This window comes from Agelaius tricolor, unplaced genomic scaffold (genome assembly GCF_023055355.1).
Source record: "Agelaius tricolor isolate 1412-34295 unplaced genomic scaffold, bAgeTri1.0.p SCAF_8, whole genome shotgun sequence".
NCBI lineage: Eukaryota > Metazoa > Chordata > Aves > Passeriformes > Icteridae > Agelaius > Agelaius tricolor.
In genome coordinates, this window is record NW_027269268.1 from 21,166,881 (window position 1) to 21,220,652 (window position 53,772).

At 39.5% G+C, this 53,772-nt stretch overlaps 1 protein-coding gene across 1 annotated transcript; it reads left to right on the forward strand.

Annotated features, from left to right (window-relative positions):
- The first annotated feature begins 226 nt into the window (after positions 1–226).
- On the forward strand, positions 227–41,433 carry MND1 (meiotic nuclear divisions 1). Its single transcript, XM_071432700.1, has 8 exons — positions 227–292; positions 2,396–2,461; positions 3,256–3,313; positions 4,920–5,068; positions 22,212–22,286; positions 24,114–24,228; positions 39,526–39,570; positions 41,189–41,433. The coding sequence occupies exons 1-8, from the start codon at positions 290–292 to the stop codon at positions 41,293–41,295; spliced, it is 618 nt and encodes a 205-aa protein (XP_071288801.1). The 5' UTR covers positions 227–289; the 3' UTR covers positions 41,296–41,433.
- Positions 41,434–53,772: the final 12,339 nt, after the last annotated feature.

Genomic DNA, 53,772 nt, shown 5'->3' on the forward strand with positions numbered 1-53,772 from the left:
AAAACCCAACAAATAAAAACCAAAACCAAACGAACAAATAATAATAAAAAAAAAATTTAAAAAAAAGCCACGCACACAGCGGCCGAAACCACGGTGCCGTGCACTGCCACCCCGTTCCCGCCGTGAGGGCGGTGAGGGCCGCGGGCCGGGCCGGGCCGGGCCGGGCGGGGCGGGCGGCAGGCGGCGCTGCGCACGCGGCCTCCCGGCCTCCCTCTCTCCCCTCCTTTCCTCCCGCCGGCCTCTTCCCGCCCGGTGGCGCCGGAATCAAACCGCGCCGCCCGCCCGCGACATGGTAAGCGGGGCCGCCCGCCCTCCGCCTCGCCCCGCTTTCCTTCCCGGGCGCCCGCAAAGGCTACGGGAGGAGCCGCGACCGCAGTGATGGCGGGTGACGGTGCCCGCGCCTCGCTGTCCCCCCGCCCCGGTGGCTCTGAGGGGAGCGGGGCTCCCGCTCCGGGGAGGCCCCACGGTGCCGGTTCTGGGGGTGCAGGTCAGCACAGCGTGGGCCGTGCCTTTGGGTTATTGGAGAGCGATGTAAACGAGCCGGCACCCGGAGTAGCGGCCATAGTGGCCGTGGCTCGGGGTGGGCACGGTGCCCGCTGCTTCCCCCCGGGACACGGGAGCCCAGGTGTGGCCAGGCTGAGCCTCTGGCTGCGGGGAGGTGGGAGCGGGCAGAGCGGATCGCAGGTGCGCTCACAGCACCGCATTCCTCCGTCTGCCTGCGGGAGCGGCAGCGAAAGGGATGCTTGTGGTATGGTTAATATTTGTGGTGGGGAACGCCTGCCAGTGAAGTAGGAATTAACGTGAAAGTCAATAACCTTCACGGAGAGTGCTCTTGGCTTCGTTGTTTTGCTCTGTTTGCCGGAGTGGCCGTGTGAAGCTTGACGCCCGAGGGGCGTAGCTACAAGCACATGGTTCCAGAGGCGCCGCTTCCATTCCACGTCGTGCACTTAACGCGTTTTGTTCCTGCTGCTGCTCCTGGCGTCTTCAGGACTCTTGGAGAAAGCGGGAGGTGGAAGTTAAATCCGTCTGCTTTCTGTTCATGCTCCTGCTTAAATGTTCACGGCAGCTCCAGGTTCTCATCCTGCAATATACTGACATCGCAGGAGGCAGCAGTGCTGACCTAGGGTATCGATGGCTGAAAGAGGAGAGAGGTGACCTAAAAAAATAATAATGGTGCTCTTTGTGACATATAATATTGAATTGCTTCTGCTCCTGTCTATGTATTACTGCAGCTGCATAAGCTAGCTTTTATGTTTATTTTTAAAAGTAAATCAATCTGGCCATTTTGCTTTTGGTGTATGTTTTTAAGTGTTATGTGCTGCCTGATCGTGTTCTTTTTAAAAAAGAAGCTGCTATTAAAAAGTAAAAATAGTGTTGACTCCTTTCTGTTGGAAACTCGGAAACATAACCATGTCTTTCTCACAGTATCTTGTTATTAGACTACTCACTTCCACTGATTTATAGGTGACAATATGCCTTTTGTTTGTTTGTTTGTTTTTTAAAATGAGACCTTTTGCTTCCAACATCCTATTTGGCCCTTTCCATCCTCCTTTCCCTTTTTTATAGCTGCACACGGTGTGTGAATCAGAGTGGGGCAAGGGGAAAATTCAGATTCCAATTGTGGCTGCTGCTTTTGGGTTGTTGAGGATTATGGTAAATGCTATTAATAAAACTCCCAATTCTCTGAGAAATATTTTATATCCTAATTTTATAAGAGGCATATCAAAATAGCACCTCTGAAAGTGACCAGAGGAGATTGTTTCTCAGTTTTGTGTTGTTGATAGCAGTTTGTGAATAGCCATTTCTGCCTTTTGCTTGTAGCTCAACCCTAGTTACTTAATGCTTGGTCACACAACCAGAGAGAAAAGAAATAAAAGCAGCATGGTTTTTAAAATGTGACCTTGAAGTTATGAAGTTGGTTTGGACTTTGAAGAAGGGCATACCTCAAAATGTTCTTTAGCACCTTAAAAAAAACCCGAATGGCCTACAGCTCACACTACTGTCTGCATATCACAAGATAGAAAGCAATTAAAAAAAACCCTAAACCAAACAGAAGGTACTCTTTATCTTTGTAAGAGTTATTAAAATTTGTGGGAGTTTGGTATAAATACATCTTTTGGGATTGGTATGTGTCAAGGAGCATTGAGGCTGGAGTGGGGTTGGGTTATGTGAATGGCTGGCTCCAAACTTAAAGGTAGGTCCCTCCATTTAATAGATGAGCTTAGTGTAGAGATTATTTGCAAAGGAGTTTATCTGAAAGTCTGGGTTTGGTGGCCAGGTATTTTAAAGGATGTCAAATATAACTTACAGGTAAATAGATTTGAATTCTGAGCACATACTAATTCTGATGACTGAATGTCTTGGTTAGTTTTTTTCTTTTTTTCCCCTGTTCTAGTCCAAGAAAAAAGGTCTGAGTTTTGAGGAGAAGAGGGCCCGTATGATGGAGATTTTTTTTGAAACAGTAAGTAACTTGCAATTGTCCTGCATTTACATTGGTGGGAAAACAGGTCCTAAAAGGAGCTTAACTGTGGATATAGCTGAACTCTTATCCTGGCAGGCATTTTACTGATGCCCTGTGACATCAGGGTGAAAATTACAGGGGCAAAACTTCATTTGTTTAACTTCTGATGAGGGGCCCATCCCCATGGGGAGACAAGGAATATAGATGCACAGGTGATGTTAAATTCTTCATGTGCTGCTTATGGACATCTTCTCATTTTGAGTCTGTTACCATAAGAAGGGACAGCAGGAAATTAGGAAGTATCTCACTGCATTTTACGGGAGGAGAAAGAAATCTGAACTTTAGAAAGACTGAGAGCAGAGTTGGAAAGGGTCCCTGGAGAGAGGAAACCTGGAGATCCAAAAGCTGAGCTACAATTGTATTGGTGGCACATGTAATGCACCATGTTTTACATTTTAGAAAAAATACTGTGACACTTGAGCAATGTGGTGTCTCTGTGCTGACAGTCTAATCTGGGATTTAAGGGCTTTATAGTCTAATTTGAAATGAAATATGATGGCTTCAGATCACCAAAGGAAAGAGAAGGGCTTGTTACAATGATAGGGTTTTTTTTATTACTTAATTCTCAGAATGTTCCAGTTCTATTGAGGGATATGCAGGCTATTTCCCAAGCAAAACCAAAACATACAATGTATTTCATACTTGCTTTTGTTGGCATTGAATTAGTGTAAAAAACACTCAGGCTTAGATGATGCTGTCATTTGGAACTGAAATGTCTTTTATATTTTGCACAGAAAGATGTCTTCCAGTTGAAGGATCTAGAGAAGATTGCTCCAAAAGAAAAAGGGATTAGTAAGTGTTTATAAAAGTTATTTCTCTTGAGCAAGAAATCATTTTTGAGACGGGTCCTGCAGTGTAAATTTTCCTGGCTACAGTCTTAGGTTTATGATTTTAATAATGGAAAATATAGCTAGAATGGGAGACTGGTCAGTGGCAGGGCTGTAGTCTTAAAAATGACATGGGATGGGGGCTTGCTTAGGCTCTGGGCTGTCTGACTTGCAGTGACTTTCAGTGTATGAAATCATTGTTTGCACTCAGGTATTAAATATATCTGCCTGTAATATCACAAATGTTTAAAATTCTAGTCCAAATGTACATGGGCAGTGTGCTCTTGAGCTTTTCTCCTCCAAAAATGGCTGGACAGCTATAGATGGAAGGGGCTTGTCTTTTCTAGAAAAGCCTTCCTGATGAGATCCATTGGTTTAGGATTAGGTCCAAGAGGATTTATCTATGCTCTTGGATTGTTTTGTATGTTCCTTATTAGTTTTCCTTCTATGCTCATTGACAAAAGGGAGGCAAAGCATAATGTTTGTGTAGTTACCACTGTCCTTCTCCAGCTTATCTTGGTGGCACTGCAAGAGTAAATGAACTTGCTGAGAGAACTGCAGATGTGAATATCGCAAAGCAGAGTTTTTCAGCTGTGTCAGCAGCTAACAGAGGCGTTCATGGGCTTCTGAAGAGATGTGGTGCTCTCTTGGTTGGTATGTCAATGCATGTGTTTAGTTGTAATTTACAGTAAAATTGAGTTTAGAGTTTCTAAAGCCATTAACACCTTTGAGTAGTCCAAATTCATCCTGTCTCTGCATATGAAGGCATTTAGCCACACAACCCAAGCCCCAGTTACTCTGAAAAGAAAAATTACTAACCTGCTCCCATCCTGACATCCAGCCTATAGCTTCCAAAAGATATGGGACCCCCTGTAATCTTGAAATTGAACATCAGGTACCAAAACCTGTAATTGAGCTCAAAAGTCTTTATATCTGCAACACCTGAGGAGAACATAACTACTTAGCTTTGTTGAACAGGTACCATTTTTTAAAAATGGTGAATTATACCACAGGTTTGAAAGGAAATGATCAGTTGTGTTCAGAAATGTTGATGCTTGTGAGTATAAATGATGTTTTATATTGGAAGTGACTATAATTAAAATCAGGATCTGTCCTTCGTGAGTCTGTAGACAGATAGCTTTAGTGCCTCTGCTGCTGTGAAGTGTATGCTGCTGAATACATTCCATTACAAAGTGAAACGTAATTACACTCCCAGTCAAGAAACTTAAGTTAATCCAAGTTAGAATTAAGATTGCAGGACAACTTCTCAGGTGCCTCTCATGGGTTTATTATGTTATTGTAGTGTAACATGCATGTATTTTGTGCAATACTTCTGAGCAGTGTTTTGCAAACATCTGGTAGCAGATGTGCAGAATAGCAGCATTTAGGAGCAAACTGCTGGTTTCAGAGAGATTCATTCCTTCAAGTGAAGCTTTGAGCATGTTGTCCTTGAGAAATCTTCCAGCTAGCTGACCCTGGAGGACAATACAGGTGATTGTAGATGTGGTATTCATAATTCTCCATAGTCCAGCTGCTATGCAGTTCTGATTTTACATTTTTGCTTTTATTAGCCTCGATGTCAGTGAAAGAGATTCTGCAGAGCCTTGTTGATGATGGCATGGTGGACACTGATAGAATTGGAACTTCCAATTATTTCTGGGCTTTCCCAAGTAAAGCTCTTCATGCCAGGAAGCGTAAATTGGAGGAGTTAGAGTCTCAGGTAAATATGTTTTATGAAAAATACTTGTTTATCTGAATAGGTTTGCTTTTTCTTATACCTCCTTGTCATTTTTGTTTATATCTCTCATGTGTACAAATGTACATGTCACACACACAGATTTTACTGTAGGAATTATCTGTCACTCATAGTAGGGCATTGTCATTATCTTACAGTTACCTCAGGAAAACTGGAGGTTTTTATTGGAGCTTGAGAAAACTTCTTGTCTACTTGCTGCTGAAAGCATGCTAGTCATGATGCAAAGCATCATTTAAGGACTCAAAGGTAGCATGCTTTTGTGTCTTTTATATAAGGTAGGCTATCATGAGGTAATAAAAGTGATGACAGCTGGAATGCATAACCTGAGTAGATGAGGCAATGGTTTCCACTTAGGCCATTGTGTTTTCATCTGCTTTTATTGGTGGCTTAATTTGTGAGCACTTCTGTAATCCCATACTGCACTTTTAGCAGGAGGAAAGAGCAAATTGGTGATGAATCACAGAATCAAGGAATGGTTGGGGTTAGAAGGGACCTCTGGAGATCTAGTCCAATTCCCTGCTAAAGCAGGTTCACCTGGAGCAGGTTGCACATGGTAATGTGCAGGTGGATCTGGAGTATCTCCAGAGAAGGAAAGTCAATGACCTCCCTGGGCACTGTTCCAGTGCTCTGTCACCCTCAAAGGAAAGAAGTTTTTTCTCTTACTTATATAAAACTTTGTGTTTGTGCCAGTTGCCCCTTGTCTTTTTGCTGGCCCTCACTGTAAAGAGTCTGGCTCCATCCTCTGGACACCTGCCCTTAAGGTATTTGTATTGATAAGGTCCCCTGTCTTCTGTGGAGTCATCTCTTCAGGCTGCACTGGTCCAGCTCCCTCAGCCTTCCTCATAAGAGAGATATTCCAGTCCCCTCCTTATCTCCACAGCCCTCTGCTGGACCCTCTCCAGTAGCTGCTTGTCTTTCTTCAGCTGAGGAGCCCAGAACAGGGCAGAGCACTCCTGAGGAGGCCTCGCCAGGGCAGAGGACAGGGGGAGGAGAGGCTCCTCTTCAGAAGAGCAGGGCATCTTTCATTGCAACACTGCTGTTCTGTGCATCTGGTTCCTTCCTGCTTTTTGGGAACTGTCTTTCTTTCTGCTTCTAATGGGAGTGGGAAAGCATCTATTTATCAGTTTATTTGCAATGGGAGTACATGGTAACAAGATGAACAAATGAGCTTTTTGAGATTATGTGGTGTGATTGTACTGCAGCACTGCCAACTCTTCCCGTGATTATTCAGCATTATGTTCTTTCTTCAAAGAATCATTTGAATTAATGCAGATTTACTGGTAGCATCTGAACATTTTTACAGCCATTATTTTCTTCAGGCATAGCTCTGAATGAATCTCAGGCATTGCTGTCTTATGTACAATGTTGTCAACTTCAGCTATTTCTTTGTATTTATACAGTTACATCAAAATAATCAAAAGAAAAATGCTTTTTTCCCCTGTCTTGAATTGAAAAGGGAGTTTGACTTAGCTGAATATGGTTTTACTGTTTTCAGGCATGAACTTAACCTGGCACAACTGGACTTAAATTAATTTTTATAGACTGGTAGTAACAATGCACTGGCTCTTATTCCAGTGGAGTTTCATTTGTCTGAAACAGATTAGTTTAACTCTGCACTGAGTTGGAACTGAACTTCCTTGTAAAATTACTCAACTTATTAGTACATTCACACAAGTTTTAGACAAGGCTGCTTACTCTGCCAGCACATAAATTGCCAACTGAAAAACTGAACAAATACATTCCAAAACTCCTGCTTTGTTCACCACACTCCCTGGTGCCACTGTTTTGTCGAATGCAAATGATTTGCTCTTGGATCCTTTTTGTTGTTGCTCATGCTCCATATTATAGCCAAGTAGCTGAAAGAAGGAATTGTATTTGTTGTCCTTGCCCTTGGGCCTAGTCCTATTGTGAATTTTGAACGTAATTGGTCAAGCAGGTCTCTGGCATACCCTGATGAATATCTTCTTGGAATGTCTTGCAGAATATGCTCCATGGTAAAATATCCAGGAATTGCCTACAATGGCTTAATGTGCTCCATGGTAAATATCCAGGAATTGCCTACAAAAATATGCTGAACTTCTTTAAATGTACTTTCACTTAAACAAACACATCTACACATCTGTTATTATGAAAGTGTAATAGGCACGTAGTTACTGATTTGTGATGCTATTTCTATGTAGAAATATACTATTCTGATATGAACAATTCTGCAATATAAAACTGTTCCAGAAACAGTTTTGTTACCAGAACCTTACTTGCAAACCAAGCCCTGCCCCTGTCATTTGGGCTTGTTGGTATGAGGGCTCTCTTTAGATGATGGTATGAGTCTACAAAAGTACTTCTCTTCATTACCTTGCTTTTCTGATGAGACTGGAAATGTTTCAGCATTTCAGGGAAAAGCATTTTCACTAGCTGAAAATAACTTCTCTGTTGACACAGTGGAAAGGTGGCATTTTCAATGAAAAGCTCTCTGAACGTATTTACAAGATGATAGCAGGTTCTGTCTGTGAGTTCAAATTAGCTCTATTGGTGTTTGTACTCTTCTTGATGTGCACACATACAGATTTTCTTAAGGACTTCTAAATCTAGTCACTGACTATCACAAAACTTCTTGTCAGAACATAAAAAGCAGAGGAAAAGAGTCAGCTATTGTACCATTTCCATTGCATGTTGCTTGTCTTTGATCATTCCCATGTAGAGCTCGTGGCATGCTGAGAGATGTGTTTTCTCTCTGTGTCTTGTCCACATTGATTGTTAACTACATGAGTGGGTCTCTGTGTAGCAGTTAAAAGCCAGAATCAGGCTGCCTTACTTAAAGCATGTTTAAAAATCCAGCAGTTCAGTTCATACTGCAATTAAGGCTTTTTCCCAGGAGGCATTATCTTTGTTTCCTGAGGGCATGGGTAAATAGTCAAGGGAAAGAGGGATCCCAAGTGCTAAATTGTCATTTGGAAATAATGTGGAGGGACAGAACAGGCTTCTTCATGATGTAAATTCCTCTACTAATTCACAGCACTGAGGCTTATGTTTGACAAGTTGGGCCTGCTACAGGACCTTTTGCCTGCATATGTTGGTACTTCAGAATGTTACAGCCAGGTTGCTCATAGCATTCTGCATTTTACAGAACTTGAGATTGTGGTAGGCTGTTTAAGGAGCTGTTCTTGAAACTTTTTTTTTTGTTTCAGATTTTTTAGTGATTATTAAGCCACATCCCATCTTGGAGATGCAGAAGCAAAGAAGTCTGGCTTGGTATTCATAATGAAGATCAAGCCAGTATTGTCTGGATGTTTTAAGCTGCACTTCACAGGGGTTCTGTATACACCAGACTTTTTCCAGGAAGGATTTATTACATGATCAGTGTGCAGAGATACCACAGTTAAAAACAATGCTAAAGTTTCTTTGGACAGCTTCCCTGCCTGACCCCATCTTTTGGCTTGCTTTTGTGGAGGCAGGTGTTTGGAGAGGGGCACTAATCCCTGAGGCAGATCTTGTGCAGATCTAATTAGTATCTTGGTGGTGCCCTCTAACCCCAAGTTAGAGGCCTGCTTGGGCCTCTTCCTGTTTTTCTGAAAAGCAAGGATAGCAAATGTCTTTAGTTTGTGTAGCATCTGCTAGAACTATTTCCTCTGATAGCTCCCACAGTGAGAATTGCTCAGTAGGTCCCTTTGGATTTTGTATTGATTTGTTTTGCAGTGGCATGGCTGCTCCTAAAGGTTTGTGCCTTCTGTCAGGTGCTTATTCTTCACCTCTTGGTTATGCTTATGCATCTGTGAAGAGAACCACTGGAAATATGTTGGAAGCTGCATTTTGAGGAGATGGGTTTATACACACATTTGTTTTGTTTGCATGTGGAAGTTGCATTTGCTTAAGTTGGGTACAGGTGTGAGATGGTGAAAGAAGAGCAAGGGTGTGGACTGAGAAATAATGTTTTAACAATGTTTGTAAATGGAGAAAATTTTAATGCAGCCTTGCTTGTAAAGAGAACTTTTGAAGCTTTACTGGGGGGTTTGTCTTCCTTCCCTAAGAAAAGGTGAAATGATGTGATCTTCTTCTAATATTTTTCTGTCTGTTGGATTTAGAAGCCTGGAGTTACTTAGGATCAGTTATAGTTTGACAAAACAAGATGTTTATTCTTGGTATAACAGTTGTGAGTGAGGAAAAGAGAAATCTTTCTGATGTAGCCTTAGTATAAACAGATTCAGCTTAGATTTTCTTTCATTTTTTTCATCTGTGTCTTGGGCAAAACACTTGAATCTGTGCTGAGAGGGACCTGAAATATCAAGCACTTCAAAGATGTTGTAGTTGTTAGTGTAACTATTGACAGTACTATTAGCACTGTAGTCCAGTAGCTTGGGAAAACAATTAGTTAGTTTCTTTCCTCAGTGTGGTGGTGTTCATTTCACTGTTCCATTTAAAACTGTTCATTTTACTGTGTTGTTATTTGTCTCATTTCTCATGGTGTTGCTCTCTTGCAGGTTAATCTTTTTGTGTTCTGAGGCTTTTACAAGGGAAAGTTTAACAGCCAAAATTGTTAGAGCTGCTCTTCCAGCTAAGGGCAAAATGGTGTCACCTTGAACTGCAATGGAGATGGAACAGAATCTTTTTACAGCAGGACACAGGATGGACATTTTGTGCTGTTCCCTGTGCTTGCTTCAACATACTCATGACCAAGAGACTTGAGAGTTGCTGGCAATGTTTTTCTCCCACTAAGCCTTGCATTGGGCCACTGTTAGTTAAGGTAGAAAAGATTAGTTGATGTTTCATTCCTTAAATCCCTGCCTTAGGGCTGGTAAAAGGAGGGATTTTCGCTTCCCATGACTCATATATTGAACCAAGCAGAGAATTTGCACTGGGTACATCCTGACTCACATTTGCCAGCTAGTTTGGAAAAAAAGAAAAAAAAAACAACAAACCCCACCCCCCAGGCAGGAATGAACTTGTTGAAATCAAGTGACTTCATATCTATTAAATTGTTTGTACTAATGAGCATTGAAATATGAAAAGTGAAAGAATTTATTTTAGTAAAAAAAAATTAAAGGAATGCTCTATTAGGAAATGCTTATGTTAGGAAAGCACATTGTTTGAAAATAGTTAATGGAAAAAAATATTCATATTGTGAGTAATCTGGCTTGAAGCCTCCTGAAGATATCTGACAACATAAGTAAAAGAACAGAACCTTGTTTATTTAGAATGCACACAAAAAAATTTTGAGTTTTAACCATCAGAAAGTTCTTTCAAGATGCAGCTTGGTCTATTTCTATCCTTTTAGATATATTTTTCCTCCTTAAATACTGTGACTGGAAAGTTGCTGAATAAGTCTGCTTGAGACCACTGACTGAAGCTCAGGAAACTTCTGCTGTCCTCATTGTTCCAGTGTGAGCAGCCTCCTCCTTCATCCCATTGACTCAAGTGTTGGGGTATTTCCACATGATTTGGAGGTTGATCCTGGACTGCAGTTAAGTACAAGGGCTCAGCAGTGGCTGGCTAAAAGCAACCAATCCTGAACTGAGGGTCAAATCCCTGGAGATGACAGATGTGCAGTGAGGAGTAGCAGACCTGATGGTGCTTGAAGTCGGGTGATGCTGCTGTAGATACTGGACAAGTTTTGTGTCCCAGATGGAGCTTTGCATCAGCAGGGAGAGCCTGTGGGACCTAGTTCTGTGGAGCAAGCTTTTGGCATTGCTTTGTAGAAATGTCCTCAGCAGATGGTACATGGCATCATCTCTTAGCAGAGCTCCTCACACACCTTGGGTCACTATTGCAGTTTTCAGCCTTTGATAGTTCTGAATGCAGGGTCTCACTGTTTTCGGTTTTTTTGCCTCTCAGCAGTGATGAGCTATTCCTAGAGGTACATGGGCAACACCTTTGGAATCCATGGCATAATGCTTTCAATAGAACAGTTTATTTTTGCATTGTAATATTTTTACATTATCCATTGAAAAGCTGTATTCAGTGTGTTTTTAAAAATTCTTTGTCTGTTTATTGAAAAACAAGGACTTGTGGGCATAAAATGTCTTAAGGTTTATCATGATCTGAAGCTTTGCTGTAATACATTTAGAAAGCTTAGCACTATCTTTTTCATATATATTTTATTAATTTTAAGTAGTAGATAGTATGGTTAAAGAATTGTCCTCTAAACCAGAGAAGTACATTTGCAGAACCAGAAGTCAGAACTAATGTGTGTGACTTATGCTAGGAATTACTTATTTAGACATTTTTCTCATTCAGTAATTTAGACATATGTGTGCTTACAATTTAATTTTATTAGGTGGCAGAAAATGCAATAAATTGTTCCTTTCCAGGAAAAGTAAAATTCTGATGGCTGAAGAGGTCTTTCTTTTAATGCCATTATAAGGCCTTGAGCAGTGTGGTCTAGCGGAATGTGTCCCTGCCCATGGCAGAGGTAGTTTGGACTGGATGGTCTTTAAGATCCCTTCCAACCCTTACCATTCTATTATTCTGTAATATGTAGTCAGGATCCCAGTGTGCTGACTAAGCTGTTAGAGTAGTCTTCCCATATGCATGCTAGGCCTCCTTTTTTCCCCTCTTATTTGAGGATGTGTCATTTAGCTTTCTACTTACATATTTAGTTAGTTAGTAAGTTATTCTTCCTTGGATTTTCCTGACCATTTTGATAGTCTGCAGTCCCAGTGAGCTGGGTGATTCCATTCTGTGCTGGCTCACTTTTTTTATTTCTCTTGCATAGTAATTACTCTCCCAACAGAGACAATTTGTGACCCTTCCCATGTTCAGCCTTCCGGCTTTCACTGACATGTACATTTTATTGGAACTGAAGGACTAGACTCATAAAGAAATGGCCTATTGCAGAGCTGGTATGGTGTGACTAACTCACTTCAAACCATCCAGGGGGAGCTGTAGCAATAAGGGCAAGAGGCTGAGAATTTGCAGAATTTAAACATTGTCAGTATGTTGATTACATTTATGCCCATTTGTTCATTGATCCTGTAAGGCTTATTCCCTCTATTAGTCCCCTGGAAAATGCTAAGAAAATTTTATTAGAATAGTCCACAATTTTTGTTACTTCTGCATCTTGCACTCGAAAAATGGTGATATCTTAAAATGATTGTGCATTTACTATGTCCTAAAATGTCCATCAGAGAACTCTTCTAATGCTGTAGCTTATTAGAGCCTTCTGGAATTATGTTTTATGGCATTCTACAAAGCCCTGGAGGGTATGCTTAGTTACTGCTGTCATGGCAGATTTCTAAAAATACAGTGCTCTGGAGGCTTCTGTTGGAATTAAGCAACTTCATAATTTGGTGTTCATTAGTTGAATTTCATGCTTTTCCTTTTACTGTTAATATATAACTAACTTGATGGCAACTGTGAAGTGTAGGTTTTTCTTTGCTTCCTTCTTGATGAGCATAAGATAAAATTGGCATGATTTAAGAGCAAATTTTTTTAAAACTGTCTTTGAAATAACTCTAAAAATTTTTACGTAGGTTTGAAGGAAGATTCCTACTACATTAAAAAGGATATATAGATGTTTATTCTGATGCAGGAAAACCACTAGGTTTTTCAAACAGGCTTGTGTGTGACACTGAATTTTTTAAGTAATATCATTACACAGTTTACCTTTTTGAAGAGGTTTGCACTGTGGCTGCTAGCTCCATTCCTGGCACTGCAGTGAAATTGTTAATCTGAAATGAAAAGAAACTGGAAGTAAAAACAGGGCTCTCACTGTAGAAGCCCAGTCAGGTCTGGCAGAGACACAGCCCTGCACATCTCCCTGTGCCCCATGGTCAGCATGGCAGGTGAGAATGACCATTCAGCAGATCGGCAGATAACCAGCATCCCAAGAAACTTTAAAGGCTTAAATGGTTTGTGCTGTCTGGAAATTTGCCTGTACTGTAAGGCCAGAAGCTTCCAGCCTAATGATAGGCAGCCAATACTACTTTCTGAGCTGGATTTGATGGAGACACTGAATTGTAGTCCTATTTAATGTAAACTTTGACTTTCACCTTAAAATCTTTTAATTCAATTAATATAGCATATTTTATTTTAGAAAATTAACATGCATGCAGAAATGAGCTACCAGCAAGCAATTATAGAAGTCTCACTTCATAGAATTTTCCTCTTCTGAAAGGAATAAAATGAAAGAAAAACTAAACAAAAAACCCAGAGTATAAGACCAAAATGTGTTATTTTGATGCAGGGAGGCTTTAGAGGAAAAGGTCTTTCTTGTCACAGCCAAACAGCTCATTATTTTTGAACACATGGAAAGACTCTTCTTTGTATCAAGAATTGGCGATGACTGGGTGATCTGTCTAAGCATTGTTTAAAAATGACAAAATTGGCATTAAGAGTTAGTTTGTAGAACTGCTGTCAAAACTCTGAAGTTTGATAGATGTGTTTTACTGAGGTTTATTATTTTACTGATAATATCTCAGTGTAGAATTTGGGCATTTCTAGAAGTTTGTGGAATAAAGTTTGATTTTGTTTCTAAAGTCTTTAAGCAGAATGAGAGCTCAGGGAATATTGCATGAATATGGTGTTTTAACTTGTGCCTGTCTCTACATAGTCCCTGAAGGCATTGTCAGTGTATGGTCCAGCTGCTTTGGATAGCAGTCTTTAAAAACCCTTCAGGGAAAAATTGAAACTTCTCTTCATCCTCTCCCTTTCTTTCCAAGGGAAAAGATCTTTCTATGTTCTTCCTGCCTTGAACAGGCCTATTAACTACCACCTTGGACTTTGTAGGCTTATTAAATACCCTAATGTTCAGTAACAAGCATATCCTTCATGTCCAGGTATGAAAATTTTCTGTAGTTCTGTCAGTCATGTGAATGTCTTTTGAAGTTCTTTCAGCTTTCCTTATTAGATTGCTTGCATTTGTGAAACAGTGTTGAATGAGGTGTTTCAGCTGTTTTTTGTTGGTTTGGGGTTTTTTTAGGTTGATTGGGGTGTACTTGATATTTGTATCTGAGTAGACAGCCATCTGTCCCTCAGGTCGTGCCAATTACGCCAACTCTGAAAGCAGCCACAGAAATTCAGTTCTTTCATTGAGGCTGCACAACTGTTTCTTTCACCTTCTGTCTTTTAAGGAGGTTGGCCTTGAGCAGTTACTTTTTGTTGCATAACCACTACTTATCAAATGGTGTTGCAAATGAATGAAGCAAAAACAAAAGCTCTTGGCAAGACATTTTCTCTAAATTAACTTAATTATTATGGCAAATCTAAAAAGATGGAAAATAATTGCATTAAAATATGTTTAATGTAGAGGGATTTGCTGTATGGTAATACTTTTAAAATAATTGCAGGTAACAATATCAGGTTTGTACATTTGAACCTTCATGTGGATGGGTGAAGGTTCCTATGGAGGGGGAATTTCTCATTTGTTTCTTCTGAATACCCCACATTTTATTTTATTTGCCAGAAAAAAACCAAATACTCATATTCAACATGGCCTGAGAACAGAGCCATGCCTAATTTACTGTATGATATTTCAGCTTACTCTCATCTGTTAGCATGTTAAGTAAATCAGGATTATAGGCCAAATTTTATCTTGAAATGTAAAATGAATTGTGTTTGTGGGAGGGGCAAGTAAATCAGTTTTTCCCACATGGATACTCTAGCAAAACATAGAAATATTTATGAGTGCAGAGATCTGACTTAAGAATTGCTAGTTTTTGAGAGTCTTTGTAGTGTTTTGTCAAACAGTTGTATGGAGAGTCAGGTATTTTTTCAGTTTAGTCCCCTGAAAAAAACCCTTCACTTACTTAGCATGACTGTCAGATACTTTTTTTTAATCACTGACATATTTATAGTGCTAAACTTAAAAATTCACACTTGTTATCTCTTCAGTCCCTCTTAAAAAAGATAGAATTTACACATTGGCAGGATTAATACTATGATGTTTTGGAGCAAGTGTTATTTACTTAAAATAATCACTGTACTATCCTTTAATTTAATAGCAAATATGATGTATTATGGGGGAAAGGGAATGTATTCAGCTCTGTCTTAATGAGCATGATGAGGGAGTCAAGAGCTTATGGGTCAGGATAAAAGAGCAGAGTGGAAAGAGTGACCCTGTTGTGGGTATGTGCTGCAGGCTGCCTGATCAAGAGGAGGAGGGGGATGAGGCCTTCTACAGGCAATTAGCAGCAAGTTTGAAAGTCACCGGCCTTGGTTCTTGTGGGGAACTTTTAAGCCGTCTGACATCTGCTGGAGAAGCTGTACAGCAATACTCAGTCAGTCCAGGAGGTTCCTGGAAAGCATTGACAATAACTTCCTGCCACAGATGGTGGAGGATCTCACAAGGAATGGTGTGCTGACTGACCTCATAGTAACCAACAAGGAAGTCTTGTTGGGATGTGAAGGTTGGGGGCAGCCTTGGCTGTAGCGACCACAAGATTGTTGTATCCATCAGTGTTGGATGAAGAGGTAGCAGGACAGCAGGCAAGATGATGACCATGGAGTTTAGGTGAACTCACTTGAGCCTCTTTAGGGATATTCTTGGAAGAATCCCATGGGAACCAGGCTCAGCAGGGAAGAGCGGGCCAGGAGAGTTGGTGGATGATCAAGGCTCACTTCCTCCAGGCTTGAAAATGATGCATCCTTATGAGAAAGAAGTCAGGCCAAGGGCACAAGAAACAAACCACCATGGATAAATAAAGAACTGCTGTCATTACTCAAGCAAAAGCAAAAAGTTACCAGGAAACAGAAGCAAGGCCAGGCCACTTGGAGTGAATATTGAGAGGTGGTCAGGAGAAGTAGAAATGAAACTTGAAAGGCCAAGTCCTATCTAAAATTACATCTGGCCACCTTCTGAAATTCAACAGGGACAAATGCAGGGTCCCACACTCAGGGAGGAAAAACAGCATGCATCAGGCTAGGGGCTGACCTGCTGGAAGGCAACTCAGCAGAGAAGGACTCAGAGAACTTGGTGGACAGCAAGCTGTCCCTGAGCCAGCTGTGTGCTGTGAGCCAGCCAGGGTGGCCAAGAAGGCCAGTGGTTTTCTGGGAGTGCATTGGAAAAAGCAAGTTAAGGGAAGTGATACTGTCCCTCTGCTCAGTCCTGGTGAGGCCACATTTGAAGTTCTGTGTCTAGTTCTGAGTTCCACAGTAGAAGAGAGACATGGAGCTCCTGGAGGGGTCCAGTGAAGAACTACTAAGTTGGTCGAGGGTCTGGAGAATTTCTCCTATGAGGAAAGGCTGCAGGAGCCAGGCTTGTTCAGCCTCAAGAAGAGGTGACTGACAGGGGACCTCCTTAATGTGTATAAATATCAAAAGGGTGGCCATCAAGAGGATGGATCGAGGCTCTTTTTGGTGGTGCAAAGCAACAGGATAAGAGGCAGTGGGCAGAAACTAATGCACAGGAAGTTCTACCTGAAATGAGGGATAAGGTCGCTCACTGTACAGGTGACCGAGCACCAGCACAGGTTGCCCAGAGGGGTTGTGGAGTCTCCGCCACTGAAGATATTCAAGAACAATCTGGACACAATCCTGTGCAGTGTGCCCTGCTTGAACAGGAACATTGAACCAGATGATCCACTGTGGTCCCTTCCAACCTGACCAATTATGTGATTATTTTTCTCCAGAAAATCAAGTTTATTCCTATTCTCTCCCAAGTTTTTTTATTGACTCTTTCAAAGATTGCATTAAAATTTTTCTTGTGGTAAAATTTATATCATGCATAAAGAGAAGAGAGTTCTTGAACATTTTTCCAATATACCTATATTTCAGTATTTAAAACCAAATTTTTTATGAATACAGAAATGTGGTGGGCCCTAACTCTTCCATTCTTTTTTTCGACAGTCTGTTTTCCTTCCATTTTATGATGTCCTCTTGCTGAAAAAATCTTTCTTCTTCAGTTTATGAGTTAAAAATTCTTACTTGATCTTGCTTTATCTCTACTCTTGTTCTTACTTCTATTTCCTGAACTGTTGCAGAGTCCTACTTGCTCTTTCTATGTTCCACCAAATACAGATCCCTACTTCATATTGCTGAAATGACTTGGAGTGGCTCAGGGTAAGACCTTGCATGTTGCTTTCTCTTCCTTTCACAAATGTTAAAAGATAAGAAAAAAAAATACATCTTAGTTGTATTTATGTAGCGAGTGTATGTTTGCAGTTTGTGCCTCACTGAGAGTTTAATGGGATATTTATCACATCCCTGACTGAGGCCCCAGTGGACCTGGTGGCTGCTCCTGCTGTAGTTCAGTTCAGTGGGTGGGTTATATGGAGAAATGGCATTTCATGAGTGATACGGGACATCCCGGCATCAGAGCAGAGGCCACAGTACTGCAGGTCACAGGAGGGCTCTCCATGCTGCTGTGACCATGATTAGCTGGCTGCAAAGTTTGCTTACATGTATTTGGAAACTCTGGGAAGCATGGATTTGTGACTGTGTGTGTAAAAGGAGTAGCTGTATGCTTGCTTAGTGTAGTACTTAAGAAAGCAGTTCTGCATTTCAGTGTGCTGCCCTTTGGGATTTTCCTTCCTCTAAGTTTTAGCCAACAGTAATTGTTAAGTGATTTCTTTTAGTAATGTTCTCTGCCTTTCTTTTAACACAAAGGTCTGTTTTCAATATTTTCAGATTGTTCTTTGGCTGTTGATCTTTGCATTTTTCCTCTCTATATATTATTAGTCTGTTTTTAGCTTCAATTTTTTCTTTCTTTAAAATCTAGAGGAATGCTTTGAAGTACTTTCTTTCCATACCTTCTGTCAATTCTACTTAAGTTTTTCAGTAGTGAGTTAGTTTTCCCATAGAAAAGAAATACCCTATCTACTGCTTAATGTTACCCTAAACCTCTTGAACTGCTTTCGTTTAACCAAAAGACAACTAGCCTTGCCTTTAGCCTGAAACAAGGCACAGTGAGCTTCAAACCCAAAGCAAATAACTTTACAAGTTAGAAATGATTAAAAAATTGATGTCTTTAATTCTTCTGTAGTGCCACAGTGAATGGAGCTCACAAGAGCAGTAGTTTTGAATACCATTTTTGGTTGAGTGTTTGGCGGAAAGAAAACCCAAACAGATGATATTTCTTTTTCAGACCATAATGATAGTGAGTTAACAGCTGTGAGCACTCTTGGTGGTTAGCATGTGAGACCTTGGCTTGATTCTTGGCCAGTGAACATACTCAGGGGCTGGGTTTGCATGGCTTATACTGGGTTTGTAGATATTTTAATATGCTGGTGAGACAAGCTACATGTTTGGTGGGATACTGGTGGTTAGAGTGGTTAAAAACAGGGAATCAGATGGCATAGGACCAACAAAAACTTTTGCTGAAGAAAAAAAAAGTAGTTTTTTATTCTAGAATATAAGTTTATCAGTCAGGTTTTGAGAAAGACTGGAACTGAAACCTACTGCCCTTGTTCATTGGGGTTAAACATTAGTCTTCCAAATGTACATCAGTGGCTTGCTGAAGTGGAGCCCTGGTATTAATGTGTTCCTACTAGATTATAAATGATGTGAGTATGTCTAATCTTTGTTCTTTGGTACAAACCAGACCCCAAGTTCCCTGATGGAACTGGTGGTTATCACCAGCACACAGCACTTTGCACACCCAAACTGCTGCACACACATGTCTAGCTAAACATTGTGATCCCTTTGGGGATTTTGGGGGGGACTTTGGATTGTATCAGTGTCTAAGGCTAGTGGCCATTTCATTGATCACACTGGTCAGTAAACCAAAGAAATTGTTCCCCAACTCTCCTGTTTTATAGATGCTAGTTACATTAAACTGTCTTCTTGCAGGCTCCCACTGTGTTTTGAAAACATGAAAATGCTCTTGTGGAGAACATTTTTAACTTCTTAATTTTGAATTATTTAGTCTCCTCTCCATTTTCGTTCCCCTAGATGATGTTTTTGCTGCTTTCTTGCATCTTGCTTAATCATGTGCTGATTCAGAGCAGTCAGATAGAAGAGACATGAAACTTTGTAGTGGAGTAGAGTCTCTCTGTACTTCTCCACAGCTGGTCTGTTACACTTGTGGCAGAAGGTTGTTCCTGTGTCAGCCCAGACATGTCTCTCAAGAAACATAGAGGGCACACAGTATCTTTATCTCTGGACTGGTCTCTCTGCTTTTGACAGGAGATAGATTTCTCAGAGTGGTTAATGTTCCTTGAGAAATTGTTTGCCAGTTCCCCTGAAAAGTTGCTCCAAGGATTGAAATATTCCATTTGCTACTGTGCTGCTTTGCAATCAGGTTTTTCTACAGCTGGTGAGTGGGAAAGTAAGTCACTGTATTTGTCCAGATGTGGTCGTCTGCTATCATACATACACAATGTTTGCATATTCTGCTTTTTTTTTTCTTTTTAATGTCCTATAAACTGTCATTTGCCATTTGCACTTGCCTTTCAATTAAGTATTGTATCATGTGTATCCTTCCTTCCTCTGACTCCTTTATCCTTGCTGTCTTTCCTTCTTTCATTATAGTTATTTTCAGCTGTTTTCCCACCTCTCTATCCAAGCCTTTCTGATTCTCTCATAGTCATAGATTCTTTGTACAAACCCTGGGCATCTGTTCCTCACCCTTTGAATCCTTGTCCTCTGTTAGGGTTTTTTCTATATCTTGTCTCCTTCTGCTCTTCCTTTCTGTATCCTCAGATTTATTTGTTATAGAGGATAACCACCATGACTTCAAAATAATGCATAAAGAGCTGAGGTGTCACTTTATTTCATAAATTTTTTTGTTATGTGTAATAATAATAAAAGAATAATTTAAAAATCAGAAAGTACCCAAGCAATTAAAATCTGTGAGTTAAGAAGGCAATATCTTAAATAAGATTTTGTAAAAATCATCTTTGCTTTTAGGCAAAGGAAGGTCTTCTAACCTCATGGCACAGTAAACTTGCATGTTGTGTACGACAGAATTTAAGAAATTCCTTTATCTCCCATAGTTTGTCATTAGTGTTTCTTGCATTAGTAAATGATGTGGCATACAGAGGATCAAGAAAATGATAAGATGCCTTACTGGGTGCTTCCATGCTGGAAACTGGCTTTTATGATTTGCACTCATTGAGAGCTCCTCCTCTACATCCATTTTAGAGAAAGCAGAAATATTCCTTAAGAACTTAATGAGTATGAAAAAAAAAACAGAGAAAGTGACACCTTTATGACCTCTCTTGCAGAGAGCATTGGCTTCTTTGCACTTGCAGTATAAGGGTCTAGGTAAGCTCCTTGGCTTCTCTATGTCCTCTGTGGGTTTTGCTCCAGAAAAATCCTGCATTCAGAGATGCCAAATGACTTGCTCTGGGGTTTGTGTTCCCTGGACTTAGTGAAGTGCAAACTGCATCTAAGTACTTAGCCCCTTCTGAACTGTATATCTCTGTTTGATAGGGCATGATGTGGGGACTAACACACCTACTCTTTTAAGAATTTTGTGGAAAGCCTGGAAGGAGTACTCTTTGACTATCCACCGAAATTAAGATGTTGGTGTACTTCAAGCCACACAGTGAAACCCATGCTGCCTCTGTGGTTTCTTGCATGAGAGCAGCAGGTAAACAGCTGGACATAGTTTTCCTCAAATTATGTCTTACCATTAGTATAATTCCTATATAAATTGAAGAAAACTAAAGCATTCTTTTAGAAAGGAGACTTTTTGTCTGTATGCATGCTCACACATGCATGAACACAGAGTAATTATTTTTTTAAATCAAGCTGTGAAAGGAACCACTAAACTCAGTGAGCTGCAGTTGGGCTGTATCGTAATCTTTATGGACCACCAGTATGGAGTTTGTTTTTACTGTTATGACTGATCTTCAGGACTTGGCAGTTAGCTCTGCCTGATATTATCATGCATTTACATTTAGTATTCTGAAAATACGGACCAAACATTAGTTTAAATTGAAATTGAGAAGTGATTGTACCTCCAAAGGAGTGCAGTTTGTATTGCATGAATGTATTTATATCAGCTGCACAATTTTAGTGATATGGTTAAATTATCAAGGCTGGAGATTGCAAGAAATATCTTGGAATGCTTTTGCACTCAGTGGGATCCTCAGTGAGAAAGGGAATGTAGAAGTGGAGGACTCCTGTGGGGGATCTTGGGGTAGAGCAGAGTAAAAGCTGAGCTCTGACAGCTGTTCTTTTCACAGTTAGTGTGATATATTGGTATACTGGTTAGTGCTTTAGTTTTAAAACTAAAACAAAGGGTACTCAAAAAGCATGCTGTTGTTTCGTTTTTTCCTCTTTTGTGTTGGTTTCAATGCAGTAACTGTGTTTTATTAGAATTTTTTTTTTTTCATTCTCGTTCATCTCATTTAATATTTCAAGGTGCTTTGTCTGATGCTGAGTATGGTGTCCCTGGGGGTCGAGTCATAGTCCTGCTCAGCTTAAGAGTTTCCAAAGTATCTCTGGAAAACTGCCAACTGAACTGGAAAGGCCTGGTTCAAGATGGGTGGGAGGTTAATGGAGAGAGCTCTCTCTTGGCAAATTATTTCTCCTGATGTTACAGAAAAATGGAAGGATTATTCACACCAGCCCTGTGAGATTCCTCTGCCTTGGGCTTGAAGGAAGGGATCTCTGTGAGGTCTGGCAGTGCAAGGGCCACACAGTAAAAGGGGGCCACAGCTTTGCATGCCTTTGAACAGAGGCTTCTGTTCATCAGCATGTAAAAGGGTTTGGGGCTGTGCCAGTGGCATACCAGACTTTGGGAACACCGGTATCCACAGCTGAGCAGGTGGAGCTGCTGCAGCTTTTGTCACTGCTTCCGATGAATAGGGACAGCTGGAAAAGGACCAAAGGAAATCATCAGATCCAAAGCCTCCATGTTAGGGGGTCCTTTACATAGAGATGCCAGATTATGGTATGAAATAGGATTTTAGTCCCATGCTGAACATGCAGTATATAACAAGATTATGTGCCACGGGAATAAATATTTCTTAGACTTGAGGTTGTTTCCTGTAATTCTTCTCTGTGGGTCAGAGCCTCAGATTTATATTTTGGCACTTTTGTATTTATTTTGTCTTTATTTTTATTACAAAAGTTACACATGTATTTTAAAATTTAATTATTTTTTAAACACATGTATTTTAAAAAGATATAGTCACTTGTTTATTTAAATACATTAATATTTATGCACTTTTTATAGCTGTGTCTAATGTTACTGGAAAAGTTTTATTTTGTACTTTGTTTTCTTTATTAGTTTGCTGAAAGCAGTCAGAAAAAAGAGGCTTTAGAAAAAAGCATCGGGAAGTCAAAAATTGGACGTGAAGATACTGTAAGTTGCTTTGGGGGGGACATAATCCTACAAGGAAATAGTGCTACAAGTATGTAGTGCTACAAGTATGTACTTCTTGTAAATACTAATGTAGTACTTCCAGGTGTTTTCAGATATAAAAGTATCTTAAAACTTGAACTACCCAGAGGCCTGTACCAGAGTTGCCAAAGGGTGCTGAACTGCCAGATCTGGTAACTACAAACTTAGATGTTGGTTTGGGTTTTTTTCAACTTCTTTGTAATATAGTTTCCTAAATTACTGTTCTGAGCAGTAATGTAAGCCCAGTGCTCTTTGCTGCTGAAGCTGTTAACACTGAAAAAAATATATCTAGGCTTCCTGTTTGTCATAACCAACATATTAGTTAGAAATACTTTGTGTGGTATTCTAAGTTGCTGACTTGCTCTGAGATGCTCAGTCTGAAGTGATTTAAACATCCAATAAACACGCACAGCCAGAAGCTTTCAGGAGGAATTGAATTTTGTAGGGAAGTGCCAAATCTTCAAATCCAAACTGTTTTGTAGAAATACTCTAGGTTTTCCCTATGTATGTTTCATTTATCTAGTAAGGAATAGAGCGAACCTTGCCATCAAACTCTGTTAATGTTGCAGTTCCACAAATTCAATTAAAACCTGCTTGTTGGCAGTGTCTTTAATGGGGATTCTTTATTCATTCATTCACAATGGACTGTAATCAGGAATCACAGGCAAGTTTCTCATAATTGTGCTTGTCATGTTTCCAAACAAACTGTTTCAGCCTTGGGATTCTCCAGCATGTGGCGTGCCCTACAGACAGCTATTGGTCTGGAAATCCTGTTCTGGCTGATGTTTCCAACATTTTCATTCCTGATTATACATCAAGAAGAAGTCCTAAAAAATCTAGATTGCAATGTAGGTCTCCAAGCATCTCACCTCCATACCTCAGCATCTGGAAACTTTTGATTTCCGTTCTGCATTTTCAGAACATGCTGAATCCAAACTGTTGGCAAAAGCACTGGGAATATGGAAGTTTGTGGGGGGAAAACCCAACAACTGTAAACAAAATCCCAAATCCACAAACACCTCAGACTGCTGGGTTACCATGGAGATTGCCATTGGTAAAATCTCGATGGCTTACAAACTCATGCAATCTGGCTCTTCTAGGCTACCCTAGCTTGAGTTATTTGAATATCAGCCAGTTCCAGTGTTTGTCTGTAGCTACAGACTGAATTAGAAGTATGTGCTGAGCTGGCTGTCGGAGAGCTCATGTTGAGTCAGTGTCTGCAGATTCTTATTGATCAATAGAATCTTTGAGGTCAATATTGCGTACAATCCTAGCAAAGACTACCATGTCATAAATGCATGAATTTATTTTTGAGACCATTGTTCTTAAATGGTGTGCAAAAGAAAAAAAGACAAATTCAGAGGGTGTTGATACACAGCATCTCAATTTGTGGAAGGGTGGATGGTAGGTTTTTCTGTAATGCCGTCTTTAATTACGAGACTAGCACTCCTAAATACTGCTTAACCTTTAAGCCAAATAATTAAGAGATCTCTTTGGAGTTTGTTAAACCATTGTTAAACCATGGTTTAAAGGTTGTAGAAAATTGTTCTTTTATTGATACATTTTGGCCTTTTTTCCTTCCAGCTGGTATTCAGTATCATTTAATATCTCTGAGAATTCTATGTAATAAAATAAAATGCTCAAGTAGTTCAGAGACAGAAAGCAGTAGTGAAAGCAGCTTTTAAATTTTAAGTGTATATTTTTATTTTTAAAAAAACTTTGGGTGATAATTACTGTTTTTAATATTTGGGGGTTTTTTGTATCTCCCAACATCCTTTGAATCCTCAGGCGGATCGTGCAGCTCTGCTGAAGGAACTTGCTGCCCTTCGGCAGAAAAAAGAGCAGCTAAAGACAGAAATAGACAAATACAGAGAATGTGATCCAGACGTGGTTGAAGAGATGCGTAAGTTGTGCATTGTTTCAAGTGATCCTTTGCCTGAAAAGTTCTGCACTTCTTTAGCCTAAAATCTGGTATTCAGAAGTTAGTCAAAGAATAACTGCTTTTCTTTTTAAAGCTGAGCAATACAAAACAGGTACACTGACCATTTCTTTTTTATGTTCTGTTCTGTTAAACATGAGGAAGTTTATTGATACTTACTCTGCCACCACCTGAGCAGTTGAGAAACAATCCTATAATTAAAATACTCTGATGCTTTAGAATTAACATCAGGATCATCCTTTCCAGAACCATGTTAATTCTATAAGTTGTGCTGTACCCTAGAATGTGTGTGGGAGGAGGAGTCTCTAGCTCCCATTTGCCTTCAGTTCCATGCTGTTAAGATTGGTATCTTTCTACTTTGTCTTGCCTGTTTGAAACATAAGCATTTCATTAGAGATGCTTAATTGTCACTTAGATGAAAGTAGGTTATCACAATCTTGACTGACTGTACTGTCTCTGACATGCTGGGTTTTGGTTGGAGTTTCTAACTCTAATGGAATACAGAGAATCATGAGTGACTTTAATATAGAATTTGGCACTGAAATGCACTTAATATTTTGATCCTTAGCATGAAAAATGAAAAGCATGCATGAAATTTTACTGAATTTTCTCTACTGCAGCTTTCATGTTTTATTTATTAGGCTCTTACATTGCTACCCAAGCACCACTGCATATTCAGGTTGCTGTAATGCCAAAAAGCTTTTACAAAGTGACGAGAAACAGGCACAAAACTTTTTCTGAAAAGAGATGTGGCTAAATCTTTCTCCTTTCTTATTTTACTAACAAAGTCCACAGCTTTAGAGCTGTTTTGAGAGAAAGCCAGGAACATAAACAGAGTTGGCAGCACTCTCCAAATTTGGACAGATACTATTTATTTTGAGGAGCTGTGACATTTTTTGTCAGCTGTGTTATCTTTCCCCAAGGATGTAATGGTATGCCAGGGAATAAGCAAACTTGAGACCTGAGGTTAGTTACTGTGCTGTAAATCCCTTGCTGCCTGCTCTCCTGAGGAGAAGAGACATTCCAGCTGATTCCAACTGTAAAAATGAATGAGGTTAGGCAGATACCAACAGCAGAGGGATGTGTAACATCAGGTATTTTAACTGCTGAGGTACCCTTACAGTCAGCATCCCACAGAATGGTTTGAGAGCCTCTTTTGAAACAGTCACAGTGAGCACGTTTCTAAATATGGCACAAGGGAGCAAATCACAGCTGCAATGCTAGGGCAAGCTGCATTAGCTGGTAACATGCAGACTGGTATCTTGGAAAGAAAGAAAAAAAGGGAAGGAAATGTAATACTTAGTGCTTCAGTCATGCCCTTGTCTTTTGTCTGTATGTTGTGCATTTGGGTTTTTTTGTCCAAATGTGTGGAAGCTCCGTGTGAATTTCTGTGATGGAGGGATGAGCATTTAAGGCACTTGTGAGGTTGGCACTGTTGAGCTACCTGTAGGCTTCCCAGGGGAATATGCAGTAGTGTTTCAAAATTAATTTGTCCTTGAACTTAAAATTAAGTTTCTGCTTCATTATATGTTTTGTCAGGCATTGCTACACTGGCAGTATGCATTGTTGCTGGCAATGTATGAATGAGTAAATGGTGGTGTCAGTTTTGGGGAGTTAATGCCCTTGTCAGAGCTGAATGGAAGTTGACAGGCTTTATAGAAGAGATGGAAAGAAAAAAAAAAAAAGGTTGAGGGGGATTTCTTTTGGTTCCAGAGTGCAGAAAAGTGCAAAGGCAAAAGTAAGAAAGCAATAAAGAATCTCAGGCAATGAAATGCATTCAGCTGGACATAAAAGTTATTGCTGCTGTTTCACAGAAAAAAGCCATATTATAAAAGCTACTCATTCACAGATTTTCAAACTGCACATGGGTGATACGATTTTCTACGTCTGTACAATTTAGATAACATAACCCTTGGCATTATTTTCAGTTAAATCACCTGAGCAGATTTCTAACTACCTTATTTTAGAGTTAGAGATGGCTGTTGTGTTATGTAATCACACTCTTTTTAACAGTTGAATAAATATATTCAGTAAAATATATTCAATAAAATATATTTAGTAACAGGCAGTTGTCACTTTCTACCTTTGGGTTTTCTCTCGTCCTCCTTAATGACTTCAACCTGTAAGGAAATCTTCCTGATGCCCAGTGTAAAATTTCATCCTCTTAATTTCTCATCCTGTATGACAGAGAGCTGCCTTGATTCTTCTTGGTGGTATTTTAGGGCTATATCAAGTTGTCATCTGTTTTCAGTGGCCTTCAAATTTGGTGAATGCTTTGCTGTGTCTTTTAAGTTGCCCCCTCCCTCAGCTGAGTTTTGCAGAAAGAAACCAGTTGCACAGCAGCAAGGCTCATTAAAACGTGCATGCATACACGCACACATACATACATAATTTTCAGGGTCAAAACAAAAGTTTGAATGATTCATAGCAAATATCTGAAGACTCAGCTAAAAACTGAACATCTGTCTTTACTTCCTGAGTCTCATGGTGGGAAAGTCAAACTTGACCATGTAACTAAATATATTATAATGCATATTCACAAGGGTGCAAATGGGAAAACTAATAACTCTGGTTTTTGCTGACTTCACTGTTTAGCTAGTTCACTGTTTTAGTGTCAACTAACAAATGTTTTGCTCTAAGTTTTGGCTTAGTTTCCTTGGCTTTTGTATTAGAGGTACATTGCAGTATAAATTTTAATGCCTTCTCAAATTTACAGCATTTGAACACAGATTTGTGTGTAACTACAGTAAATAGCAGAAGCAACAAGATTTAGGGACTGACCACTAGAGGAAGCTACGTAATAGTCTGGTCTTGTGGATATATTCTGATAATTCCATTTTACAGGAACAGTATTGTAGAAATATATCTAGAACAGCAGAATATGTGGATTTTTTTCTAAAAAAAAAGTCTGCAGTTCAGAAGTTTGTCTTTGCCACTTGATAATGTTGTTTAAGACACCTTCTGTGAGTTAGCATTGATTAATAAATTATTTCTCAAAGGCAGTAAAACTGACGAGAATAATTTGAAGTAAAAAAAGCCAAACAAATAGTGGGATTTTATACTTTTCTAGTCAACTTGTGACCCTGCTTCAGATGGAGATTGTTTCTCACCTTTGAGACAGGTCTTTGTAGGTGGGATATATTCTCATGGGAGAGCAGCCATTGTAGAGAGATTTGTCTCCTTTTGTGACATGGTATGCGTGTATGCAGAGTTGGAGAGATGATGCTGCTAGATTCTCTAAAGGTTATGGTAGACAGCAAAGCCATGGAGAGTGCAAGCTTACAATAGTTCATAGTTGATGCAGATTTTCATAAAGTCAACAGAAAAAGCTCCACCTAATATCAAGATTACCCTTCTGCATATGTTTAATTCTTTCTGCCTGCCAGAGAGAGGTGTTTAGGAGCTAATAAAATTTTTCTCATAATTAATTTTATAGAAAAGTTTGTCTGGCAACATAAGTGTATAAATGGTAGGGACTTTCCTCTGAGTTGCTGGTCAGCTTGTAATTGGAAACAGCTAAACACTTTCAGTGTTCACTGTAAAATAAACATTTCTAGAATTTCAAACTTTTGTTCTTTCACTGTAATAAGAGGAATTAAAATTATTAAAACATTGTTAGGCCTTTGCTTTTTTTTACACAATAGCCATGCTTTGTTACTGTGTGCCTTTGGATAGGGCAGCTCTCTCAGGAATAGTTACATACTGCCTGCAGTGACTTCTGTGTGGTATGATTGCTAATATTTATGGGGCCTGGGATCTTGCCTGTCAGCATTCCTTTTTGATTTAGCATGTTTTTAGAATGTCTGGTTACTGATAACTTTTATGTCTTAGGCTTTTACCTTTAAAACAGTGATCTGAACATGTCTAGGCAAACTTTTTTTCTCAAAAATTAGCAAACTACCAGATACAACACATGTAGCAATTTTGGTGTCAGCCTTTTTACTTTAGCTCTCTCTGTTTATTTTTATCCTGTAACAAGAGAGACAAGGGGTTCAAATGGACACAATTTTAAACTACAGATATCCACATAGTTACTCTTTTGACTCTCTGAATGTGTGGTCTCAGAGGCATCACTGCCAGTCCAGTTCAAGTTATTTTCTAAAATTAATATTTACATGATTCTGTGAAAATAAATTTTGATAAAACATCCAGACTTTACTGAATACCATGAAAATGTCATGTTATATGTATTTGAAAATGTCTTTTTTTTCCTTTTAGGTCCTTCAGAAATTTCTAATTCTGATGTTTCTAAACAAAGAAAATATTAGCTTGACAAACAGAGGAATTGTCAGGGTATATAGACAGTATGAGAAAATAGTTCTGTATTGTTCAGTTTTTTCATTCATCTTAATATCTGAAAGGTTAATGCTGAAAAGTTAATGTTTATTTAGATTTTTTGAGTGCATAGTTTGGGGGTTGGTTTTTTTGTTGATACACCCAGCTATTCTCTAATGTTCAAATCAATTTGAAAATATGTTGCATATGCAGATGTACTTCATGTTACAAAAACTTTAGCACTAAGAGTTAGATTCTTTGGGACATTCTTACTAATGCTAGGAATAGTTCCTGTTCTCAGAAGAGAAACAGTAGTGAAGAAATTAAATGAAGATTGGACTATCCTGGCTAATGGAGAGACTTTAAAATGAGTTGCATCAGTTTTACTCAAAATGTGTTAGAATGCTAATAACTTACGAATGGTTTAATGGATTATTGTTCAGAAATTGGATCAGAAAGGTGGTTTAAACTAAAAAGCCTTGTCAGCAATATCAGCTAATAAACAATTTAAAAAAATTGAGTGTTTCCACTTGGAAAAGTGGAAATCTACAAATAATTTTGTGCCTGGTCTAGGTGCCACCAAGATCAATAGTGTACAGATGAAGCCTTTAGAGAAAATGGTTTTTTAATCACTTTTAGATGCAGTATGTTCAGTTTGCAATTAGGAGGATATTTCCTAGCTACTGACCATGAAATATGCACCTGGCATCTGAGAGACAAGCTGTGCTTTTTACAGTTTGTGCAGCAATGCCATTAACAGAGGTCTGCAGTTGGAAATTAGTCATTCTGCTGAAGGTAGACTTGTGTCTTCACTCACATTTAAGTTTGTCTTAGTGGGTTAAACTAAGCTTTCTTTGGAGTGAATCAGACACTTGCTTAAAAGTACATAGAAAAATAATGGTTATAAAAGCAAGAACTCCTTTTTTAATGAGTCTCATCTTACAGAGTATTATATATTTAATATAGCCATCTCCAGAGCATCTGGGTGAGAATATGACAGGAAGTAGACAATGGATGTTCATATATGTAGCTTGCAGGCTATCTGCTACTAATCAAAACAAAACTACACAGCTCACACACCCACGCCTTTTTTCCTCCTTCATCATGGAGTACCAGAGTATATATAGATGTGCACCAGTAACAAAAGGACATGTTTACTCTACTGTTCTCAACAAACTAAGAATTTTGTTTCGTTTCCCCTGCTCCCTATTACTGTTCTTGGAATGGCTTGTCATTCATTTGGAAGGTTGACAAATTAAATTACTTGTTCAAAAACTACATTAAAATATAAATCAAACTTATGAAAACTAAACATAACTTAGTTTCTAGAAAGAATGAGGAATAATAAATGTACTTGAATGTGAACATAGTTTCATACAGTAATGCTAAAATTTTAGCTGTTAAGTAAAGTTGAGAAAAGGAACAGGGTACTTAATGAATGGAGGTACAAATGTGTACTTCGATTACTGATCCAAGCTCCTTTGGTAATCATAAGAAACTGGATGGAATTGCCAATTTGAGCAGAGTATCTGCTCCTTTATCTTCAGCCCTTCTATTTTTTTTATCTTGAAAATCAAAGGAGGCTTGCTTGCATTTCAGATATTGAAAAGGCTGATTCTTTGACTAAGGAAACACTTACTAAGCAGAATCTGGCTGTGATTACCAGAGGCTGTAATGTAATGGCTTAAGGACCTTCCCTGACAAAAGCAAGTTAAAGAGTTCTCACCTTGGCCCTTCCTTCATTCCAGTGCTGAAGTTCACCAGCTGATAAGTTATCAGCTCAAGTTAGGAACTAATGGTGTAGATGCCCGTATCTTGTGATGGACTCTCCTGAGGTCTTTGAAATCTCTCTTTCCATCCAGAAAATCTGAAGAAGTCTTTTATTGCCTTCTTCACAAGACTTTCATCCACGTGGTCATTTGTCCTGTACCTCACAGAATGTCTGTCGTGTGGTAATCTCTGAAGAGCACCCAGGGGTCTTCTGACCAACTAGGAACAGATGATGAATTTTCATAAGGGGATTTTCATGAACTCTGCAATGAATTGAACTGTTAGAAAATGGATTTGAAAAAACTTGAATGAGGGAGCAACAGGACTATGTAAATGAGTGATCAGCTTTTGGCACTTAGAAAAGAAGGAAAATATAACAGCCATGAAGAATAATGAGTGAAGGGCCACCAGGTCAAACTGGGCAAATTAGGAAGTATCTGTACATACATACCTAAGGCACAAAGCTTAAAGTGAAATGTGGGGCTTTTGGCTGAAGCTGGAGAGCTTAACTCCAGAAGGGTCATTTGGCTTTCAGCAAAAGGCCCTTATTCTCTGCGTTTCAGAGAATTTCTCTGTCTCTGTGTTTGATCTTTAGATAAGAGGTTACTCTGCAATGAGAAATTGTCCTAAATATTTAGACTTATGCATACTTGTGTTTTTATACCTCAAACACATTCTAGCCAGACTATTCTTAGGGAGTGTCAACTTAAGCCAACTTTCTTTAAAATGAAGCTGCATTTTAGCTAGTTAAGCAAAAAGCTGTTTTTTGTCAGTGGAGCTTTTCTTGGACACTCAGAAAGAAGGCAGTTGGAGGACCAAATCTTTAGATAATATATGTAGCAAACACCCTGCTTAAATGAATTTGCCACTCTGGAAGGTTGCTTTTTCTTTAAATCAAATGAGAACACTCACAAGATATATTTTTGTTATTTTTCTTTATTTTGTTTCTTATTTGTTTATATTGGAATGACAGAAAAATAGTTAAAGTGAGAGGCTCATAGGTGAAGTATATAGGAATAGCTTTATTGTCTCTGCCAGTAAATCCTTATGGCAAAAGCTGTTGAACTGCTTGGGAATGGTAGACACTTGATAAAATTTGTGATGTGGAAAATGGCTACTTATGGCTATGTTTATGACACTTTTATTTAGGAGTGAATTGGCTTATGGTTTCATTTATGACACTCTTCTATTTAGGAGTGCTCTGATGAAAGGATCTAATCTATAGATCCATTTATATATGAAACAAAAAGGCTTTTGTGGAGTAAGTATTTTGCTTCTGTCTTCCAGGGTTAGACCTGCTAAGTTTGTTGTGTATGGTAGCACTCATTCAGATAATTTTGATAAAGTTACAGAGATATTTGAAGGAATGTACAGGCCTTTATATTTTCATGACTTTGACATGCAAAATTAGATCAGGAAGGGTATTGTGGATTTTAGTTCATTGTCTTTACTGCTAACATGCAGGACTGTCAAATTGAGGTCTTCCCTGCCCTTGCTTAAAGAAATGTATTGCTAATCTTTTATGTTAAAATATTTCCTATATTTTATGGGATGGTATGTTATGTTTTCATTATGGGTTTTTCTGGATAATGACTGTATTTTCCTAATATAGATACCTTGTCCTGTGCCATTTAACAGAAGATTTTTCAGGGCAGGTTGTGTAAGTGCAAGACTAATGTTGGCACATTTGACAGTGTGGAAACAGTGTTTTTTCTTCCCTTCTCACTTTAATGTCATATGACTTAGTTTCACTGATAAGAGAAGGATATCGGAGAAAAATTCAGAAACAGAAAACCAATTTGGAAACAGCTAGAACAACACAGAAGTTTTCTCTCTGCCACTGTATGAGATCTTTGTAGATTGGGGGAAGTTTGTCTTTGGTGTTTTGAGTCAGTTTTGCATGACACTGTTTTAAGGAAGGTAGGGAAATATAATCCTGATGAAACAGCAGTAGTGTGAAATCTCAAACTACTTTATAATGTATCAGTATCAGAAAGGGTGGTGGAGTTGATGAAGCTCTGTAATGTTGTCTGTCATGTGTGTGCATCTGCTCAGTGTTTATATTAATGAGCTGAATAATACAATAGAAGATGTTCTTTTGTTATATTTGCAGATGATGACAATAGGAGAGACTGTACGGACAAAGGACAGAATGTGATTTCAAAATGATCATGATAAACTGCAAAGATGGTCTAATAAACAATGGATAGTAGTTGGTAGTGGCAAGTGCAAGGCTGTTACCTGTATTCAAGGATATTGTGCTACACAAATGATCTGAGGCAGTTGGTTAAGTGGGGAGGATTTGAAAAAAGATGTCAGAATTGAATATAAGAATTCTTGTTGTGCCAAGAAAAACCCCTACACTAAGATACAAAAGCAGTGATATAACCCATAATGAGATGTATAAAATAATCTTTCTGCTCAAGGCAGAAAGTGTGGCACTAAAGGCTTGAGCATGGCTTCAGCTGTAGCACAGTGTCAGTGTTGGATATCCTACCTGGATATAGCCTAATTTATTTCAAAGCATTCATATATTCATGTAACTAAGTGCTCAGAGTGGAGGAAAAGGATATTGAGCAATCACATTCTAAGAGACAAAAAAGCTTTACAAAAATAGGGCTCAAAAGAAGATGGTTCTTAGTGGGTTGTGCATATCTGTATCTCCTCGAGAAAAGAAAAGCGGCAGCCTGTTACTCAGGTTCATGGAGAAGAGGGCAAAAAGTAATAGCCCTAAATTGTAGGGCCAGAAAATTGGAAACCTTAAAAACAGGCAACAAATACCTCAGAAACGGTATAGGAAAAGTTGAACATACTTTGAGTTGTGGTGACAGAGACCAGAGAACCTCTTGCGATGCCTTCCAGACTCTTCTCTACAACGTCTGTGACACGTGAAGTCACAGCAGATTGCAATACACATCTGCCCAAAAACCATGGTGCCCTGGCATGGGCCTCCTTGTGAAATACAATTCAGCAGCTCAGAAGTGTGCAAGTTCCTTTAGCTGTGCTGAAGGTGTGGCATCTATTAGTGAATGAAGTGGGGAAGGAAGAGTTGTCCAGTGCAAGAAAAACAGAGTGGTGTCAGCGAGACCTGAATCAGCCCTGAATCAAGTTGGTGTGCTTGTTTCTGTTTTGCAAGCTCTTTGCTTCCCTCTGCTCTTTGGATGAAAATTTAGTTATGCAACTAAGATTTTAGTGTGGATTTTCAAGTACAACACTTGAAAGGTAAATGGTCTTTTTCTGTAGGTACATGAGTATAGTAAACTTAAGTGCCAGAGCATGTCTTGCATAGAGGAATTTTTTGGTAACAATTCTGATAAATTCTGTTGGACATTTTTCAAGGAGACCCTGTGTACATACTGATGAAATTTGACAGTGTGACCTTTTCATACAGGACAGAGGGAGTTTTTTGCTGATGAGACTTGACACTTTTTTCAAACACACTGACAGAGATCACAGACCCTTTAAAAGCATATTCTCAGCAATGTGAATCAGCTTCTTAGTAGCTTTACTGTGCACTGCTACATCTCACCAGGTAGACAAGACTGGCACTATGATATCTATTTGCTCAGGTTCATTTTCAAGCATATATACAGTGGTGTTGCAGCAGAAATGCTGATTTTGTTAATTTATATATCCACTATTCTTGAGTATTTTTCTGTCTTAAATAGCTTATATTGTGTTCTATGCTTTTCAGAATAGTTGTAGACCAGTAGCTAGCATTCATAACTGTCAGTGCTTTTTCTTGTAGTGCTGAAACTTTATTCAGAGTCTAAAATAAGTCAGTATAAAAAGTTGAGTTGAGTTTGTGATGCCATTTAAATGAGAAATCATATTTACACATTGACTTGAATTTAGTAATGAATTCTGAAGCATTATGACCTGTTGATTAACATTGTGAGGAAAAGTGTTGTGTAGGATACTGGAGTATGGGGGAGGAGTGATGTGTTATTTTGGATTCAAAGGAGTTGACAGAATTCTGATGTGCTATCACTTTTCTACACGGCAGCTCTTTATTCTGTTTATAAGAGGAAGCATGGGGGAGGATAAAGATTTCCAATAGTATGGACATATCTGCCTGGTACAGGGTTACAAAACATTCTTGTAAAGCTCTTCTTGCCACATTGCAATTCAGCCTGTTGACAGTGTTGTAGATTCCTTATTCTCAAGGATACTCAAATATGGACCTTAAGAAGCCACTTCATCACATCATTTCCATAAATAGTCTCCAATGGCAAGTCATGGGCTCTTGATCAGAGCCTGTGGTGTATGTCAGTTTGTGAATGGACAGGTGGGTAGGAATTACTAGGCAATAACCTTTTGTACTTTCTGTGGATGACAGGTATATAATTTCTCTGCTCACCTTCTACCCTGGCCTTTGGAGATGGGATCTTTATTTGCATGAGATGTTTTCAGTAGTGGAAAGAATTTTGGAAACTGTGTCACAGGATATTATAGTGATGCTGCCCCAGGAGAAGTAGGAAAACAAGTCTGTCACTGTCGTGATGGCAAGGTAATGTTTCTGGAAAGTAAGGGCAACCTATGTGCAGGAGAATGATTATCCACTGCCTTCTGCAGAGGGTTATCCAGAGTCATGAGAGGTTCAAGTTTACATGTTCCTACTGTAGTTGCCATTTTTCATCTTTGAATTCGGTCTAAGTGAATGCATATTTATTACAGGAATTCAAATCCACTTAATGCACGTAATTTACCCTGACCAGTTTCACGAGAGAGATTGGGAACCTTTGGGCTAATAATCCTCCCTGGTCCCTGAGAACAGTTGCAGCTGTTCCCTGTGTTTCATGCAGAGGAATTGTGATCCATGCTGTAAAATTACTCCCTTGCCCACATGCTGAAGATTGCAGTTGTATTTTGCATGTATCTGCTAACACCCTACAGGCTGATGGGTGACTCTCTCCTTGGGAAGGTGCTAATTCCCTCTGCAGTCACGTGCCTTTTAAGTGAGGAAGTCCATACCATTTTCTTGTGGCATTAGTTGTGGTAGGTCAGAACTGGCACTCAAGTGTGTAAGCTTTATAAATACAATTAGCTTTTGTTATTCTGGGGAAGTAGAGGTTCCTGGACCTAGAAGTCCTTAAAGTTATCCAGAAAATGCCAGAGTAGGATCTAGGAGATCAGAGAAAGCGACAGCTCTTTGTTCATTTCTGCCGGCTCAGGTGATTTTGAGCTGGTTCTGGCCATTGGTTTGTTTTGTTTTGTTTCTTTTACTATAGCTACCAGAACTGTAATACGGTGCCTTTACAATCTGAATTTGAGTACTGTTCCATGACTGTCCTTAGTGTTCCTGTAATGATATGTGTGAGACTTAAAAATGTTTTTAGGAAGAACCTAAAGTACATTTGGAAAATGTTTCTGAGGAGATGGTGGTTGTAACTATCACAATTGATTTTTGCCCTGTGGAAATATTTGAGACTTCTACAGCTTTTGGCCATTCAATTTTGGAATGCAAATAGGATTTTTAATTCAAACTATTTCCCCCTTCCAGTGAAAACAGTGAGAGAATCTGGGGGAAGAAGGAAAGAGGAGGCTGTAGTTCTGCAGTATGCTGAGAATGACTGTAGGGGCTTCCTGAGTCAGATCAGAAACATTGTGGCCTTACAATGATTTGAGTCAATATATAATGCCTGTTGAGATTTGTTAGAAACACTGCTGTGCTGATGTTCTGTGCTGCTGGCCTTGACTCTGACCAGGTGCTTTCCATTTGCTTTAGAAGCTTTTTGGTGCACCTCTGACATCTGTCCATGTACCCTTTTGTCACCTCTGTCTCCTGGCCTGCTCCAAAATACCTGCAGGTCACTGGTAGAATGCCACTTACCTGCATTGAAAAGCATGTTTCCAACCCACCCTTGTTTTCTTTTTAGACATTTACTGTGGCTGGACCTTCCTTTCCACACCTTTGCTTTCCTCTGGGGGGATAGAGTGGATTGTCCCTGTGAGAAGGACAATCACAATATGCTTGGGATAATGGTTCAGCTCCCAGAATCTGGGCTTTTTGAGTTCCCTGCAGTTCTCCAGAGATACTAGGAGTTGAGGGGAAAAAAAACTTTGATGAGGACTGGTCAAAATAACTCTGTCTTGTAGTCTTTCACTGTTTTGGGCATATTTCCAGGTGTGTTTTGCTGACGTAACAGACCAGCACTTCATGTCTTGCTGCTCCTGGGCCTTGCATTGCTGTACATACAGTGGTTGCCTTTGTTCAGTTTTGGAGACAAAAATGCAAGCTTCCATTTTCTTCCTTAGAAAATGCCAAATGTGCCTGAAATTAGTCAGCAGAGGATACAGGTATGTGTCTTAGTCAAATAAATTACTTGTATCCTGCAGACATGGGAGTGGGAAAGTCTGTTGATTCATTGTCACACAAATAGGTGAAATAAATATGTAATGTCCAGAACAAATGGATTGTTTTGCAGCTTCCAGACAGCAATATATTGTCAGCCTATATGCAGATGTATAGATACAGACTGTAACTAGAGCCTAATGATAATGAGAACATCTGGAAGCATCTGGAAAATGTTGTCTCCTCTGTTGCTCACCTCTACTGCATATTTGGCCTTTCATTGTCTTGTGCAGATCCAGTACTGGAGTACTATTTAGTAGTTGCCAAAAATCAAGTTCAGTTAGAGCAGCTCTGGTGAGCAGGAGGATCAGAAGGACTCCAGCCAAGTTTGGGGCTCCATGGTTTTGATGGTTTTGGCAATTAGCCAGCTGCCCTTAGTGCTGTGTTTGAGTTTCTCCTTTTTACAGCTTCACACAGTTGGTGTCCTGATTCTGTTTTGGAGTGTATATTTTTGAGTTCCCATGCTATTGGTCTCTTCAGATCTTGAGCTTGTTTTTCAGTGCCGTCTAAGAACCAGCCTGGCTGTGTGATCCCCTGGAGCTAGAGAACAAGCAGTCAGAGGTAGCATGACTTGGAGTTAGCTACACCCATACATAAAGTAGGTGTGTCAGGGGGTGTCTGCTTTACTACTCCTGCTTTCCCTCATCCTCCGTGCATGTGTACATACAGATGGTGCAACCAATGAAAGTCCCAACAAGCAACTATAAAAGAGTTCCTGAAAGCAGTGAAAGTGCAGAGTTCTTAATTTCTGACAGTTCTTGTGAGGTCTGGAAGATGCTGGCAATGATGCAGATGTGGCTGGTGTCTGTGCCTGGAGATGCAGGTCCATAACTATCAGCTATCTTGTTCCTCTTCCAGGCATGGTGTTGGTTGCAGCAGACACACAAGAGCATGCAGTGCAATCATAGGCAAGACTTAAGACTTATCCCAAGGGGCTTAAATCTTGTCTTCAGATAGCTAAATGTTCACCTGTAGCCATGAGACACTGGGGATTATATGTCTGTCTGTCTATCTATCTGTCTGTCTATCTATCTATCTATCTGTCTGTATTTCCTCATTATAGCTTCCTGCTGTCACTACCATGTTTTCATTTCTAGCCACAATTGGTTCTAGGCAGTGACTGCCATTCTCACTTGTTGTCCAGCCTATGTCTGCCATCACCTCAGCCTTTTCTTTGGCAGAGGTGTGAAGTCACATTTTCAGAACACATGATCACATGTGTATATTTTAGCACACATGAGCAGTGTTTGCAGGGTGAGGGCACCATGCTGCCACTGTTGTGCTGGTCAATTGCTTCCAGCAAAGCTGAGCTTTCTGCTGAGACCTCTCAAGTGCTGTGGAATAGGTTGGCTCACCCACCACCAGGATGCTGTCACCTCACAGCTCTGGATCCATGGAATTTAATGCCATCCCACTTTCCTCCACTTCATTTCAAACTTCATTACTTGGAGTCAAATACAGCTGTCAAGTTTTACAGTAGAATTTTAGAAAAATGCTGAGGTCACACGTTTAAAGTCTTGATGAGTGGAAGCTCTTACTCTGCAGACTTGCATTAAGTAGGGTTAGGTACTGTTCCAAATGCCATTAGCTGCAAGTTTGTTGTCAGTGCTGCCAGTTGTGGAACTGAACAAGTGGGGATGGCAGCAAGCACTCAGCAAAGGAAATAAATATACCTCTCTCAGGCTAAACTTGAATTTCTGATGCATGCAAGTAAGCAAAAATAACATTTTCTTTCCCACTCAGTTTTTTGCTCATCTTTTTTGCTTTTCTTCGTGCTGTGCTCAAACTTTCTAATTGTAGGCCAATTTTAGAAACTATATTGGTTTTGAAATAGTGTATTACTCCAATGTAAACATTTTTCATATCAGTTACTGTTAAGGTTGGAGTAATGAGTTCTTCCCTTCCTGTGTGCTAGCAGATGATTTTTCAACATAATTTGATTTTGCTTTAAGTTTAACGTGTATAACAGTGGGTACCTGATAATGTATTCATATCTCAGTACCCTGGAGACAAGTTTCATGCTGACCATTCAAATGAGTATTATGCAAGTACTGACAAGACTGACTGGGAATAACTTAAGTTACATGTAGGCGTGAGAACCAGAATGATTCTGATAAATTCCCACGTTACTGCCTAACCTGCTTAATTCGATTCAGTACTTACTTTAATGGGAGCAAGGTGATCCAAGAGGAATTCTTCTTGGTTGTTTTGTCTCATGGAAACTATACAAAACCTGCTTGTAGTAATGGTAATTTACTATTATGTGTTTAGCTCTGGAATGGTGTTAAGGGACATGAGCCAAGTTTAATTGCCAGAAACATTATTTTGTCTTAATTTCATTGAGGGGTTCTCAAAGCCGTGGAGACATTCCAGAGCTATATGATAAACTTTTGGATTGATATGATAGACTGCTGCCTTGTCACTCTCATTATCTGTGTAGACTCATGCATACCCATGTGATGGTTTACTTATGTATAGAGAGGATTATGAAATATTTTCCATCTCTGTTGCCTCTGATATCTTCAGGCCATGTATCTAGTTCAAATCTTGGTGAAGACAATTAAGCCCCTAGGCAAACCAAACTAGGGTTATTTTATTTTAAAATACGCTTTTAAAATTTATAGTAGTTCATATGTTATCTTCTATGCTCTTTATTCCTCTTTTTCTTTAACCTAGCTTTGTGCTTGCTGGAACCTTAGAAGTGTAAAACAAGTGTTTGGAAGCAGTAGAATAACTTCCTTACATTGTGTGGTTCCATAAAAATAACATCAATAAAAATTTAGTTTCTGTGCCTTGAAACTATGTGATGATTTTACTGTGATGTATGCTTTTATTGTTGTTGGTGTTTTTCTCTGTTTCAGGCCAAACAAACCAAGTGGCCAAGGAGGCAGCCAACAGATGGACTGGTGTGTATTGCAGTGACACAGCTTCACACTAGAGCAATTTCAGTAAAAGACCTTTAAATTTGATTAGAATTTGACATAGGATAGTCCTCACTTATGAAACATAGAGAAATTTATTTTACTTATAAAACTATTATGATTCAACAAAAAGAATACATCTTCTCAGTTTTGTTACTGAATATACTTCATATGCCATAACAGATTTGTTCTTCTGATGCTGTCTTTACACTGTGTTAAATCCTGCAACTTGTTTCCTTGGATAAGTTAAAATCTCTTAAGATGAGGAAATCAATAGAGACTGGAAATGGTGATGCCCAGGTATTCAGATAGTTTAATTCTATTCTGAATGTTCATTTCTTTCTAAAGAGTAGAATGTTTTGTGGAATCTTATTGCTGCCACCATGTGAAGGATGCTGATACAAAGTAGGTATTTCTCAAACTAATTGATCAGTTTTGACAGGTAAAATGATGCATAGTTTTAAGGAATGCTACTGTAATGACATTCATATGGAAGTTTAACTCAATTTTCTGTTGTTGCTTAGCTTTGCTGTATTCATTCCCAGTTTTCAAAGCAAACAATTTATATGTCCTTATGGTTTTTTAAAATTATTTAGAATATTTTTTATCATTTTTTGTCTAGAATAGATCTCCTACTGATGGACTGCTTGCTATCATTAGTTGTGCCAAGTGCAGCAGGATATCATTGTCTTAGTCTTTGGACTATTTTATACCTGGGTTGTTTACTGCATATGGGGAAATAAAATCATGTATTCTGAGAGTTGTCAGGGCTTTCTGCTGTTGGTGACAAGGCTGTTCTCAAGGCTTCGAATGAGGTAAAGGAACTGTGCCTCAGCCTGTAGAAGTACTTTGCTGTTTAATTAGACAATTTGGTTATATGCTGCAGCATATTTTTCTTTTGAAGAGACAGTTTTAAACCAAATGTGTGATGGTTAAAGAAAAAAAAAAATCTCTAAGCTGTGCAGAGACAGTGAACACTTCCTCTCTTCAGGAATGCTGCAATTTATGGGTGTTAAAAATGACGTAATAAGTTTCAGTAAATGCTGCAGTGAAAAATTATGTTAAATTGATGTATATGTTAAAGTAATGTGATGCTAAAAAGAGAAGTCCTGACTAAAATAAGGCTTCTTGAATGTCTTGTTTTTAACTTTGAAAAAATAGTGTCTGAACAAACACGCAGGACTAGAATGGACCTTACGGTAAATTTAAATCCAATTTTTATAGCTGTAGACAGTCACATAGTAGGTGTCTAGTTGAAGAAGGACCTATAAAATACTTACTATGCATACTCACACTTACCTCATCACTATAGCAGGCTTACACTGTAATCGTAGCTTTCAGTCTCCTTGTAAAAGAGGAGCAAGAAAAGATAAAGATAACATAATTTTATTCGGTGCTAAGTAAATGATTTCCTCTCTTTTGGAGGTTATTAACAAAAGCCTTATGTTTTCTGTTCTAAATCTACTTGATAATGATGTTCCCCACTATGTACCTTTATCATACAGACAAGAGATACTGCAAATGGAAGGATTTTGTTGTAGCCGAGACTAAAATTCATGCTTTCCTAAATACTCAAAATTAATGTTTTTCATTCTGTTTACAGATAACATCTTTTCAATAAAGTCCTGGGCCAAGCGTAAATTTGGATTTGAAGAGAGCAAAATAGATAAAGGTTTTGGAATCCCAGAAGATTTGGATTACATTGATTAGTGTTCAGTTGATGGCTGACGTAGTTGTACATAGCTTGTTATATATTCATAGCTGCCATTAAAATGTGAATCCTCTCCAAAAAAGGTGGCCACCCTTTAATTTGCTGGTTTTGTTAAGGTTAATAAAAGACTAAAAATATTCGTTGCCCTTTTTTTTCTTGTATTCTGTAGATAGTAAATCTCGTGGCATCTTCTGTGAGACAGGCTTAGCATGGACAGAGGTTATAGGGAATAATTACTACAGAGTCTTGAGACTGGATTTAACTCTTCCTTTGCTTAACTGGAAGTGATAAGTCCTAAGAGCTAGAAGCTCCAAGGATTTATGTTTAAACATGTTGAAGGCTTTGGAGTGGGAATAAGTGGGAGCAATATGGAGTAGAATGAATTTTTCCCTCGTCTCACCAATGAAATAGAAAAGAGGCATAATCCATTAAGGGAAAACAGTGGGACAGTAGGGAGGTGAGTAGAAAGGCTGAGGCCTGGTTTCTGGTAATTTTTTATTGTTTTGGTTGCTAGAACTGCTTGTAAGTTTAGTGACAACATTGTATTTGTTGTTGCAAAATACTAGTGCAACAGAGCTGAATCTGTTTGGATTTGACACTGAGAAAGCTGATCTGGTCAAGGGTGTATCTGCATAGAAGGGGGAGCAAAGAGCACCCATCCCTTCACACCACTGTGCACCAAGATATAGGATGTTTATCTGGGATGTGAGAGACTGAATTCAATTTACTGTTAACAACTGAGCATTTTTGGGTTTATGCACATTTTTCAATTTCAGGTTAAAAGCACAGCCAGCCAAAACAATAACAGATGACGAGCACCTCATTTTTTTTGGTGAAGTTTCTGAAGCACCTCACTTTGTATCAGCTTCTGGTTTCTAGTTCTGATCAGTGCATGGCTGCAGCAAGAGAGGTGGACAGTGCAGATCGGTGTTCCACAACTGTGGATTGCAAGATGGCATTTGTGCTGTACAGCTCTGGAGGATTTAAGCTTTACCTTCAGGAGGTAGGTGGGCCTGCTGCAAGCTATCACTGAAAAGTGTCTGTCCACCTTTTATGTAACATCTGATGAGAGAGCATTGCTGAAATGTGGCATTTATCTGGAAGTGTTCCCAGAAATCTGTCTCCTGTGACCTTTCCAATTAAAAAGTTTCCTAGCAGTTCAGCACATGTTAAAATGCAAGGATTTCAGGTATGCCCCTGGCTATTGTCATCTCACGTCTATGAGGACAGCAAAGTTACTGGGAAGATAACAGGTGGAAGATTTCCTCTCAGAGAGATAGCATAGCAAGCTGTGCATTGCCTAAGGAAAATGTATGGGATGCCTGGCACATAGGAACATTTCATTAAGCTTAAAATTTCAATGGTTTTATGAGTTTGGAAGGACTTTATTCCTAATATTCCTTTTATGTGTTTGGAAGGACTTTATTTTTAATATGACCAATACTGAACCTTGAGTACAGCTGCTGACTGGTAAAGGTGTAAGGGAAGTAGGTGGTTCAGAGCTGAGTGTTGGAGAGTTCCTGAGCAGGCCTGGCTTTTGCCCCAGGAAGGGAGTGCTGTGCAGCAGAGCTCCCTGCGGTGCCAAACTGAACTACTGATGCACCTGTAGCTTGGGTGGTTGGGTTGCTCTTGGATTTTGTGCTGTGAAACAGTAAAGAGGCAGGCTTTTTTGGTTCTTTGTAGGATATCTCTCTCAAGTAAATCTTTTTTTTTGGTTATGCTAAACATTTGGAGTGACTATTCTGTACCACCTAACAGAGAAGCTCCTTCCGGTTTGAGAAGCTCCTTGGCACATCTGTGTTCAAGAGCACATAACTGCCATACAGTAGAGATGATGATGTCTCAAAAGGCTTGTTTGTATGAAGGAGCATTGAGCACATTAACTTACTGATGGTTTTTGCCTGTTAGAATCACTTTCATGTGGCTGACCTTCTACTTGTCAGGGAGCCTCAGGTAATAATATATGGTCTGTAGCAGCTTGTGCACCAAAACTTCCTCTGGTACCTGTGGGGGATAAGGGTTTCTTACTGACTTCACCGTTTGGCTACTTTCCAAATTCAATACGGAAACGAAGATGACCAGCTATGTAAGTTTAGCTGCAATATTGTGGCTTCCTGTCTGCAGGGTAAGAGCATTGTGGATTGTAGGAAAACCTTTAAGTATAATAAATACCATCTCAATAACTATACTTGAGGTAGATTTGCCCGGAGATATTACAGTCAGCCGGAATGACCTGGCTTTAAAAATATCAAACACAGCCATTATGCTTTGAACACAAAACTTAGGTAGTTCAATTGCAGGGATTTGAACAGCAATGTAATTTTCTCTAGAGTTTTGGGGTTGTTATATAGGTACAGAACAGACGTAGACATACCATTGCACTTTATTTTTTGGTCTGTCTTCTGGTGTTGGTTAGCAAACCTGGAGGGAGAATTTGTCTGCTTCTGTAAGGACACAATTTTAGAACAGTCAGAACAGAAATTTCTCAGCTAAAGAGAAGAACGGAAGAGGTGATGCATTACAAGAAACTGATTCTTACTCCTCTAGTGGAATAGATTGATTTTGTGCTTCTGTTTTGTGATTCTGGATTTTTGGATTTTTTAGGATTTTAGAATAGGTGAATTTCAAGGGGAAAAGCAAAGACATATCCTTTCTGAGAGAAAGAGAGACAATTTTTGTATCTTGTATATTCCAAGATACTTTGAGCCTGCTGCATCTGCTCACTTTTGGAAGCTTTTCTTAAAAAAATATGCAGCAGACTACTAAATCCTGCAATATGAAACTATGTTGGATTGTGTGGTTTGAGGTGTGTGTTCACTTGTTTTTAGGAGAAGCTGGGACTTTGGTCTTCTGCTGAGTTAAAAGTCAGTAGCAGTTAAAGTTATTTTCTTTCTGAGAAATTTTTTGCTATTAGCCTGTAGCAAAAATTAAAATACTTAAGCTGATTTTTTGTCCCAATTTGTATTTTCAGTTTTCTTGGGATAGAACCTGAAATATTTCTAAAGAATCTAACAAGAAAACAGTGAAGTTTAAGTGCTTACTTCTACTGTTACTCTTGTGGTTATGTCACAGCTACTTTATGTATGTCTTCCTCTTTTCTCTTTATTTCTTGTGCCCTATAGGGTTTTTTGCCCATGTAAGGTAAATGTTTTCAACTGTTATAGCTAAGCCAGTAGGTGAGGCCCTTACTACAATTCAGGTTTATAATTAAAGCAGTTACTAGTGCAATGGGTGAAAATCAAACCTGTTTTTAGCAGAGTCTGTTGCTCTGAACACTACCAGGAACAGTATCAGGTCCAGCTTTTCAAAATCTCATGAGGAGATTATCTTTGCAGTACTAGGCTGAGGTGTTGGGTAGGCCTGCTCTTTGGGACTCATGTTGATTGGCCGCTGTGAAGTAAGAGAGATGCAGGAGAAAATATTTATGTCTGTCTGATCTACTGAGAAACCTTAATTATTTAAAGAAAGTTGCTGATTGTTTCTGCCCTGAAACATCCCGTTCTTCCTTGTCTTTTATCTTGCCATCCACATGCTCCGTACAACACCAGACATCAGCTCTAGGACTCCCTTTATGGCACTTGCAGAGTGTTAAATGTTAACAGTCACAAAGTTTTAGGTTTTGACACGAGTCAGTTGCTAAGCCTTTCATTAATGCATCATGTAAAATGTCATTGCTGTTTGGGGGTGTACGAAAAGGGAAAATCCGGGCTCTGACACAAATGGCACAGTGATGCTGTAGTCACGTGACAGAGGTGGAACCGAAACTTCTTGGGACAATGAGGGGAAGAGAAACCCAGTTTGTAGTTTGTGATGGCGACTAAGAACTTCAATGCAAGAGCTCATTAGAGAGTTCTTCTGTCACCCAGGCATATTTCCACCAGTCAGGTGATCTGGTTGGTGCTTATCTCCATGTTTCTTTTAGAGGTGAGGTTTGTATGATCATACTTTTCTGTCGTATATCTTCTCCTTTTCCCTCCTGTTGTTCTTAAATTACCCAGTGATTTCAGCTAAGTTTACTCTGAGGGGCCCTGGTACAAGCTCACAATTTATCTCTTCTGTTTGGCTGCCTGCCTGATAAATACAGGCTTTCCCTTTCCCACCTACCACTTTTGGAACCCTGAGAAGGGGTAGAGCATGCTGGGGGTGGGAGGAGGAAGGAAAGATGTCAAAGATGGTGATGGAATATTATGTGAGGGTCTGGCAGCATTGCTGGGGCTGAGATGGGATGGTGTGTGCATCCTTTCAGTGGGAATGAACAGGTGACTTAAACAAATTATGTCCTTGGCTAATCCTTGGTGTCACACATGTGACTGGGTTCTTCCATGATGGCAGCAGGTAACGCCAGCTAGACACAGTTCCTGTGTAAATATTCTTGTGCACAAGGAGTCTGCCTCCACAGCAAGGATAGCCTTTCTCTTCAGCTTCTTTTTCTCCTTGTCCCATTTGCATTTTCCACCCCTCCACTGTCATTTCCCTTTTAGATCTGCTTGTGGCAACCACGTAGGCTGAACAAGCGAAGCACTGCCGTCTGTACAGATGGCTGTCTGTCTTACTCCTCCTCCTGCTGACACTGCTGTCAGCACACACACCTTCCAGTGCACAGGCATAGGGGAAGGGAAGCATCTATCTCTGCATTAGACTTGTCTCTTTAAACTGTATGCACAGAAGGTTACGTGTCAAGGAGACCAGGGAGCAGAAAGATCTGTGAACACCACTACAAGCACCACTGAACTTCTCAGTGTCACTTCAGACTCTTCTATAGCACCTCACAAATGAATGAACAGTTTTTATGCTGTGTGATGGTCGTACCTAACCTAGTTAGAAAAATTTTCCTTACAAAAAAAAGTTCCTGCTGAAGTATTTATAAAGAACAGTTTTTTAAGCAAAACCTGCTGGGCAATTTTCCGTTTCAAATATTTGATGAAATCCCAAGTTATTCAGAGAAAGGATGAGCCTTTCCATATGAAAAACTTAATTTTAAAATATACTCCATCCTTTTGTTTCAAAAAAACTTTACTGGTCTGGCAACCAGTGCTGAAGTAAATCCTGTAACCCATGCAAAGGGCACCTTTTTTCAAGTGAGATGATGAACTTCTGCTGCACTGCTGCTGAAGCTCAAAAGGAGAAGCTGTTTAAAATTATGACTCCTAGAGAAAGCCAGTGATGGAAGAGGTTATGTTTGAATTGAAAAAGGCCTGAGAAGGCTGCATACTGAAGCCATGTCTTACAGGGATTCCCACTCTACCTGGACACCTTTGATCATGTCACCTTCCTTCAGACTGCACCTCAATGGCATTCTGGAGATGGGAATTTTATGTTGAGATGCAAAAAAAAAAAAAGTTGTCATTTTTTGCACTCTACAGTGAGAAAAATGGTCATGTATTCTCTCCCTCCCTGCTAAGAAAAAAAGGGGAGTAAAAAAGTCAATCACATGCTTTCTTGCATTATCATTACTAGCCATGCAAAACCATGCTTCTGGCTGATCCTGTCATTCTGGAGGATTTTTGAAGGAAGATAAAAAGTCAAATTTTCATACTTTGTTTTCACTTTCTCAGAAAAATTAATTATCTATGTAATCAGATTTTTTTTTCGTTGTTATGGTGTACTTGGTCAAAGACATACTCCAAGTGGCAGAAATGCTTTTTGATTAATTTTTTTGCATGGACACCAATTAATCATCATAATAAGCTATATTCTTCTGTGGGCTTTTTTTTCCTCCTGAAATATTACTAGGCAATATCCTCTTCCCTAGGTTTTAAAAAGTCAGTCAGCTCCTGAGATCAGTGATTAAAAAATCCAAGATCAAGGCTCTGCAGCAGACCTGTTTGTTACTTCTGTGGCCATTGATGCTGTACCTGTCTGAAAAGGAGATGTGTAAAAAATAACACTGAAGAAAGTTATACTCAGTGCTCCAGAACACCAGTCTCTGTATCATCTGGTGAAAGGCAAGAAGCCTGGATGATGGGTTCCATTTTTGGTGTAACTACCATCCAGAGGCTCAGCAAATGAGTAATTTTTTTTTCAAACAAAGCATTGAACAAAGCAGCTTCAAATCCATCTTTGTAATCCATCAGCTTTTTCTGGTATTTTCAAGCTGTTTATAGAAGTTACCTTTGATTGGGGCTAGTAAAAAGGAAAATAGATTCACAATCAAAACTTCAAAATTTCCAATGTTAGGTTTAAAATTGCATATCACATTGTTAAAGCTGTCTTTGTGTTCAACAAAAAAATAAAAAATCTATGAGCCCTTTCTTTGTCATAAACTGCTTAAATCATTACAAGATTGTACAAACCTAAGAGAACCATTCATGTCTGCGTAGGAAATATGTCTTCACTCTTTCAAGTAGGCATGATCTAAAATCTGCATTTTGGGGTTGTGTGTTTTCATGCTTATTCTTTCTTCAATGCTTATACTGGAACTAAGAGAATTTTCTGTTAAATAGCCTTTACTGCTATGCAAATTTGACTGATAACTGGATAGGAACATGAGGAAATGAAAAAAGGGAATTTAATGTCAAATTTTTTGGTTCTTTTTAGACTTTTCCCCCATCAGTCTTGAGCCAACAGCATGGGCATTGTCTGACCTCTGGTTTGAACCAACTTCCCAAATCAGAAAACCATAAATGAAAAGCATTGATTCCTGACTTGATTTTCTATACCAACTCCCCAGCTGCATCTTCCAGCTTTTGATAGGGAGCAGATAGAAAAAACAATAGCAATGAGTTTTTGCGAGGTTTTTTTTGCTTTTTATTGTTACTGTTATTGCCTAGTGTGTCCCCATGCTGAAGTAGGGCCAGAGGGAGGAGAGTTCACTGCTTAAAAAGCACAAGTAAGATCTATGCTTAGATCCACCTTTGATGGCAGTTCCCCTCTCTGCCCTTCTAGACAGCTTTATTTTTGACAAATTTGCCCTAACAAATGCTTATCTTGGCAAGTGAGTGGAGAATAGTCATACTCTAATATAAGTGCTTTTGCATCATAAACTAGTATGCAATAGTGCGAGCAATAATTTACAGTTTCGTTTAAAAAAATTCAGAGAACCAAGCTTGCAGGTGTATTATGGAGTTACTGAAAGAAATCCTTTGATGTCAAGCTGTCTGCTTTATCATGTAATTTTTTTTTCAAGGTAACATATTTCAGAGGCTTTAGTTTCATATACCATGCCAATACTAATTGCACAGTTCTGTCACCTCTTGTATGAACAACAGCAGTGACAGTGGGACACGTGGCCTTAGCTTTTACCAAAATTAAAGACGTTTTGCCAGGAAGGCAGCAGAGAATGATTCTGCTCCGAAGGTTCTGTGTTCTTGAAAAAGAAACATTTCTGCATTGAAGTCCTTTCAGCTTGCTTTCTGAGTACTTCAAAAAGCATCTAGATCTGATTAAGTGAATGTATTTTCTCATCAAGCCTGGGCTTTGCCTCTTGTCTTTGCTCCACCTGACAGGTGTCATCTTATCTTGGGCTTGAGCCGTTAGAGGCTGGCCCAGGAGCTGGGGCTGCGAGGTTGTTCTGCAGTGCTGTGGGTGGCTGTGAGCAGAGATACTGCTCCTTGGCTGCTTGGGTGCAGAGAACAGCCTCCTATCTGGGAAGCTGGAAAGCTCCTGATAGCCTTGCATGAAAAATATTTGTGGCAGTGCCAGTAGAACCTTATTCCCTTTATTTTAGAGCTCACGTTCATTTATTTATCTTTTCAAGTCTGTGGCCAGCCTCCTATCCCTCAGCCTTCATAGTGCAAGGAGAAGCAATAAAAGTAAAATATAAAGTAAATGCAAAGCAGACCAAAGACTGAAGATGAGTGGGAGGAAAAAGCCTCATGACTTTTACTCTGAAGTCAATTTTAACAAGAGAAAGAGCCTAGAGGTCCCTCCTCCCTCCCCTACCTTGGATAGCATGCATTTCTCAGTTTGCCCTGTCTGTGTGACAGCCACAGGAATAAGCAAAATCTGTGACTGTAAAGGCATCAGGAGTGCTGCCCTCCTAGATTCAATCAGTCCCATGTGCCCTTGAATTTGACAATTGAATTTTCAGCCTGTTTGTTCATAGTAGAACTGAATGACAGAAGAAAATGACAGCCTGCATGAACTACCTTGAACAGAGGTGCTCACCTGTCTCTGGTTTTTGCATGCTGAGAGATGCAGTGCCACTCAGCCTGGCTAAAGCTGTGTCCTGGGAGAAGCTTTTGAGCCCCATATTCATAGCTTTGAAGGTCATAGAAGCACAGCGGTAAGGAGTTGTGACTGTGTGACTGTTACATTTAGCATTGCCATTCCGTGCTACTTTAAAATGTGTTGTTTTAGTTCTGTGGGTCATCTGGTCAGGTTATCGGTTCAGTTAGGGGAATGGGATGCTGATGGTTCACCATCCTTTAAAATAAGCTCTGTACCATAAATGCTTTCTTGTTATTCTCAAAATTGGTTTCCATGGTAACTCTGTCGCTGGAACAATCTTTCTGTTGATGAAAAGGAGGAAAATCATTTCCTTTTTAGGCATCCTGTGCTCAGTAAAATTCCCTTTTTGCAGAACCCTGTTTCCCTCTAGGGAATCAGGATTTTTATCTCTGTTCACCTCCACCAAGTGTGCTCATGGTTTCACCCCTACAATTTCCTTCTTCCACTCCTTTCTGCCTTTTGAGTTTAAACCATTACTTCTGCTTCAGAGATAAAAATCTGTGACGTTTGTGCTCCAGAATTCCTTGGCATGTGGCTTCTATCTTAACCTTCTGACCAAAGCTTCTCGAATTGCACCTGATTTTTATGAAAACAGAATAACTTTGCTGGAGTGCTCTCTGCAGCAGGTCTGAGAGGCTGTGTAATGCAGGATGCTGCTGGATATCGAGCTTCTCACCTTTCCCATTTTATTGCTGACTTGTTTTTTCAGCTCGGCCTCAGGATGCCTTTCAGCCAGAGCCCTGGATGCCAAGGCAGAGCCCAGTGATCTGTGCTACAGTGTGGAGCTTCTCTTGAGGAAAACTAGTGATTGCTCAGAGATCAGTCATGCAGAGACTGCAAACAAGTGTTGAACTCTGCATGTGCTGTAATGTCTTGCTGCAGAAACAGCTGTTGGTGTCAAAATGAGACACAAGAGGCAGCTTTAGCGTTAGCTTTAGCTTGATGTGGGGAAAGGTAGCCTCTGCAGCATCAGGTGGCTTTGAGACTGAATAGCTTTTGTGGAAAATGTGCTTCAAATGTCAAATGCCACCCAAAGTACAGTTGCATTGCAGCCTGGCCTATGGAAGGGACCAGCCTAAATATATCTTTCTATGATCGCCATAAACAAGTCTTGCTAATTTTTTTTTCTTGAAATTAATTACATTTTACTTATACCTCTGTCTTACCTGCAAACTTAGGGAAAGATCTTTACCCCACAGTGCACTTTCTCAACTGAAGCTTTAAGCCAGTTTTCTCAACTGGCATGCTTTAAGCACAACACAGCATCTTTTGTTCCTGGCCCCCAGGCAGGTTATTGAGCATTTTTCAACATCTGCCTGGACATCCCTCGGGGTTCAGAGTATAGCTGTGCTAAATGCCACAGGAGGCATTTGGGCATCTGTGTCTCTTCAGAGCTTTTCAGGAGTTCTACTGAAATCACTGGGCACCTAAAAATCTTTGTAAGTTAGTCTCAGGTCTCTTCCCTACCAGATGGATTAAAATAAATAAGGGAGATTTTGTGAGGGATTTTTTCCCATTTTTCTGTTGTTAAGGACAGCAGGATTGTAAATCATCCTTTTCTGCAGGAGCAGTTGAACCTGGTTCTGAATACAGCAGAAATATGCAAACTAGATGAATGTCATTTTGCTTACTACTGTTTCTAGGACCCAGAATACATTGGACAGGATTTGAGGTCTCAACAGCAGCAGATTTTTTTTTCAGAATAACTATTTTTGGAGTTGACAGTAGTGTTGTGTCCTTTTCCAGTTTGACAATCAGTCTCATCCACATTTAATGCTTTTGAAAGATGAATGCATAACCTTCAATTACTAAAAGCAGAAATCAAAATAAACCAGATTTCAAATTTAATCCATTATGCTTTTCCCCATGTTTTCTTGATTGGAATGAGAGTGTTTCCTAGGAGACTTAGAGGTGAGTTTGCATTCTTTTCCTTGAGCAAGTTGCATGAAGCATCCTCTGTTTTCACATGCTTGTCATGCTAAGTATAATAAAGAAAATATTGTGAGTTTTTCCCAGATGGGTAGAATTGGATGCTTAGATTTGGATAAAGCTAAGGAAGAGAGCCTAATTCACCAGCTGAAGACTGATGAGTTGGCATAAAAACTAGATGAGTCCTTTTGTGGGTTGAGCTAGAGTATGTCCATGCAAACTCCTAACCTCTGGTTCTCAGGACTATGAATTGTGGGGAATATAAGATTCTAGCTTTTTACTTCATGTTTTTCTGGTTAATTGCACAAAAATTTGTCCTTTTAGAAATATCAGCCTGTCCTCCTTGCTATTATATGTCATATTAGAATATAAATATGTAAATAATTTCAGAACATTTTCTTCTATGACTTTTTTTTTGTGGTTTTTTTTTTTCTGTTGCTAAGGTGATTACTTAGTGAATGCATTTGATTGATTTTGATCATCCATAATTGTATGGCCACAGACAAATCCAAGCAGCGAGGCACCAAATCAAAAGTCTGCATTGAGTAGTGATCTGTTTCTTGATATGCTTAATTAAGATCAAATAAAATATGGCTACAGACAGTGTAATTCCTAGCTTGAGTGGTAACATGCTTTTACATCTATATGATTTACTGTCCCACTCTGTCTCTGTAATCCTCTAGTTCATGCTCTTTACACATGGCAGTTACCAGACCACAAATGTATTTTCAGGCTGAACCTTTCACCCTTTTTTTGCTGTATGAAAAACAGTTGCATCCCTCCTTTTGGTGTTTCAGTGAATCATGATAATGATTAAATTGCCTCTTGAGATTCCTATGCTACCAGTTTCTAGCACATCTGTAAAAGAATATTCTTAGCATCAGTTCTACTTAATTATTCAAGGTATTTAACCTAATTGTGAATGAGGAAAAAAAGTCAGTTGGTAAGGTTTTGGGGTCTTCATCATGCTGCTGAGTGCACACTCATATGTGCTCCTGGACATTAAGAGCTTGGAGACCTGAGAACAAGGTACCAGGGTTACCCCATGTGTTTGCAGTACCTTGACCTGGGAATGGAGGTTTGATGACCACCCCTCCACAGCAGGAAGCACCAAAGGGAAAACATGGGCAGATGCTGGCACTGTGGTGTTTGGGCTTCTCCTCATGTCAGATAAGGGGCTCTGTGTGGTGGTGCAGGCTGCTGGAGCAGTGCTGGATAATGCCTCTGGGGAGTTAAACCATCCACAGGGATTCTCTCCTGGTTTCATTCTTCTGGCACTTAGATGAAGCTGCTAAACTGAGCAATGTTAGTGGTGGGCAAGGGAATTCCCTGTCCCACAGGCTCTAGCACACAGCTCTAACAAGCCTGCTCTGTATTTCTGGCTGTATTTATTTTGAATTTGCTGCTCAATTTTAATGACTGAATAGACCTCAAAGTTGGAACAAATCTGCAAGTGACAGGACCCTCAAGGTGCCCCAGAGCTTCAGCAGCAGTGTTCATCCATGGCCTCTCACTTGCCAGGTGGCTCCCAGGTGGCCCAGGGGCAGGGTAGGGGGGGACATGGCACCCACCAGCAGGGACTGGAGACCCTCTGGGACCTGCAGTGGGAGCGTGTGCTGTGCATTGGCAGGGCAGGAGTGCACACAGCTGCAGGAGGCTGGCCCTTCACCAGGCAGCCTCCATATGTACATCTTTCTCCCACTTCTCCAAAAATTAATACACTCAAACGTAGTTTAGCTGCAGGGATGCACTGTAGATTTCCTTAGTTTAAATGAACTGGATCAGGGACTATATCCCCAGATGGGGTTAAACAGGGCATGTATTGTTGCCTGCCTTTTTACACCTAGGAATAAGCTTGTTGCTTGTTAACAGTACCTAGCAAGTGACAGAAGAAAAGTGGCCTTAAACCTGACTCTGGCAAGGAGAAAAATCAAATGGAAATATGCATTTTTAATACACCACTGGGTGAGTATATAATAGCAGAACAACATTTGTTGTAACCTGATATCCCTCAGGAATGAGGGAAAAGCTGACTGCTTGCTCCACTGAGCCAAAAAAATAAGAAAACATGTAAGTGCAAGTGTGCAGTCAGCAGCATAAGGAATAATGCTTCAGAAAGCTGAGAACAAAGCTGGAGTTCTGAATGTTAAAGGCCTAACAGTTTTACATAGAAACACAACTTATCATTGGTAACCTCTTTGTAGGGATGTCTTCAGTGACCTGAAAAAAGTCCATATCCTTGTGCATTTATCCAGCCACCAGATAGCTCTTGTGGCAGAATCTAAGGAAGTACTTCATGTTAGCTGTCTTCTGATTTCTTGCTGGAAACTAAACAGATTTTGGATGTAAAAATATAATTCATTACAATAACCAAAATT

Coding starts and splice junctions, on each gene's coding strand:
- MND1 (XM_071432700.1), top strand. Junction 5,069..22,211: donor TGGAGGAGTTAGAGTCTCAG/GTAAATATGTTT, acceptor TTTCTTTATTAG/TTTGCTGAAAGCAGTCAGAA. Junction 24,229..39,525: donor AGACGTGGTTGAAGAGATGC/GTAAGTTGTGCA, acceptor TCTCTGTTTCAG/GCCAAACAAACCAAGTGGCC.